Consider the following 53,620-nt stretch of genomic DNA (forward strand, 5'->3'; position numbering starts at 1 on the left):
AGGTGGATCTTTCTGCAATTCTTACAGCAAATCAACATTTCTCATCACCCAATTTCTATTACTTTTTTCACACAGGAAATCCTCTACAATCTCTACCCTCATCTAAATGTACCACGGGAATTGAATTGGCTCTCCAATTCAATTTCCGATGATACCTATCCGTGGATGTGCTGTGCTGATCTCCATTCTCAATGTTGACCCAATCAGTGATCCTCTTACCCTTGGATACCCACTGGCCCATGTCTTTCCAGTCCTCTGCTGGCTCCTTTGCTAGGGACACATGTGGGTTCCATTTCTCCCTAAACAGTCTCTGACTTTGGGGTCCTAGTTCCACTTCCACTGCTGCGTGGGTATTGTCATAGTGAAACCATTTTAGTGCTACAGTTCTTTCTGTGGTTTTAAATAGTGCTTCCTCATAGATTGAATCTGGACCTGGGTGTTGGTTATACCAGAGAATACAGTTTAGGTAATCGGGGGACATTTTAGTGGGGCCTGGTACCACATCATCAGCAAGTTCCATTAAGGTTTGGGGAATATCCGTTATTCCCCCCCTTAACAAGTCTTGACTATACCAATAACATGGTTCCCCTTCCCCACAGACCACCGTATTGTCTCTGACTATGTGTGCTTTCATTCCCCTCACAGTGGGAGTGATGACCACATTCAATTTAGTCATTACATCACGTCCTAGTAAGTTTACCGGACACAACTTAGATATCAGGACGGGTATGGTTGCCTCTCCTCCCGATTGGTCATGTTTTAGGGTTATTGGGGCTGAAACCTTTCAACAAATTGATGACCAGAGGCAGATCACACTATGATTTTCTCACCATCAATCCTCACTCCCTTTGGTTTATCTGCTGCACATATTGCTGTCCTGCAGGCACCTGTATCGCATAGTAATTAAATTTTCTTACCCATTACTGTCAATGTCAAATAAGGTTTTTGTTCCTGTTGAAGTGCTAGGTCAATAGTAGCCAATTCAAACACCTCACATCTTGGATCAATGGGCTCCTCAGTCTCCTCCTCACTAGAATCTACTCCCCCTCCCTCTAGGGCCAGTCACGCCTCATCTTCCTCTTCTTCATTGTCAAAGCCGGGGGGTGGGTGTCTGTAAGGCTTCTCTCTCTTTCCTCCCGGTCATCCTTCTTGCCCTTTCCTTTATGTCTGTAGTCTCGATGGTTGTGGCCTGTTTTCTTACAGTATTTGCACGGGGCCTCACACACTCTGCCAAAATGCCCTTCCTGGTTACAGTTAAACCACTTATTCCCTCTGTTGTAGCCATCACTCTTACCTGGGTTTTTACCCTTACCCACTATCTCCCCCAGAGTGGCCATTAGGTACTCTGCCCCTTTCTGTTCTTTCTTGGCTCGGTCCTGTCTGTTATTCTGCTCATGATGGATTGCATGTCTTTTAACCTCAGCTAGTGATGCCGTCCCCCACCCTATCAACGTTTTTTATCTCTGGTCTCATTCCACTGAGGAACGCTATCTTTAACTGCTGATGGTAGGGTGTATCATTCCCCTGTGCCTGGTCTGGCTCGGGTATGCCGCTGTTTGCGTTAAACACATCTTTAAGCCTCTCTAAGTATTGGCTGACAGTCTCACTATCCTCTTGTTTACACCCATGTACTTTAGAGAAGTCTGCATGCCGATGGTAATGTTCCCTGAGGCTTATACACAATTCAGTTATTTTCCCAACATACTCTCCGTCATCAGCCCATGGCAAAATTGCCCTCTGGGCATTCCCTGGAACCCACTGGCCTCTAACGGCAGCCCAATCCTTTCCCACCATTTGTCTAACTGCTCTCTCAATTTCCCCAGTGTTCAACTTAAAACTTGCTGCCAAGCCTTCCAAATCCCTTCTAAACCCTTCTATTCCTGTTTTGGGGTGGGTCATTCCTTCTACCGCTCGGGCCATGTCCCTCTGTGTCCATGGCCTGTATACATCTAAGGTGGCTGGGGTTCTCTCAGCCCCTGCCAATGGATTGGGTAAGGCTATCATTGGATACTGACCCTCTACTGAGCTCAGCTCTGAATCCTCCTGTTCTTCCCTCCTAACTGGACTTTTGTTGTAGGGTTCAAGTCTCCTCAGGGACCTGGGTCTTCCACCCTTCGGTCCCTTGACCCCCCCCCCTATTGTACCCTAGTACACTAGTTACTTTTTCAGCCTTCTCTTTCCATCTCTCTCTCTCTAATTTCTGCAATTCCAATTGGGTTTGCTGCTGTTGTTCCAAAAGTTTCTTAAGAACCTCAACTGTACTTTCTTCCTTTTCTTTATCCTCACCTCCTCCCTGTCCTCCCTCAGCTTCCCCTTGGTTCTGGTAAGGGGGTGGAGGCGTCACAGTGGCAGCCTGCTGTGGCACCCTTCCCCTCACCACCACTACTTCATCGTCTGGATTTTCCCTCCAGGCCTGATCTGCCACGGAGGGGTATATTCTGGTTCCAGACTGTTCTACAGGGGGAGCTGTGGGTTTTGTCTTAGTCAGTCCTTTCTTACTTTCTGCTTCCTTCTCTTTAACTTCCTTTTTATGTCTCTCACCCTCCTCTCTCTTTCGAGCCTCAGTGAGCCACACCCTGGCCGTATCCAGCCCTTCCACTCGCTCTCTCTCTGCTCTGCCTAGGTCTCACTAATGGGTATGTTTTAATAGTCTTCTTACAAACATTTAAGTATGGTTTATACACTCCTCTCCTTCCCTTGGAATTTTATTCTTAGATGTGACTTTTGAGCAAATATTAGGTCTCACACGTATACAACCTTACATGATTATTGGTTAACACTATTGGTAACCCGGAGTTTGTAAGGCTCCAGTTTCATGAAACGGATAGAGTTACGGCAAATCTACAGTTGTTTATGACTTTTGACTTTATTAATATTTCTCACACATGCTATTTTTCTTCCTTTGTTGATATTTATTGACGGTCCCAGACCGTCTCACGTATTCGAATTAGATAACTTATACTTAGAATCTCGAATAATTATTTTATCACTTTTAATGAATTATTAGGTGTCAAATTATTTTACGACTTTTAATGAATTATACGTTTTATCGTATATTCCTTCCTTGAAACAATTAATTATCGTTAAAATCTATTTCACAAGTCAATAATTATTCCTTCCTTGAAGTTTCACCCCAGTTTTATATTTATCTAGAATACTGGCGCATTGGGTTTTCTCTAGATAAACGTCTAAAAACGCCGAAGTTCACTTCTTTCCTTCCTGGTTACATTGTAAAGACTGTATCTTGTACAATCTCAATATGACCTGGTTTATATTGGTAGGCCTATTACCTTGAGTCAATTGCGGACCCACTTCCTTCCTGTGCTATACCAGTCGCATCTTATATTTATCTAGAATACTGGCGCTGTCACGGTTTCGGCCGAGGCTGCCTCTCTTCCTTGCTCGGGCAGGCTTCGGCGTTCGTCGTCTCCGGAATACTAGCTGCCACCGTTGCATGTTTCTATGTTCGTTTGCTTTTGTCTGTTTGTTGTGACACCTGTTATCGTTTAGTGTCATTAGTGTCCTATAAGTTCTCATTGTGTTTGTCTAGTGTTGTGTGTGATTGTTTTCACTGTCGTGCGTATTGCTTGTGTATACAGTTTGCTCGGTTGAGCGGCTCTCCATTTGATTTTGGAGTATTTTGTCGCACGTGTTTAGTGCGCCCGTTTTGTTTCGCCTGCGTGCGGAGTTTCTCGCCTCAGGGCATTGATTTTCGTGCTGTGTTGTTTTGCTAAACCACTAAAGTCTTTTGGACTTATTTTGTGCGTCCTGCGCCTGATTCCACCACCACACCCACCTACAGCTATACTGACAGAATCACACACCCTCAAGAATGGAATCAGCAGGAGCCGCAGCAGCACAGGCAACGCTGGAGGACCGGGTCCGCGAACAGAGTGACCAGATCCTGCGGATGGGGTCCGCACTGCAGGAGGTGATCACCACCATCCGAGGCTGGGAGACCCGAGGGACTTCTCCACCGCCATCCTCCCTGCCAGCACCATCGGCAAGTCAGCCCATTCCCGCTCCGGAACCCAGAGGAGTTCGACTCTCGCTCCCGAGGGCCTACGATGGGACCGCGGCCGGGTGTCAGGGATTCCTTCTCCAGGTGGAGCTTTACCTGGCCACCGTGCACCCGGCGCCCTCGGGACACGAGAGCGTGTCCGCCCTGATCTCCTGCCTTTCCGGGAAGGCGTTGGAATGGGCCAACGCAGAGTGGAGGAGAATCGACGCGAACACCATCACCTACGACGAGTTCTCCCGCCGCTTCAGGGCGGTGTTTGACCATCCCCCGGAGGGGAAAGCGGCGGGGGAGCGTCTGGTCTGCCTCCGGCAGGGGAAGAGGAGTGCCCAGGAGTTCGCCTTGGAATTCCGTACTCTAGCGGCGGATGCAGGGTGGAATGAGCGGGCTCTCATCGATCACTACCGATGTAGTCTACGCGAGGACGTCCGTAGGGAGCTGGCCTGTAGGGACACCAGCCTCTCGTTCGACCAGTTGGTCGACATGTCCATCAGGCTGGATAACCTGCTAGCTACCCGCGGACGTCCCGAGGGGGGTCCGTCCATTTCACCCTCCAGCGCCTCCGAGCCGTGCCCCATGGAGCTCGGGGGCGCTGGCGCTAGAGAGAGGAGGGGTCGGCTTACGAGGGGGTCCATCTCCTGCACCAACTGTGGTCGGGGAGGACACACCGCGGCTAGGTGCTGGGGATGGCCTCCTAGGGGAGAGGACGACAGGTCCCGCACTGGGGAGTCCTTCCAGGTGAGTAGGCGCCCCACTCACCCAGAGCTCTCTGTTGCACATTTCTGTATACCTGTGCATTTTCCACAGGTAGCACCTCATTCCCAGCATAAGGCGCTGGTAGATTCAGGCGCGGCTGGGAATTTTGTTGATAAGAAGTTTTGTTTAGCCTTAGGGATTCCCCTTCTTCCTGTTGACGTCCCCTTCCCCGTTCATGCCCTAGATAGCCGTCCGTTGGGTGCGGGCTTGATCAGGGAGGTCACTGCGCCACTTAGGATGTGTGCGCAGGGGGGTCATCAGGAGATGATCCAGCTATTTCTGATCGACTCGCCTGCGTATCCGGTGGTGCTGGGCATGCCCTGGTTGAGTACCCATAACCCATCTATTTCGTGGCAGGAGAGGGCTCTGATGGAGGGGTCTGCCCAGTGTGTGGGTCGATGTTTAGGCGTTTCCGTAGGGGCTACCTCGGTGGAGAGTCCAAACCAGGTGCCCGCATTGCACATTCCCCCTGAGTATGGGGATTTGGCTATTGTGTTCAGTAAGTCGAGGGCGACGCAGTTGCCTCCCCATAGGCAGGGAGATTGTGCGATAGACCTCCAGGCAGGAGCTGCGCTCCCACGGAGCCATGTGTATCCTCTGTCTCAGGAGGAGAAGAGAGCTATGGAGACGTACATAGACGAATCTCTGAGACAAGGATACATACGGCCCTCCACTTCCCCTGCGTCCTCGAGTTTCTTTTTTGTGAAGAAAAAGGATGGAGGATTACGCCCGTGCATTGATTACCGTGGTCTCAATCAGATCACGGTGAAGTACAGTTATCCACTCCCGCTGATTGCGACCATGACGGAGTCATTGCACGGGGCGCGTTTCTTCACTAAATTAGATCTCAGGAGCGCGTACAACTTGGTGCGCATTAGGGAGGGCGATGAATGGAAGACAGCCTTTAGTACCACCTCGGGCTATTACGAGTATCTCGTCATGCCATACGGGTTGATGAACGCTCCTTCAGTTTTCCAATCGTTCGTGGATGAGATCTTCAGGGACATGCAGGGGCAGGGGGTGGTCGTGTACATCGATGACATTCTCGTGTACTCGCCTACCCGAGTCGAGCACTTTTATTGGTGCGTGACTGTTATTGAAAGTTGTATTGTCAATCTTGTTTTGTATTTAACGCCACTTTAAATGTGTACATGACACTGCAACAAAATTTCCCCATGGGGACAATAAAGTAAGTAAGTAAGAGCATGTGGCCCTGGTGCGCCGAGTGTTGCGGAGGCTGTTGGAGCACGACCTGTATGTCAAGGCAGAGAAGTGTCTGTTCTTCCAGGAGTCGGTCTCCTTTTTGGGTTATCAGTTGTCTGCGTCAGGGGTGAAGATGGAGGTAGACCGGGTGTCGGCCGTGCGTAATTGGCAAACGCCAACCACTGTGAAGGAGGTGCAGCAGTTTTTGGGGTTTGCAAATTATTACCGGAGGTTTATCCGGGGTTTTGGACAGGTGGCAGCTCCCATAACGTCTCTTTTGAAGGGGGGTCCGGTGCGTCTGCAGTGGTCAGCCGAGGCGGACAGGGCGTTTGGGAGGCTGAAGGACCTGTTTACCTCGGCTCCGGTGCTGGCACATCCGGATCCCTCTTTGCCATTTCAGGTAGAGGTGGACGCGTCAGAGGCCGGTATAGGAGCCGTGCTGTCGCAACGGTCCGGCGCGCCACCTAAACTCCGCCCCTGTGCCTTCTATTCCAAGAAGCTCAGTCCGGCGGAGCGAAACTATGACGTGGGGGACAGGGAGCTGTTAGCCGTAGTACAGGCCCTAAAGGTGTGGAGGCACTGGCTTGAGGGGGCTCAACACCCTTTCCTCATTTTGACGGACCACCGTAACCTGGAGTACATCCGGGCAGCGAGGAGGCTGAACCCTCGCCAGGCGAGGTGGAATATGTTTTTGACCCGGTTCACATTTAAGATCACGTACATCCCTGGGTCACAGAACGGTAAGGCAGACGCACTGTCTCGGCGGTATGACACGGAGGAGAGGTCCGTGGAGCCCACTCCCATACTGCCGGAGTCGTGTCTGGTGGCACCGGTAGTGTGGGAGGTCGATGCTGAACTCGAGCGGGCGTTACGCACCGACCCTAGTCCACCGCAATGCCCGGAGGGTCGGAAGTACGTTCCGCTCGAGGTTCGAGATCGATTGATCTATTGGGCTCACACGTCACCCTCCTCTGGACACCCTGGTTTCGGCCGGACAGTGCACTGTCTTAGTGCCAAGTACTGGTGGCCCACGTTGGCGAGGGATGTGAGGGTTTATGTTTCCTCCTGCTCGGTGTGCGCCCAGTGTAAGGCGCCTAGACATCTGCCTAGGGGTAAGTTACTACCCCTGCCCGTTCCACAACGACCATGGTCTCACCTCTCGGTGGATTTCCTCACTGACCTTCCTCCTTCACAGGGGAATACCACTATACTGGTCGTTGTGGACCGGTTTTCTAAGGCCTGTCGTTTGCTCCCTATGCCGGGCCTTCCTACTGCCCTGCAAACCGCCGAAGCACTATTCACCCATGTGTTCCGGCACTACGGGGTACCCGAGGATATTGTGTCTGATCGAGGTCCCCAATTTACCTCCAGAGTCTGGAGAGCTTTTATGGAGCGGTTGGGGGTCTCGGTGAGCCTCACCTCGGGTTACCACCCGGAGAGTAATGGGCAGGTGGAACGCGTGAACCAGGATGTGGGGAGGTTTCTTAGAAAATACTGCCAGGATCGGCCGGAGGAGTGGGCAAGGTACGTTCCCTGGAACGAAATGGCCCAGAATTCCCTACGCCATTCCTCTACTAACCTAACCCCTTTTCAATGTGTGTTAGGTTACCAGCCGGTTCTGGCACCTTGGCAGCAGAGCCAGATCGAGGCTCCTGCGGTGGATGAGTGGGCGCGGCGCTCGGAGGAGACATGGAACGCTGCACACGTCCACCTGCAGCGGGCCCTCCGTCGTCATAAGGCGAGCGCCGATCTCCACCGCAGTGAGGGACCGGTGTACGCACCTGGTGATCGAGTCTGGCTCTCTACCAGAAACCTGTTCTCCGCCTGCCCTGTCGGAAACTGGGTCGGCGGTTTGTAGGGCCATTTAAAGTCCTGAGAAGGTTGAACGAGGTGTGTTACAAATTACAACTACCTGTTGAATATAAAAGTATTAACCCCTCGTTCCATGTGTCTCTTCTCAGGCCGGTGGTAGCTGGCCCACTCCAAGAAAGTGAGATCAGGGAGACTCCTCCGTCCCCATTGGACATCGAGGGGGCACCGGCATACTCTGTGCGGTCCATCTTGGATTCGAGACGTCGGATGGGGGGTCTCCAATATCTAGTGGAGTGGGAGGGGTACGGTCCAGAGGAACGGTGCTGGGTGCCGAGGAGAGACATTTTGGACCCGTCTCTCCTGACGGAATTCCATCGTGGGCACCCGACGCACCCTGCTCCGCGTCCTCCTGGTCGTCCCCGAGGCCGGAGTCGGCGCACGTCTGGAGCCGCGCGTCAAGGGGGGGGTACTGTCACGGTTTCGGCCGAGGCTGCCTCTCTTCCTTGCTCGGGCAGGCTTCGGCGTTCGTCGTCTCCGGAATACTAGCTGCCACCGTTGCATGTTTCTATGTTCGTTTGCTTTTGTCTGTTTGTTGTGACACCTGTTATCGTTTAGTGTCATTAGTGTCCTATAAGTTCTCGTTGTGTTTGTCTAGTGTTGTGTGTAATTGTTTTCACTGTCGTGCGTATTGCTTGTGTATACAGTTTGCTCGGTTGAGCGGCTCTCCATTTGATTTTGGAGTATTTTGTCGCACGTGTTTAGTGCGCCCATTTTATTTCGCCTGCGTGCGGAGTTTCTCGCCTCAGGGCATTGATTTTCGTGCTGTGTTGTTTTGCTAAACCACTAAAGTCTTTTGGACTTATTTTGTGCGTCCTGCGCCTGATTCCACCACCACACCCACCTACAGCTATACTGACAGGCGCATTGGGTTTTCTCTAGATAAACGTCTAAAAACGCGATGGCAAGTCTTACTGGATTTTGGTAATCATTCTCTGCCCTTTACAAGAATTACAACAGTATTTCTATGTTATTGCAAGTTCAGATCACTTCCCCCTATCCTTGCAGTTTGGGATTTTCAATTGTAGGTTGGATGTCGTCACCGTTCCTGTCGTTCACCACCGGCCTGAAGTAAAAACCCTCAATTTCAGAGGTCAGGTCTTTGACTCACGGATCATGGATCCGCCCGTGCACGGTTTCGGGGTTCCCTGGAACGACAGCAACGGGTGTTGACATCCGGCTCGAAGGACCAAGCTGTCACGAGAATTTTGTTATCTCAATGGTTGAAGTCAAACACTTCTTAAATCTTTGAATAATTCCCAGAGGTGTAAAACTCTAGTTTACATAAATTAAACAAAGACCCCTTACTGCAATGGTCAGTCTTTATTCATTGAGAGCGCTCTGGCCTCTCAAGTTCAGAGTCCATCTTTTATACACACACAACAGAGGAAAAATCCCACCCCGCTTTAGGCGGGCTGTATTTTTCCACTGTACACATATAAATCATTATCATATTCTGCAACATGTTTCATAATCTCCTCCAAACCTAACGGTTTCTCCCCTCCCTAAATTGGGAGGCCTATTTCCTTATCTTGGTTTCACAGTTGTCACAAGTTGTCTGTCCACAGTTCTCCTTCTCCTTTGTTGTCTGGCCAAACTCCTACTAATATTGCTAAATAGCAACACAATGTCATAATCTTTACTTGTCCTACGCATTATTAGATTATAGTCTTATTATTCTTAATACATTTCACACCGTTACATAGTGACAAGGTGTACTATTTCACTACATTTAAATTATCCTATCATATAGTAACATTATTCACTTTTCTGTAGTCAGTGCAAAACCTTTGAGGCCCGTCAGGCTTTGGAATCAGCACACAGGGGGAACTCCAAGGACTGCCACTGGGGATTGCCATCTCATTTTCCAGTAAATAAGTTACCTCTTTCTTCATCACTCCCCTCTTGGTTGAATTCACATGATAAGGGTGCTGTTTGATTGGAGCAGCATCACCTACATTTATATCATGTTTCAACACATTTGACTGGGAACATCCTTAAAGAGACTCGGAAAATCAGTGATTAGTAATTCAATATCAGCCCTCTGCTGATCATTCAAGTGCAACAAATGGGATTGGAGAGACGCTACCATCTCTGAATTACATAAACGAGCACACTGCTCAGGAGTATTTCGCATTACCAAACCATCATCATTTATGCTGACTCCTGGGTGAGTAACCATGCTCACAGAAGCAACAGAGGATACAACAGGATTTTCACTTGTAATGGGGGATTCGAAACCAACTCTAACATGATAGGCTTTAATCATGTTAATGTGACATACCCGAAATGGGTGTCTACGGTCTGGCGTTTTGATAACATAATCAGTATCACTGAGTTTTCGCTCCACCACATATGGGCCAGAGAAACTGGAAGAGAGACACGAGCCGGGTACCGGCAACAACACCAAGACTTGGTCACCTGGTTGAAAAGAACGAGACACAGTTTTTACATCAAAGTGACGTTTCATTTTATTTTGTGTGGAAGACAGATTTTCTCTGGCTACAGCACATGCGTCATGCAACCGCTCCCGGACTTGACTAACATAGTCTAGTACATTAGTAGAGGACCCAACTGAATCATCAGCCATAATTTGTTCTTTCAGTACCTTTAGAGGCCCTCTCAAGGTGTGACCAAAGATTAGCTCAGCTGGGCTAAACCCAAGAGACTCTTGTACGGTCTCCCGAATAGCAAATGGCACGTACGGCACCCCCTCATCCCAATCTTTTTCTGTGTCCATACAGTATTTACGCAACATGGCTTTTAGCATCTGATGCAAACGCTCCAGCGCACCCTGACTCTCCGGGTGGTAAGCGCTAGACATCTGATGGGACACTGACAAGGACTTCAACACACTTCCAAACAATCTCAATGTAAAATTAGTGCCTTGATCCGTCTGTACGATTTTTGGAAATCCAAAGGTAGAGAAATACTTAATCAGCGCCTTCACAATTGCCTTACTTGTGATTTTAAGCATAGGAATCGCCTCTGAGTCCCTTGTAGCAGTGCACATTATTGTTAACAAGAATTGATTACCCGACTTAGTCCTGGGTAATGGACCAACACAATCGATTATTACTTTCTCAAACGGCTCTCCCATGACCGGAATCGGGCAGAGAGGAGCCGGGGAAATTACCTGGTTAGGCTTCCCCACCACTTGGCACGTACTATATGTATGGCAATAACGAGCCACATCCCGTTTCATTCCCGGCCAGAAGAAATGACGGAGGATTCGATCGTAGGTTTTAGTCAACCCTAGATGACCAGACCAGGGAATATAATGAGCTAGGGACAACACCTTCAGCTGAAACGTGGCAGGAACTACAATCTGGAAAACGGATCTCCAATCCTTTTCTAGGTCAGCACGGGGAGTCCATTTTCTCATCAAAAGACCCTTCTCAAGGAAATACGTCACACCTTTCCTTTTTGCCTCACTCAAAGGTAACATGGAGGAAAAACATTTGGCCAAGCCCACATCCTCTTTCTGGGCAGCTATTAGCTTCTCCCGAGTAACTGGCAACCTTAAATAGTCCACCGAGGAAGCCATTGTCTTGTCTTTATTACCATCATCATAATCAGAACTCACTGGGAACACAGGAGTAGAACACTGGATATCTTCCCCATTCAACATAGGTGCAAGCACAGAGTCAGCTAAGTCTACCATGGTACCTAAGCGACGCGTAATGGCACACGCTGGAAATGCTTCGGGAAACGTAGTGGCCAAAACATCAGCACTTGACTGAGCATCAGGCTTGTCTAGCACTTCTAACACAGGCAAAACTTTGCCTCCTGCTAGATCATTACCCATGATTAGAGCAACCCCATTTATGGGAAGCTCGGACTGTACACCGATTCTGAAAGATCCACTCACTAGATCAGAAGTCAAATTGACAGTATGTAACGGAACAGGCACACAACCCATTTCGATCCTCCTTAATTTTACATTTACATAATTTAGCAGACGCTCTTATCCAGAGTGACTTACAAATTGGTGCATTCAACTTATGATAGCCAGTGGGACAACCATCTTTTTTTCTTCTTTTTTTTATGGGGGTTGGGGGAAGAAGGATAACTTTATACTATTCCAGGTATTCCTTAAAGAGGTAGGGTTTCAAGTGTCTCCGGAAGGTGGTCAGTGACTCCGCTGTCCTGGCGTTGTGGGGGAGCTTGTTCCACCATTGGGGTGCCAGAGCAGCGATTAGCTTTGACTGGGCTGAGCGTAGGGGAGCTAGTAGGCCAGAGGTGGATGAACGTAATGCCCTCGTTTGGGTGTAGGGTCTGATCAGAACCTGAAGGTTAGGAGGTGCTGTTCCCCTCACAGCTCTGTAGGCAAGCACCATGGTCTTGTAGTAGATGCAAGTCTCAACTGGAAGCCAGTGGAGTGTGCGGAGTAGAGGGGTGACATGAGAGAACTTGGGAAGGTTGAACACCAGACGGGCTGCAGCATTGTGGATAAGTTGTAGGGGTTTAATGGCACAGGCAGGGAGCCCAGCCAACAGCGAGTTGCAGTAATCCAGACGGGAGATGACAAGTGCCTGGATTAGGACCTGTGCCGCTTTCTGTGTAAGGTAGGGTCGTACTCTGCAAATGTTGTAGAGCATGAACCTGCAGGATCGGGTCACCGCTTTGATGTTAGTAGAGAACGACAGGGTGTTGTCCAGGGTCATGCCAAGGTTCTTTGCACTCTGGGAGGAGGACACAATGGAGTTGTCAACCATGATGGCGAGATCATGGAGCGGGCAGTCCTTCCCCGGGAGGAAGAGCAGCTCCGTCAGAGGTTCAGCTTGAGGTGGTGATCCGACATCCACACTGATATGTCTGCCATACATGCAGAGATGCGATTCGCCACCTGGTTATCAGAAGGGGGAAAGGAGAAAATTAATTGTGTGTCGTCTGCGTAGCAATGATAGGAGAGACCATGTGAGGATATGACAGAGCCAAGTGACTTGGTGTATAGAGAGAATAGGAGAGGGCCTAGAACTGAGCCCTGGGGGACACCAGTGGTGAGAGCACATGGTGCGGAGACAGATTCTCGCCATGCCAACTGGTAGGAGCGACCTGTCAGGTAGGACGCAATCCAAGAGTGAGCAGCGCCGGAGATGCCCAACTCGGAGAGGGTGGAGAGGAGGAACTGATGGTTCACAGTATCAAAGGCTAGAAGGATGAGAGGAGAGAGAGTTAGCTTTAGCAGTGCGGAGAGCCTCCGTGACACAGAGAAGAGCAGTCTCAGTTGAATGACCAGTCTTGAAACCTGACTGGTTTGGATCAAGAAGGTCATTCTGAGAGAGATAGCAGGAGAGTTGGCTAGAGACGACACGCTCAAGAGTTTTGGAGAGAAAAAAAAGAAGGGATACTGGTCTGTAGTTGTTGACATCGGAGGGATCGAGTGTAGGTTTTTTGAGGGGTGCAACTCTCGCTCTCTTGAAGACGGAAGGGACATGGCCAGCAGTCAAGGATGAGTTGATGAGCGAGGTGAGGTAAGGGAGAAGGTCTCCGGAAATGGTCAGGAGAAGAGAGGAGGGGATAGGGTCAAGCGGGCAGGTTGTTGGGCGGCCGGCCATCACAAGTCGCAAGATTTCATCTGGAGAGAGAGGGGAGAAAGAAGTCAAAGCATAGGGTAGGGCAGTGTGAGCAGCGGTGTCATTTGACTTAATAAATGAGGATCGGATGTCGTCAACCTTCTTTTCAAAATGGTTAACGAAGTCATCCACAGAGAGGGAGGAGGGAGGAGGTTTCAGCAATAATACACTAGAGCCACAATAAGACTCCTCTGACCAGGGCAGAACACTTGAGAGAATTACAGACAAAAAAATCCAGAAAATCACATTGTATGATTTTTAAGTAATTAATTTGCATTTTATTGCATGACATAAGTATTTGATACATCAGAAAAGCAGAACTTAATATTTGGTACAGAAACCTTTGTTTGCAATTACAGAGATCATACGTTTCCTGTAGGTCTTGACCAGGTTTGCACATACTGCAGCAGGGACTTTGGCCCACTCCTCCATACAGACCTTCTCCAGATCCTTCAGGTTTCGGGGCTGTCGCTGGGCAATACGGACTTTCAGCTCCCTCCAAAGATTTTCTATTGGGTTCAGGTCTGGAGACTGGCTAGGCCACTCCAGGACCTTGGCTAGGCCACTCCAGGTCCTGTCTCTTCTTACGGAGCCACTCCTTAGTTGCCCTGGCTGTGTGTTTCGAGTCATTGTCATGCTGGAAGACCCAGCCACGACCCATCTTCAATACTCTTACTGAGGGAAGGAGGTTGTTGGCCAAGATCTTGCGATACATGGTCCCATCCATCCTCCCCTCAATACGGTGCAGTCGTCCTGTCCCCTTTGCAGAAAAGCTTCCCCAAAGAATGATGTTTCCACCTCCATGCTTCACGGTTGGGATGGTGTTCTTGGGGTTGTACTCATCCTTCTTCTTCCTCCAATAACGGCGAGTGGAGTTTAGACCAAAAAGCTCTATTTTTGTCTCATCAGACCACATGACCTTCTCCCATTCCACCTGTGGATCATCCAGATGGTCATTGGCAAACTTCCGACAGGCCTGGACATGCGCTGGCTTGAGCAGGGGGACCTTGTGTGCGCTGCAGGATTTTAATCCATGACGGCGTAGTGTGTTACTAATGGTTTTCTTTGAGACTGTGGTCCCAGCTCTCTTCAGGTCATTGACCATGTCCTGCCGTGTAGTTCTGGGCTGATCCCTCACCTTCCTCATGATCATTGATGCCCCACGAGTTGAGATCTTGCATGGAGCCCCAGACCGAGGGTGATTGACCGTCATCTTGAACTTCTTCCATTTTCTAATAATTGCGCCAACAGTTGTTGCCATCTCACCTGTAGCCCATCCCAGCCTTGTGCAGGTCTACAATTTTATCCCTGATGTCCTTACACAGCTCTCTGGTCTTGGCCATTGTGGAGAGGTTGGAGTCTGTTTGATTGAGAGTGTGGACAGGTGTCTTTTATACAGGTAACGAGTTCAAACAGGTGCAGTTAATACAGGTAATGAGTGGAGAACAGGAGGGCTTCTTAAATAAAAACTAACAGGTCTGTGAGAGACGGAATTCTTACTGGTTGGTAGGTGATCAAATACTTATGTCATGCAATAAAATGCAAATTAATTATTTAAAAATCATACAATGTGATTTTCTGGATTTTTGTTTTAGATTCCGTCTCTCACAGTTGAAGTGTACCTATGATACAAATTACAGACCTCTACATGCTTTGTAAGTAGGAAAACCTGCAAAATTGGCAGTGTATCAAATACTTGTTCTCCCCACTGTAGGTACAGCAAATCCCCTTATTGTATGGGACACTTTTAAATGTGCCTTTAGAGGCCATGCAATTCAGTACTCATCTCAAAAACAAAAGCAATTTAGGTCAAAAGAGTCCATACTAACAAAGGAAATAGAAGGTCTAACAGAACAGATAGATCGCAATAAAAACTGTAACATGGAGGCTCAGAATAAATTAGAAATTGAGAAACTTATTAAAGAAAGATCAAGTGTAATATATTATAAAATAAAAGCAAACTGGATGGAATAGCATATATTTGCGTTTCAGTCTAAACTGAATCTAATTGTAGGGATTTTTTTTCTATTGATAATGTAAAATTAACAGCCATACAGAAAGACTCATGTGAAAATTAAATCACAGAGGAGGAACGTCTGGACACAATTAAAGACTTTAAGTCCGGGAAAACTCCAGGGTAGGATGGCATACCAGTTGAGGTATACAAAACCTTTTTTGATATACTCAGAGGACCGTTATTAGCATGTTTTAACCACTCCTATGTAAATGGTAGATTATCAGACACTCAAGAAGAAGGTCTGATTTCATAATTACTGAAACAGGATACAAGTGGGAAATATAAAGATCCAGTCCATATAAAAAATTGGAGGCCCCTTACACTTCAATGTTGTGATGCAAAAATTCTAGCAAAATGTATAGCACATAGAATTTAAAAGGTATTGTCGGACATTATTCATCCTAATCAGACAGGTTTTTAACATGGACGATACATTGGAGATAATATAAGGCAAGTACTGGAAACAATAGAACACTATGAAAAATCTGGGAAACCAGGCCTGCTATTCATAACTGACTTCGAAAAGGCATTTGATAAAGTACGACTGGAGTTCATATATAAATGCCTGGAGTATTTCAATTTTGGAGAATCTCTTATAAAATGGGTTAAAATCATGTATAGTAACCCTAGGTGTAAAATAGTCAATAATGGCTATTTCTCCGAAAGTTTTAAACTGTCAAGAGTAAAACAAGGTTGTTCAATATCGGCATATCTATTTATTATGGCCACCGAAATGTTAGCTGTTAAAATCAGATCCAACAATAATATCAAGGGATTAGAAATCCAGGGCTTAAAAACGAAGGTGTCATTGTACACTGATGATTCATGTTTTCTTTTAAATCCACAACTTGAATCCCTCCACAGCCTCATAGAGGATCTAGATACATTTTCTAACTTCTGGATTACGACAAAATTATGATAAATGTACTATTTTACATATTGGATCACTAAAAAATAACAAATTTACATTACCGTGTAGTTTACCAATATAATGGTCTGATGGTGATGTGGATATACTCGGAATACATATCCCAAATGAAATATATGATCTAACTCCAATACATTTTAATAGAAAGTTAGCAAAAATAGATAAGATCTTGCTACCATGGAAAGGTAAATACCTGTCTATTTGTGGAAAAATCACCCTGATTAACTCTTTAGTATTATCCCAGTTTACCTATTTGCTTATGGTCTTGCCTACGCCTAGCAAACAGTTTTTTAAATTATATGAGAAAAATATATACAATTTTCTTTGGAATGGCAAGCCAGACAAAATTAAACGGGCCTATTTACTGTATATAATTAATATGAATTCGGAGGACAGAAATTATTAAATATTAAAGCATTAGACCTATCACTAAAAACTTCAGTCATACAAAAGTTATACTTAAATCCGAACTGGTTCTCTAGCAAATTAGTAAGATTGTCTCACCCCATGATCAAGAATGTTCCTTTTCCCTTTATTCAGATCACTTTCAGTTATTTGAAAAGGAAATCATCTCCCAAATATCACTATTTCTAAAACAAGCCATAGAAAGTTGGTTGCAATTTCAATTGAATCCTCCAAAAATGACAGAACAAATATTGCAACAAATATTGTGGTTAAACTCAAATATACTAATTGATAAAAAATGTTTAAAAAAGGTATAATCTTCGTAAATGATATCATAGGTAGGACTGGTGGAGTTATGTTGCACATGCAGCTAACAAAAACATATGGAAATGTCTGCTCTACCCAAAATTACAATCAAATAACTGCAGCATTAAATAAAGTAACAGGGTTGCTATAAATCCCCTCGTGACAGTGGGAATGGAAGCTTGTTGTGTGGCAATTCAATGTAAGCCTGTCTATCTATGGGTTGACGTGTTATCCATTACTGCAAAAACACATGAATGTGAAGTGTTGTAAAAACACATGTTTTCATGCGAACACATGTGATGTTATGTGAAGTTAATGTGATAACGTGACAACATGTTAAGCAACATGTGATAACTTGAAACTACACATTTTAAGTGATCATGTGAAGTGTTCCAAAAACAAGTTTTCATCTGATTTCACGTGAAAATTTATGTGAAATCATGTGATTTTCCACATGTGAAATCATGTGGTTTTTCTGTAAAGGATGCTCGACCTGCTCAGTTTTCCACCACAAAACACCAGAAAATTGCCAAAAAAAGTAGAACCAGCTCACATGAATCTACGCTATGATTGGACTATTAGATGTTCATTGTTGTTTTTGAAAAATATATTTAAAAAGGAATAGTTTCACCATATTAAAACGAGTATTCAGTTCACATAACAGGGTTGACCTTAAAAAGAGGGACAGACATAAATTAATCACTAATCACATTAAATAAATAATCATCTTCAGAAATTATTTGGTCAAAGCAACAAAATAACTAGGGCTTTACAATGATGGTGAAACCTGGAGAAATGTTGGGATTAAGTGGGTTGAAATCTTCATAGGAAGTGACAAGTCAAAATGCTGAATTTTTGCACTTTAGCAAGCCTTTATTAATATATAAAATCTGATTTATTGTATTATCCATGTGGTCTATATTAAAGGGCACATAATTTAAAATAACAGGCTTTTAAAAATTTGCAATTTTGGTGTAAAATCTCTACTTAAAATAGGGAAGCAAAAGGCACTATTTTCGTGGAACGACTCTACTGGTCTCTTGCATGGAATTTTGTGAAATTAAGGACGTTCCTCCGTCGTCTAAAGAACTTCTGCCATATTCTTGGAAAGAGTTGACTACTTGCTCTATTTAGATTTTACAGATCGTCCATAGAGAGTTGCCCTGAGAGCTGGTCCTTGTTTGACTTTATCCAATCAAAGTGAGTGAGGCTTGGCTCATTGATGCTCTGGCTGATCTCACACCTGTGGCTCTTCTCGTCCCCTGTGTGCTCCTGATAAGTGAATGACTAGTGGCTGCACAATTCCTCCTTCCCCTCTCCTCTCCTCTCCTCACGTCAGTGGTTTTGGCCGACCCCCCGCCAACCCATGTGACAGGATACACATCGGCTGGATTTAGGGGACTGCATCCATGTCTCTGTGTCACTGTTCTTCCATGAGAGACACCTGAATACACCACAGCCAGATCCCTCTCTCCTCTCTGGACTGGACAGCTACTTTACACCACCTTTGAGCTCTGGGATAGCAAACTATGCACTAGCTATGATGGCATGCAGTCCATCCCTCGCTGTGCTCCTGTGCCTTATGCATGCTCTCTGCTGCGCTGCTGAGATAGGTATGTAGAGTTTTATTCCACTTTCTTTGGTTTCATGCAATGGTTAAGCATTCTGTATAATGAAAGTGATACAAATGATATTTGTTGATATGCTTTACCAATAAATGGAAGGCAAGGTTGAGGCTGCTAGAAAGTAACAATATTTATGTAGACTGGTAATGAATATATCCAGAATTTCTAGGTCCTTCAGTTAGTTTTGCTTCATTGGCAGATACTGCAAGATATATTGATGGAATCTTTTCCAGGAGTCACGAGTGAACCATTTGACAAGCTAGATAACTTTCAGAATATTTTTAGGCATTTTAGATGCTTTCAGATATAACAATTCAATTGGCCTATTTCTTTTAAAGTGGCCTAAAAACACATGTATTTAAATTGTAGTTACATACACTGTGAGTTCTTAAAAATTCTTGAAAATAATTTGAGTGCTGTAAACAGGTATAACAGCTGTAAGTTCATAAAATGAGTAAGTACAAAAAATATTTATATACACAACTTAATGTACAGTGGGACCTAAAATGTTTTTTTTATTTTTATTTTTTATTTATCTGCTAAATGGCATATTATTTATTACAGTTCCTGTACAATTAGACACAGTGTCTCAGTCACAGTTCAATAGCTTTGCAGTGCTGTTTATAAGAGCAGCTGTAGAGCCCTGAAAGAAGGATGAGACCTTGGATAGATCACATCATTGTCCTTAGTTTCAAGTTTCAATGTCACATGCACAAGTACAGTGAAATGCCTTGCTTGAAAGCTCTAACCCCAACAATGCAGTAATAAATAACAATGTAATACTAAAAATAACAAGGTAGAACAAAAACACACACATAAAAGTAAGAAATAAGAAGAACCTTTTCCCCCGTGCTGCAGACAGCAGCTCCTTCCTGATCTACAACCAGGATCACAACATGTGTGTGGTGGCGGTGAGTGCCAGTCAAGTCACGGTGGCTCCCTGTGACCACACGTCCCAGAACCAGCAGTTCCGCTGGGCCTCGCAGTCTCGTCTCCTCAGCATCTCCCTGAAGCTCTGCCTGGGGGCTCAGGACCTGAAGGACTGGGTCAAGGTGCTGCTCTTCCCCTGTGATGAGAAGAGTGAGCTCCAGCACTGGCAGTGTAAGAACGAGACCCTGTTCGGCCTCAAAGACAAGGCGCTGCACTTAAACTATGGCAACCGCAACGAGAAGAATATGATGATCTACCAGGGATCTGGGCCTTGGAGCCGGTGGAAGATGTATGGGACTCAGAAGGACCTCTGCTCCAAGGGCTACCAAGGTAAGGAAGCTACAAGACACACTCACTGTTACTGGAGGTTGGAGATTGGAGGTAGAAATCAGAAGTGTAAGATGCTTTCTTAAAGCCAGGGAATGAATGTCTGACCTTGGAAGAATCATACTGTTAACAAGGTATTTTTTTCCTACTAGCACTGACTGATAGCTGATAGCTACTTTATTAAGGAAGAATGTACTTACTATGATTGAGATACAGCATGTGGTTGTCCCACCTAGCTATCCTACGATGAATGCACTAACTGTAAGTCACTCTGGATAAGAGTATCTGCTAAATGACAAAAATGTAAAATGTAAATGTAACAAAACTGTTTTGTCCCCTTCTCCAGAGGTGTTCACACTAGGGGGGAATGCCTTTGGAAGCCCCTGCCAGTTCCCTTTTCAGTTTGGGGTGAAGTGGTACGCTGAGTGCACTCTGCAGGGGCGCTCAGACGGACAGCTCTGGTGCGCCACAGAGACAGATTACAATAAAGACAAGAAGTGGGGCTTCTGTCCCTCAAAATGTGAGTCAAGCCCTCACATTTCATGCTATGTTTTTTTTCATTTACTGCCATTTTCCAGTGATCAGGAAAAGGGTCAATAGGTGACACCTGTAGAAAATCATGAGCCGTATGTATCAAGCATCTCAGAGTAGGAGTGATGATTTAGGATCAGTTTTGCCTTTTAGATCAAAATGAGACAAAAATATTTGTATTTTATTTTATTTGCCTGTAAAAACAAGGGAAATGACCAGGGTTTAAGATGTGTTTATCAGTCTGAAATACCTGCATCAACAGAAATCAAAGCACTTTCGGGACGGCATCCAATTCAAACAATACTGTAAAACACCTTTCCAAGCCTGTGATAGGGACAGATTCCTACCCTCATTAAAACAGAGGTTACACATGGAATTCTTTGATTTTCCTGTTTTTCCGTGACCTCGCTGGAGGTGACGATTGGCCAGGTCAGCGCTGACGAGGTCTGGTCTCTGACCTCCTAACAGAAAAACACAAACGCTTCCTCTAGTTCCTCTAGCTGTGGACGCAGCTCTGTGTCTTTTTACCCTTCCATCCTGACTGGAGCTCATTCCTCTGTTTCCCCTGACACAGCTCCAAAACTGGGACAGGAAAAGGAAGGAAGCCCCCTTTCACTATAGTTCCTGGTGAACTGCCACAATAGTCACAGATATGGGAGGCAGTTCTATCATGATAGAAAGTGATAGAGATGGAACAGAACACTATTTGATTAAGTTCTTGGACTGTTATTGATGCTTTCTTTTTCCTGCCTTAAGTGTGCCCTAATGTTTCCGTGTCCCCCTCAGCGTCCTCAGGATGGGACAGTGACCCAGTGACAGGTGTTCTGTACCAGAGGAACACCCAGTCTGTGTTGACCTGGCACCAGGCGAGGAAGAGCTGCCAGCAGCAAGAAGCCGACCTGCTCAGTATAGTAGAGCTCCATGAGCAGACCTACATCTCAGGTATGTACAGTCAGACCTGGTCAGACCCACATCTGAGGTACAGTCTAACCTGTTGTCCAGGGGAGGACTGGGATCAGAAACCAGCCTAGGCACTTCTGACACACCGGCCTGAAGATGGACAAGGGCATTTGCCCAAAGTGCGCTATGGCCAGTCTAACCTACAACCTCACCTTGATTTAGCGATAAATCAATCTGAAACAAACAATTGCTTATTAAGAATATTACACTACTCTCGTGGACGTATTGTAATGCTTTTTATTGATGCAGGGTTGACCAATATCCTGGGCACATCTCTGTGGATTGGACTGAATAGCCTAGACTTTGAGGCTGGATGGCAGTGGAGCAATGGCAACCCATTCAGATATTTAAACTGGGCCCCAGGTGAGTGCAACTGCATGCAACACATCATCCTATACTTTACAGCCTAGGGAACAACTGAGGTTGTCCAAGTATGCTATGTGTTCCAATGGTGGAGGAAGACAATTAATAAATACATGGACATCATCAAAAGGACATCCATCAACTGAACCTGGGCTCAGCTGTGCAACCCTGAATGCTGGCAAGGCCTCGAAATGGGAGACCAATGAATGTTCCAAGAAGCTAGGATATATCTGTCGCAAAGGCAACTCAACAGCTCTGACCTCTGCCCGCATAGGTAAGAATTGAATCATACAGTACATTACAGTCATGAACGACACAAGATTATAACTTCTTTACCTAGTTCAAATGCCATGCAACACAAGGTTAACAACAACAGATCAGGTTGTGCAGGGTAGGGTAAACTGAACCATTATATATAAGGGCCAATATTCACTAAGTGTCTCAGAGTAGGAGTGCTGAACTAGTGTCAGTTTTGCCTTTAAGATTATAATGAATAAGATTACATGGGGGGGGGGGCTGATTCTAGATCAGCACTCCTACTCCGAGATGCTTTATGAATACGGGCCCAGAGGTTGTGTGGGTCAAACCGATAAAACATTACAGTCTACCACTTTCTGAACTTTCTACCTTCTCTCGGACTATTGAACTTTGACCCCCCTCTGTAGGAAAAGATCAGCCCACCTTCTGCCCCAGTCACTGGATCCCCTATGCAGGCCACTGCTACTACCTGCAACGTACCAAGAAGATGTGGAGGGATGCCCTGGCCGCCTGCCACAAAGATGGAGGGGACCTGGCCAGCATCCACAACATAGAAGAACAGAGCTTCATCATCTCTCAGTCAGGATACAGTGAGTGCACAATCCATGTCGTAGCTACAATTACCTCTATATCTGATAGATCTGTTATGCACTACGAGGACCTTTCTTATGGGTCGTAATTTCTATCAGTTTTGAAAACCACTCTGAGATGTGTCCCAATAAATATCTGGGTATTTGGATTGACAAAGAATTGTTTAAAAAGCATACGGATGAGCTAGTTAAAAGCTAATATTTAAAGTGGGCTTATTTTTTAGAAATATATCTAGCTTCTCCCTAAATAGCAGGAAGCAGATTGTACCGTCAATATTCCTGCCAGTTCTTGACTATGGTGACAACATTTACCAGAATGCAGCAGCCACTACTCTTAAACCTTTGGATGCCGTCTACCATAGTGCCCTTCACTTTATCACAGGTGACAGTTTTAATACTCACCATTGCATCCTGTATCAAAACGTTGGCTGATCCTCATTGAAGTCCTATAGATCACTTCATTACTACCTTTTTATTTACAACGTTCTACTACACAAGCTTACAACTTACCTAACTTTGTTGCTAAAGTAAAAAAGAATGAGCGACCAAACCCGCTCACAGGGTTGGTTAACTCTTGAGGCCCCTCTGATCTCGACCTATTTTGGTAAATCCTCCTTTACCTTTAGTGCCCCCCATTGTTGGAATAACCTGCAAAATTCCTTGCATCTTGATTCCCTGGGGCCGCTAAAGCAGTTTAGGACTCTGGTGTTCAATTAATTCATTGAGAATTGCAGTTGTTTCGATTGATGTAATTTATTTGTTGAAATTGTAGTATTGTCATTGTACCTTGTAGTTTCTTTATTCTTCTTGTTTTATTTGGAATGTCAAATGTTTTTATTGTGAAAATCTTTGTACTCAGGGCACGATTGTGAATGAGACCCTGATCTCAATTGGGCTTCCCTGAATAAAGAATATTAATAATAATGTCACCTAAGTCAATTTGATCAGCCAAAGGCAACAATAAGTATATCAGGTGTTTTTCGCTGTCTTCCTGGCTCTGAGTCTTAATGTCCCTCTGCTTGACTTTAGCGGCCACAGATGAGCTGTGGATCGGCCTGAACGACCAGAGGAATGCGCTGCTGTTTGAGTGGACCGACCGATCCCATGTGACATTCAGCCACTGGCAGGCAGGGGAGCCCTCCCACGGTGCCAACCTCCAGGAGGACTGTGTCCTGATCAGAGGAAAGGTAATATTCACATTGGTCCCTCAAGGACAGACTAGGTTCATGATAATGCTAACACTAATGCTAGCTAAATGCTAACACCAAAGATTTTTTATAACTAACCATAACACTAGCTATATGCTAATGCTAGGTAAATGCTAACGCTAGGTAAATGCGAATGCTAGCTAAATGCTAGGGCTAACAGTGGCATTGATGACAACATTTAACAGTGGTGTCAATGAGGAACTAAATGTGGTATTGTGACAATGTGGACTCTCCATACACTCTCACAGGATGGGAAGTGGGCCGATAATTTGTGTGAGAAGACCTACGGGTACATCTGTAAGAAAAAGGCCTCCACCAAACCGGTGGCAGGTGCCCCAGAGGAAGATAGTCCAGGATGTAAGCTGGTGAGTGAGGTCATTTCCTGTTTGTTGAAAGGGAGGGTACAGTAAATAATGAATACAGAATGATATCACATAAAATGGAAGCTTGAAAATGATTCTAGAGAAGGACTACAATGGTGTCATCTTGACTGACAAAGATTCACCAGTTTGAGGATAATTGTTTCTGTATTTTTGTCATCAAGGGCTGGATCCGGTATGGTTCTTACTGCTACAACATTGGATCAGAAACCAAAACATTTGATGAGGCCAAGCAGACATGCCAGAAGAGTGACTCAAACCTGGTGGATGTGGCTGACAGGTACAGTATCACATCATGACTATCTTATAAGATAAGATATATTTGACTCACTTACTTGAGTCATATCCTGGACAAGATAATAACAATAAGTTGTCAGATAACAGATCGAATGTTTGTTGGTTTGTAGGTATGAAAATGCCTTCCTGGTCAGTTTGGTGGGTTTGAGACCAGAGAAGTACTTCTGGACTGGACTTTCCAACATGGCGGATGGAGACACGTTCAAGTGGATTACCAGTTCGGAGGTCAAGTTCACCCACTTCAATGTGGGCATGCCAGGTACAGTGTCCTTTTCCCAAAATGGTGACTGCATCGCAGTGCTAGCTGTGCCACTAGAGATCCTGGTTCGAATCCAGGCTCTGTCGTAGCCGGCCGCGACCGGGAGACCCATGGGGCGGCGCACAATTGGCCCAGCGTCATCCAGAATAGGTGGAGGGAATGGCCGGCAGGGATGTAGCTCAGTTGGTAGAGCATGGCGTTTGCAACGCCAGGGTTGTGGGTTCGATTCCCACGGGGGGCCAGTATGAAAAATAAAAAAATTATGTATGCACTCACTAACTGTAAGTCGCTCTGGAGCGTCTGCTAAATGACTAAAATGTAAATGTGATTGATTGTAGCAATTGATGATCGGTTGTAGCATGAACTGGCATTAGACGACTGCGGTATTAGAGTACCTTCTCCCACACCTTAACTGCCTGGCAAATGTCTGAACTAAATTAAACTACTCAATCTTCTCTCGTCTTTCTGTGTGTTTGAAAAAAGACAGAAAACAAGGCTGCGTCGCTATGACAACTGGAATGTTTGCGGGACTGTGGGATGTGGTCAGCTGCAGCAACAAGGAGAAGTACATCTGTAAGAAAATGGCGGAGGGCGTGACATCAACAATGGCCCCTCCCACCACACCGACACTGAGCTGTCCTTCTGGATGGTCACCTGCTGCTAAAAGGAATGTCTGTTACAAGGTACAATTGTTCTGTATGTGACACAAACACTTTGATCAGTGAATTGAAGTGAATAGTTTATTTATTTATTAATAATTTAATCAATGAGCAAGAATTCATTGATAATCCTTCATTATAATAATTCATTAATAATTCATCAATAATACTTTTCTCTCCCCTCAATAAGCTTTACAGAAAAGTGATAGAAAACAAGAAGACATGGTCAGAGGCGCAGGAATTCTGCAAGGCCATTGGTGGTGATCTGATGAGCATTCACAGTGCCACAGACCTGATCAGCTCTCCGTAAGTTATCCTCATAGCTGTCTCTGTTGCCATGAGTATCAGTGAAAACCAGTGTGGTCCTATTAACCACTGTCTGTGGTTGAAATCCACATGGTCATAATAACCACTGTCTGTGGTTCAAATCCACACGGTCATAATAACCACTGTCTGTGGTTTCCATTCGCTCTGTTTGTTCAGGTATCATTCCCCTGATACTGCCTGGATCGGCCTCAGCTCTCTGGATCCCAACGCAGGTTTTGTCTGGACTGACGGATCAGCAGTGAGTAGCCTACCACCTCATCTTTACTGTGATATCCCTTCTCTTTAGCAGTACTTTATTACACTCTACTCTTGTTTCAATCATTCATTTGGCATCATTGTCTTTAATGGGATTGAAAGTTCATACAGTACTATGGTGTCCATATAAAGACAGCCTCATGCTGAGACTGAGGCTGTCCTAATATGGACACAATACAGTGCTACTGTGTAACATTATTCCAATGTTGTTCTCCAGTTCAGCTATGATAATTGGGGATTTGGAGAACCAAACAACTACAATGATAATGAAAAATGCGCAGAGGTCCAGTTTTACTACGGACGCCACTGGAACGATCGACACTGTGACAGCTACAATGACTGGATTTGCGAGATCCGCAAAGGTACAGTAGACCATATCTGCTGGCACACTGACTTCACTAGGCACAGACGTCAATTCAACGTCTATTCAACGTTTCAGTGAAATGACGTGGAAACTACGTTGATTCAACCAGTGTGTGTGCCCAGTGGGCATGCAGTTCATGTCAGTAATGAAACTATTGATGAACATTGAATTGTTACCCTTAAACTTGCAGCTGTGCTCACCCAAACCTTTTTTGGTATCCACAGGGGTTACCCCAAAGCCCCCTCCCACTCAAGTTGTGCCAGGTAATGCACAGGATGTTGGGAATATGTTTCTCATTCCTCCACTTCCTGTCTCCACTTACTTCTTATTCCATCTCACTATCCCTGCTCTCCTTCAAGTTCTTGGCCTTTCCTTTCAGTTAAATTAATCACTGCACATACTGTATAGCATACCTTCATCTATCATTTAGTTTGCAAAGCATAGGTCAACACAAACACTAACAGAAAATACTCTTTAAAAATGTACTCTTAAAAATACCTAAGACAAAATTTACTCCTTATTAACTTGCCTTTGCAGTGTACAACACTACAAAGGACGGCTGGATTGAGTACAACGACACTCAGTATTTCTTCAACACTGAGAACCTCCCCATGGACGAGGCAAGAGCGTTCTGTAAAAATAACTTTGGTGACCTGGTGGTCATCACTGCAGAGAGCGAGAGGAAGTTTATATGGAAACAGGTAGAGACTTCTAATGCAGTCCAGTGACGTCCGAAAAGCTTTGGTTCTAGGAATCTGATAAAGAGATGATTTATGAACAGGATGACAAAAAGTGTCACTGAAATGTTCAAGGTTCAATCTAGAAATGTTTGTTTCCTCAAAGAGACGTCACTTTTTTTCCAGATATCCAGAGGTTCCGAGTCACAATACTACATTGGCATGACCGTTGGTTTGGATAAGTCTTTTAGGTACGTAAAATGACTGTTGACTGTTCCCTGGACATTTAAAACAACCTGAAGTCCTACCACCTCTTTTTAGAGATACTCGTGCATGAGCATGTTTTGTTTATCACAGTCCAGTGAACATGCCTGAGATCTGTGCTTCTCTGCAGAGTGGAGAAACGTGTGCTTTCCAGGTGTGTAGTTGATTGAATGGATGCTCACAGTTCAGACTGGGTTTGTGTACTGTATGTTTCAGCTGGTTGGATGGGTCTCCTGTTGTGTATACCGCGTGGGATCAAAACGAACCCAACTTCGCCAACAACGATGAGAACTGTGTGACGATATACAAGAGTATGGGTACGTCTGATTCCAGAGGGATCTGGGGGTGCAGTGGCATCAGCCTCCAAAGTAAAGGGATTTAGCTGTTATGCTGTCGTTACAGTGTCGTTACACTGCAACGTCCATGGGACTTTTGCTAACATTCAGGGGATGCTCCCAGGATGTCATTTTGTAAGCTGGGTCTATATCGGGTTGTGTCTTTTTGTATCTGTAGGGTACTGGAATGACATCAACTGTGGCATAGAGCTGTCCTCCATTTGTAAAAGAACCACCAGTTTCACTAACACAACCATGGCCCCCACCACTGTACCCAAGGGAGGTTGTGCCCCAGAATGGATCGCTTTCCAGGGCAAGGTAACTGCTACACTACTACAGTACAACCACCACATACTATAAAATCATACAAGGACATCCTATTGTAGGCTACATACACCTGTACGTTACACCAGAAGAGAAAACCACACACATACTACTTTCCTTATCATGTGTCAAGGACAAACTCAGGGCCCTAGTGATGACCCAATGTGATGCTGACCTGGGTGTAGAGAGTTGAGTCATTTTCTGCGTTCCAAATGGCATCCTATTCCCTTTATAGTGCCCTACTTTTGACCAGAGCCCATGCACTATAGAATCAATTTTGTTTGCTGTAGTAGTGTGTGCTGTTCCAACACACAGTGCTGATGCATCATGTTTCCACAGTGCTACAAATTCATTGGAGACAACGATAAGAAGCCGTGGCAGGAGGCCAGGACCTACTGCATCAACCAGGGAGGAAACCTGGCCTCTGTCCTCAGCGAGAAAGAGCAAGGTGGGTGAGAAGGCCATCCCTTTACAGCTCACTGCCAAAGCTACCTGAGACATTGGCATTGCCCAAGGTAGAATGAAATAGAATGAAAATTGCAATTCTCTACAAGTAATTTTGCATAAAATCATGCTGTTAATATTCTGTCAAATTTGGTGTGTAAAATTATAAAGCATGCAACAAGAAATCTTATAGACATTGGTTAACGAGTGCCAAATTAAAATGCTAGCCAATGGAACAGGGGTTGATAATCCTTTGCATGTAAACAGTATATCAGGAATCACCTGATGACTCTTCATTTTTCTGACTGGTCCTTTCCCAGCATTCCTTACCACCCAGATGCTTGAGAATCCCCAGGACATTTGGATAGGTCTGAACGACGTCAACTGGGAGATGCGCTTCCTATGGACGGAGGGGAAAGGTGTTTCCTATACCAATTGGGCAAAAGGGCATCCAACGTCAGTGCCAGACGGACGCTATTCATTTTTGGACGAGGTACAAGACTTACAGTAAATATAACTGCTGAACACAGATTAAGTGAATTCCTGGAAACAGATAAAACATTATTCTCAATAGACAATCTCCCTTGAAAGTTGGTAGACTAAAACCTACTTTCAAGGAAGATTCTTTACTGAGAATAATTTTTTATCCAGGACTACGCCTTATATCTGGGTTTGGGAAAACAGCCCTTTAAATGTTTGCTTTGAGACGTTGATTGACTTATTGTCAATAAGTGCAAATGCAATACAGCCTTAACCAGTCAAATTATAATTCAAAAGAGGGATCAAACCTTTTCATTTCCTTCCCAATCTCTCTTCCAGGTGTTTGACTGTGTGGTTCTGGTGGGCAGCTCTCACAAACAGACAGGAATGTGGAAGGTCGAGGACTGCTTAGTATCCCGTGGTTTCATCTGCAAAAGGAATATTGGTGAGAAGAAGCCATAGTTCAGTGAGGCTGCTCTAGGGTTGCAAAAATTCCAGTAACTTTCCCAAAATCCCCAGGTTTTCCAGAAATAAGTGAATCCTCCAACCAGCATATCTGGAGAACCTGCCAATTTTGGAAAAGTTATCGGCAACCCTAGTGAGGCTGTTCACTTCCAATTAATGGGTATGTGGTCCAATAGAGTATCCCTCTTTAGGTTCCCCTCCAACAACAAGTCTCCTTTGGTTTCAGATTCTCAGATTGTGGTCCCCGCCACCACAGTGTCAACAAAGACGTTCTACAAGCTGGGAAATGACTCCTTCAAACTAGTGGTCCAGAAGATGAACTGGGACGAGGCCCGGAGGCAATGTAAAGCAGACGATGCAGAGATGGCTAGCATCCTGAACCCCATCACCCAGGCCTTCATCACAATGCAGATCCACAAATACAATGAGCCCGTGTGGATCGGCCTCAACAACAACTTGGTAAAAGGCTACAGTATTGACATTGCTTTATGCCAATCATTTGGGATACAGAGACTAAAAATTCTAAACAATATGTTGATCACACAAATTCTAAATATGGAGCTTTGTGATCTTCAATTTCCTCATTACAAGGCCCAGCAGTTAATAAATGACCTAATGTGTATGACTCTGGCTTTGGTTTAAGAGCTAGTACAGCTCCAAAGAGGACTTAGCATTGAGATGATCTCCCACTGTTATCCATGGGATCTCCTACTCTGACGTGTTCATTTAAGAAACAAAAGCGGTTTTGTGTTTGTAAACCTGTGAGCTTTCGGCTGGACCTTGCCCCCATTGTGTGTTTCCGTCATTGTCTTTGTCTCTGTCTCTCAGACTGAAGGGCGTTTTAAGTGGGTGGATAACTGGCCTCTATCTTACACCAAATGGGGCGAAGACGAGCCAAAGAACAATATGGCCTGTGTTTACATGGACACAGACTCCAAGTGGAAGACAGGCGACTGTAGTAACACCTATTCCTCACTGTGCAAGAGATCACCAGGTCAGACAAGGCCTTTAATCCATTTACCCACAATGTCTATGTTTAATAGTTGATAAATCCCTTTTTAAAATGGCTTTTAGAAAAAAAATTGTATGCAGTAATGTATCAATTTTACCGACATTGAACATGTATGTCTCATGTATATTAACTTCAGTACATGTGAACTTCTCTGGCCTCTTTTACAGACATAGCCCCCAGCCAGCCCCCTCAGCTCCCTGGCAACTGCCCCGAGCCCAAGAAACGCAAGACGTGGGTTCCCTTCAGGGGTTACTGCTACGCCTTCCTCAACTCTGTGGTGGACAACTGGGCCCACGCCACTGTGGAATGTCTCCGAATGGGTACACACTTCACCTCCTTCTCACCAACTGTCATTCAGACCACAATGGTCCCAAACGGCACGCTATTCCATGGTCAAAAAGTAGTGCACTATATAGGAAATGGGGTGCTATTTGGGACATACCCAATGTCTTAATTGAATGTAGAGCACATGAACTCATTAATTGAATGAAAGACATTCAAAGTGATTGATGGTGATGATGATGAATATGGGTTGTAAGAGCCTGTTTCTCTGACAACAGGAGCATCCCTGGTGAGTATCGAGGATCCCTTGGAGGCCAGCTTCATCCAGGAGAACCTTGAGCTACTGCAGGATGGATCCAAGTCCTTCTGGATTGGCATGCACAAGAGCCACGAAGGTCAGTACCTATGGTTACAAAATTCCAGTAAATGTCCCCAAATTCCCTACCAGGATTTCTGGAAAACCAAGGAATTTCTGAAAAATTACCGTAATTTTGCAACCCTATCAGTATATTTTACAGACAACCCATAACATTAAGGAGGCCACTGGCTCAAAAAGCCTGTTCCCTCTAACATTTTAAACTTGCTACATCACTTTGAATGAATACATGGCAAGTATAGTACCTACCTGTCTCTTGCAATTCTAAGATTATGTCCCAATTTCACAACCATGTTTATTGATTTATAGTTGTTCAATGACAATGAATCACCCATATCAAAGGATATTGGTTTGACCCAATGTTCTTGTTTCAGGTGACTGGATGTGGATTGACAACAGTGTGGTGGACTACACCAACTGGAAACAGGGGATGCCAAAGAGTGGAGAACACTGTGTGGAGATCCAGTCTGATAGCGGTCTGTGGAGCACCAACAGCTGCAACCGGTACAAGTCGTACATCTGCAAAACAGCCAAAGGTGAGCTGCACTCAGCAGATAGATTCAAGTATTTAAGATGGGATGATAGCAGAGTCATTATTCAAGTCATCCTGTGTTTGTTGTGTCAGCTTAGAATTGTCTTGCATTTATGTTTTCTGAACATCTTTATCTCCTTCTTTTGCAGTCATCACACCAACAGAGAAGCAACCAGTTGCTGGTGAGTGTCTCATAGCAGATATAATTGGTTAAAGAACAATACATTTTATAGTTTTGACAATCAAATCAATGCTTTTCTGGCTCCAGGGTACAGATCTAGGATCAGCTTCCCCTCACCAATCCGTAACCATTAGTGGGGAAAATGCAAAATAGACCCAAGATCAGCGTCTAGGGGCAACTTCACTCTACTCCGCTTTTCTTAACATTATACCATTTATATCTAAAACCAATCCCACCAATAATTTTGCCAATAACACTTTGACTTCCTGTCTTCTAGCTCCCCTAGTGGAGGAAGCTCCCCATGGTTACGCCGGCATCGCTGTGGCCGTTGTCTTGGTGATAATTACAGTGGTAGGACTCGGTGCCTTCCTACTCCGCAAACGGATACCTACCCCCGTCCTGGGAGAGTGTACATTCGACAACACCTTGTACTTCAACAACCCCATCCGCCAAACAGCCACTGTGGACACCAAGGGCCTGGTGGCCAACATCGAGCAGAACGAAACAGCTTAGATAGGACACAAAGAACCACCAACAGGTGAAAACACTTTTGAGACAAGTTTTAATATGAAAAATACCAAAAAAGCATGCTGCTAGTGTTTAGGCCAACCAACTCTGACCAACTCTGACCCAAACTGAGAGACTGCAACTAAATCTGAAACCATTCACCTGTTATCTTTGTTTGTTTTCTTGCTTGGTAAATAATGTGTGAAAATGATATGCACTTTGTGCATGTCAGCATCAGTTGTCAAGGATAAAGTCCAGATGTACAGCTAAGATTGCATATGCAACCCCTGCACAAATTGTAGAATCAACAACAGTCATTTTGTTTGGTTTAATTGAGTCTTGTACAGATTGATTTGGTGTGTGAAACTGAAGTTCAAAATACAGCCACTGTACTTTACTTTGTTTTTGCCAAGTTATATTGTAAATATATGCTCAAAACGAGAGAGAAATAAAGTTTTGAAACAAATGTCTTTGGCCTTATACTCTTACTCACACTACTCACACATTGCATGCTAAATCAATATATACTGAATCCATTGGCATTTAGGGGGTTAATACAACATTTATGGTCTATAGAACTACAGTGCCTTGCAAAAGTATTCATCCCCCTTGGCGTTTTTCCTATTCTGTTGCATTACAACCTGTAATTTAAATGGATTTTTATTTGGATTTCACGTAATGGACATACACAAAATAGTCCAAATTGGTGAAGTGAAATGAAAAAAATAACTATTTTCAAAAAATTCTAAAAAATAAATAACGGAAAAGTGATGCGTGCATAAGTATTCACCCCCTTTGCTATGAAGCCCCTAAATAAGATCTGGCGCAACCAATTACCTTCAGAAGTCACATAATTAGTTAAGTAAAGTCCACCTGTTCTGAAAGGCCCCAGAGTCTGCAACACCAATAAGCAAGGGGCACCACCAAGCAAGCGGCACCATGAAGACCAAAGAGCTCTCCAAACAGGTCAGGGACAAAGTACAGATCAGGCTTGGGTTATAAAATAATATCCGAAACTTTGAACATCCCACGGAGCACCATTAAATCCATTATAAAAAATTTAAAGAATATGGCACCACAACAAACCTGCTAAGAGAGGGCCGCCCACCAAAACTCACGGACCAGGCAAGGAGGGCATTAATCAGAGAGGCAACAAAGAGACCAAAGATAACCCTGAAGGAGCTGCAAAGCTCCACAGCGGAGATTGGAGTATCTGTCCATAGGACCACTTTAAGCCGAACACTCCACAGAGCTGGGCTTTACAGAAGAGTGGCCAGAAAAAAGCCATTGCTTAAAAAAATTAGCAAACACGTTTGGTGTTCGCCAAAAGCCATGTGGGAGACTCCCCAAACATATGGAAGAAGGTACTCTGGTCAGATGAGACTAAACTTGAGCTTTTTGCCATCAAGGAAAATGTCAGGCGCAAACCCAACACCTCTCATCACCCCGAGAACACCATCCCCACAGTGAAGCATGGTGGTGGCAGCATCATGCTGTGGGGATGTTTTTCATCGGCAGGGACTGGGAAACTGGTCAGGGAAATTCTTGAGGGAAACCTGTTTCAGTCTTCCAGAGATTTGAGACTGGGACGGAGGTTCACCTTCCAGCAGGACAATGACCCTAAGCATACTGCTAAAGCAACACTCGAGTGGCCGGCCGGGACCGGTAGACCCATGGGGCAGCGCACAATTGGCCCAGCATCGTCCAGGGTAGGGGAGGGAATGGCCGGCAGGGATGTAGCTCAGTTGGTAGAGCATGGCGTTTGCAACGCCAGTGTTGTGTGTTCGTTTCCCACGGGGGGCCAGTATGATTTTTTAAAATATATATATTTCTTTTCTTCTCATATATATATATATAATGTATGCACTCACTAACTGTAAGTCGCTCTGGATAAGAGCGTCTGCTAAATGACTAAAATGTAAATGTTTAAGGGGAAACATTTAAATGTCTTGGAATGACAGACGCTAAAAAAAAAAGAAACGTATGCATTCACTAACTGTAAGTCACTCTGGAGAAGAGCATCTGCTAAATGACTAAAATGTAAATGTAAAAATGAATGGCCTAGTCAAAGCCCAGACCGCAATCCAATTGAGAATCTGTGGTATGACTTAAAGATTGCTGTACACCAGTGGAACCCATCCAACTTGAAGGAGCTGGAACAGTTTTGCCTTGAAGAATGGGCAAAAGTCCCAGTGGCTAGATGTGTCAAGCTTATAGAGACATACCCCAAGAGACTTGCAGCTGTAATTGCTGCAAAAGGTGGCTATACAAAGTATTGACTTTGGGTGGGGTGAATAGTTATGCACGCTCAAGTTTTCTGTTTTTTTGTCTTCTTTCTTGTTTGTTTTGCAAAAAAAATTATTTTGCATCTTCAAAGTGGTAGGCATGTTGTGTAAATCAAATGATACAAACCCCCAAAAAATCAATTTTAATTCCAGGCTGTAAGGCAACAAAATAAGAAAAATGCCAAGGGGGTGAATACTTTCGCAAGCCACTGTATATACAGTATTTGATGTCCACTTAAACACAGTTTCATCACTATGAGGCAGATTAAAGAGGTTATTGGGTCGTTCCACCAATTCAGTGACTTTTAAGAAGTGTGACTTGGTCCCAAAAAGAAACGTTTGATTTCACCTAATTTTAACATTCTGTCATAAAGAGCACATGATCAACAACATAAAAAACATATTTTCCCATCTCAAGAGGTAAATAAAATAAAAACTTACTACGGGTTGACGATTTTTTCATTTTAAATCAGCCATAAATCCCCTCCTGACAGGGGAATCCAAGCTAACAATTAAAGGGAGAGAGAACGTTTTTGTAATGTTACCCGTAATGTTCCCCAGATGTTTGAGTGTCCAGTTTTCCGTTAGTTAGGGGAACATTCTATGTACAGTGTCTTCAGAAAGTATTCACACCCCTTGACTTTTTCCACATTTTGTTGTGTTACAGCCTCAATTTAAAATGGATGAAATGTAGATTTTGTGTCACTGGCCTACACACAATACCCAAAATACTAAATTAATACTGCAAAAAATGTGCCAAAGAAACGGAATGGAATTAAGTACAGGCAAATTCCTAGAGGAAAACCTGGTTCAGTCTGCTTTCCACCAGACAATGGGAGATGAAATCACCTTTCAGCAGGACAATAACCTAAAAGGCCAAATCTACACTGGAAGAAATGGCACTAGAGGGGATGGCTGCCGTTTTAAGGGCTCCTAACCAATTTTGCTATTGTGTGTGTTTTTTGTAATTTTTTTGTAACTTACATAATGTTGATGCTACCGTCTCTTATGGCCGAAAAGGAAATACAGGGGGCGGAGATCAGGATGCCTTGTGAGAATTCGTAGGCGAGTGGGTAACCCGCCTCTACCATCCATTCTATTAGCCAACGTGCAATCACTGGAGAATAAACTGGATGAGCTCCATTTGACACTATCCTACCAACGCAACATTAAAAACTGTAATATCTTATGTTTCACTGAGTCGTGGCTGAACGACGACACAGATAATATACAGTTGGCTGGGTTTTCCGTGCATCGGCAGGACAGAACAGCTACGTGTGGTAAAACGAGGGGTGGGGGTGTGTGTCTATTTGTCAATAACAGCTGGTGCACGATGTCTAATATTAAGGTAGTCTCGAGGTATTGCTCACCTGAGGTAGAGTACCTCATGATAAGCTCTAGACCACACCAAGAGTACTTACTGTATGTAAATGAGACATTTCTGTATTTCATTTTCAATACATTTGCAAAAATTTCTAAAAACATTTACCAAGAGAGTGTTCGTCTATATTGTAGCCATCTATTTACCACCACAAACCGACGCTGGCACTAAGACCGCACTCAATGAGCTGTATAGTGCCATAAGCAAACAAGAAAATGCTCATTCAGAAGCGACGCTCCTAGTGGCCGGGGACTTTAATGCAGGCAAACTTAAATCCGTTTTACCTAATTTTTACCAGCATGTGCAACCAGAGGAAAAAAAAACTCTAGACCACCTTTACTCCACACACAGAGACACGTACAACGCTCTCCCTCGCCCTCCATTTGGAAAATCTGACCATAGTCCTATCCTCCTGATTCCTGCTTACAAGCAAAAACTAAAGCAGGAAGTACCAGTGACTCGCTCAATACAGAAGTGGTCAGATGACACGGATGCTACGCTACAGGACTGTTTTGCTAGCACAGACTGTAATATGTTTCGGGATTCATCCAATGGCATTGAGGAGTATATCACCTCAGTCATCGGCTTAATCAATAAGTGCATCGACAATGTCATCCCCACAGTGTCACGCCCTGGCTCTGGGGACTCTAATATGTTGAGCCAGGGTGTGTAAAGTCTATGTGTGTTGTTCTAGGTTTCACATTCGGGTATTGTGGTTCTATGTTGGCCAGTGTGGTTCTCAATCAGAGGCAACGTGATTCAGCTGTTGCTTGTTGTCTCTGATTGAGAACCATACTTTAGCAGCCTGTTTCCCCACAGAGTTTGTGGGATCTTGTTTCGAGTCTGTTGTGTTAGACCGTGAACTGTCACGTTTTCGTTTTGTGGTTTTTGATCGTGTCTCTAATAAAGAGTATGTTTGCCTGCAACGCTGCGCCTTGGTCCTCATCTCTGTTCGACGAGCGTGACAGAAGATCCCACCAAGACTGGACCAAGCAGCAAGTCCAGGAGCCAGCGCCTGAGAGATCTCTAGCGGATCTCCTTCGCCTCCTCGACTGGGTCAAGCCATGTGAGGAAGAGAGGGGCTTGACGTGGAGGCAGAAGGGCGAAAGGCTGGCGAGGAGCATGGAGACCTGGTCCACGGGTAGGAGTGAAGCCCATACATTTTTTAGGGGGGGGCAAACGCCGTGGACGACGGGGCAGCAGGAGGCCGCCAGGTTACGGGAGTCACTGGTCACCAGGGGGAAGGAGGATGTAGAGGCACGGCGAGAGGTACTGGCGTGTGTTGCCAGTCCGGTCCGGCCTGTTCCTGATCCCCACGTAGGGCCAGTGGGGTGTGTTCCCAGTACGGTCCGGCCTGTTCCTGCCACTCGCACCAAGTCTACGGTGCGCGTCGCCAGCTCGGCCCGGCCTGTTCCTGCTCCCCGCACCAAGTCTGTGGTGCGCGTCGCCAGCCCAGTCCGGCCCATTCCTGCTCCCCGCACCAAGTCAGTGGTGCGTTTCGTCAGCCCTGTCCGGCCCGTTCCTGCTCCCCGCACCAAGTCAGTGGTGCGCGTCGTCAGCCCGGTCCGGCCCATTCCTGCTCCCCGCACCAAGTCAGTGGTGCGTTTCGTCAGCCCAGCTCGGCCCGTTCCTGCTCCCCGCACCAAGTCAGTGGTGCGCTTCGTCAGCCCGGCACGGCCCGTTCCTGCTCCCCGCACCAAGTCAGTGGTGCGCTTCGTCAGCCCGGTCCGGCCCGCTCCTGCTCCCCGCACCAAGTCAGTGGTGCGTTTCGTCAGCCCGGCTCGGCCCGCTCCTGCTCCCCACACCAGGCCAGTGGTGTGCGTCGTCAGTCCGGCACGGCCCGTGCCTGTTCCACCGGTGGCTGGTCCGGCACCGGTCAGATGCTTCACGCCGGAGCTAGAGCAATCCGCTCCACCAGTGTGCAGTCCAGCTCCGGCCAGCGGGGCCAGACCGGACCAGGGGTACTTTGGGGGGTTGGAGAGGGAGCGGGGATCAGGCCCGGAGCCGGATCCGCCGCCTAAGCGGAGTGCCCACCCGGTCCCTCCCCTGTGGTGTTTGGTGGGCACGGTCGGAGTCCGCGCCTTTAGGTGGGGGTACTGTCACGCCCTGGCTCTGGGGACTCTAATATGTTGAGCCAGGGTGTGTAAAGTCTATGTGTGTTGTTCTAGGTTTCACATTCGGGTATTGTGGTTCTATGTTGGCCAGTGTGGTTCTCAATCAGAGGCAACGTGATTCAGCTGTTGCTTGTTGTCTCTGATTGAGAACCATACTTTAGCAGCCTGTTTCCCCACAGAGTTTGTGGGATTTTGTTTCGAGTCTGTTGTGTTAGACCGTGAACTGTCACGTTTTCGTTTTGTGGTTTTTGATCGTGTCTCTAATAAAGAGTATGTTTGCCTGCAACGCTGCGCCTTGGTCCTCATCTCTGTTCGACGAGCGTGACACACAGTGACCGTAAATACATATTCCAACCAGAAGCCATGGATTACAGGTAACATCTGCGCCGAGCTAAATGCTAGAGCTGCCGCTTTCAAGGAGCGGGACACTAATCCGGACGCTTATAAGAAATCCCGCTATGCCCTCAGATGAACCATCAAACAGGCAAAGCATCAATACAGGGCTAAGATTGAATCCTACTACACCGGCACTGACGCCCGTCGGATGTGGCAGGGCTTGCAAACTATTACCGACTACAAAGGGAAACCCAGCCGCGATCTGCCAAGTGATGCGAGCCTACCAGACGGGCTAAATGCCTTTTATGCTTGCTTCGAGGCAAGCAACACTGAAGCATGCATGAGAGCACCAGCTGTTCCTGATGACTCCGTGATCACGCTCTCCGTAGCTGATGTGAGTAAGACCTTTAAACAGGTTAACATTCACAAGGCTGCGGGGCCAGACAGATTACCAGAGCATGCGTGGACCAACTGGCAAGTGTCTTCACTGACATTTTCAACCTCTCCCTTACCGAGTCTGTAATACCTACATGTTTCAAGCAGACCACCATAGTCCCTGTGCCCAAGAAAGCAAATGTAACCTGCCTAATTGACTAATGCCCTGTAGCACTCACGTCGGTAGCCATGAAGTGCTTTGAAAGACTGGTCATGGCTCACATCAATACCATCCTCCCAGAAACCCTAGACCCACTCCAATTCGCATACCACCCCAACAGATCCACAGATGACGTAATCTCAATCGCAGTCCACACTGCCCTTTCCCACCTGGACAAAAGGAACACCTATGTGAGAATGCTGTACATTGACTACAGCTCAGCGTTCAACACCATAGTGCCCACAAAGCTCATCACTAAGCTAAGGACCCTGGAACTAAACACCTCCCTCTGCAACTGGATCTTGAACTTCCTGATGGGCCAGCCCCAGGTGGTAAGGATAGGCAACAACACATCTGCCATACTGATCCTCAACACGGGGGCCCCTCAGGGGTGCGTGCTTAGTCCCCTCCTGTACTCCCTGTTCACCCACGACTGCGTGGCTAAGCACGACTCCAACACCATCATTAAGTTTGCTGATGACACAATGGTGGTAGGCCTGATCACCGACAACGATGAGACAGCCTATAGGGAGGAGGTCAGAGACAAACAACCTCTCCCTCAACGTGAGCAAGACAAAGGAGATGATCGTGGACTACAGGAAAAGGATGGCCGAACATGCCCCCATTCACATCGACAGGGCTGTAGTTGAGTGGGTTGAGAGTTTCAAGTTCCTTGGTGTCCACATCACCAACAAACTATCATGGTCCAAACACACCAAGAAAGTTGTGAAGAGGGCACGACAATGCCTTTTCCCCCTCAGGAGACTGAAAATATTTGGCATGGGTCCCCAGTTCTACAGCTGTACCATAGAGAGCATCCTGACATGTTGCATCACCGCCTGGTATGGCAACTGCTCAGCATCCGACCGTAAGGTGCTACAGAGGGTAGTGCGTACAGCCCAGTACATCACTGGGGCCAAGCTTCCTGCCATCCAGGACCTATATGCTAGACGGTTTCAGAGAAAATGGGGCAGCAGGTAGCTTTGTGGGTAAAAGCGTTGTGCCAGTAACCGAAAGGTCGCTGGTTCTAATCCCCGAGCCGACTAGGTGAAAAATCTGTCGATGTGCCCTTAAGCAAGGCACTTAACCCTAATTGCTCCTGTAAGTCGCTCTGGATAAGAGAGTCTGCTAAATGACGTAAATGTAAAATTGTCAAAGACTCCAATCACCCATGTCATAGACTGTTCTCTCTGCTACTGCACGGCAAGCGGTACTGGAGCGCCATGTCTAGGTCCAAAATACTCCTTAACAGCTTCTAGCCATAAGACTGCTGAACAATTAATCAAATGGCCACCTGGACTATTTGCATTGACCCACCCCACCCTTTGTTTTTACACTGTGCTACTCGCTGTTTATGCATAGTCACTTTACCCCTACCTACATGTACACATTTCCTCAACTAACCTGTACCCCCGCACATTGACTCGGTACCAGTACCCCCTGTATATAGCCTTATTATTATTATTTTATTGTGTTACAATTATTATTTGTATTTTTTTCATTTATTTTATTTGGTAAATATTTTCTTAACTCTATTTTCTTAAAACTGCATTGTTGGTTAAGGGCTTGTAAGCATTTCACGGTAAGGTCTACACCTGTTGTATTTGGCGCATGTGACAAATACAATTTGATTTGATTTGAGTTGCTTACCAAGAAGATTATAAATGTTTCTGAGTGGCCGAGTGAAATTCTATGGCAAGACCTGAAAATGGTTGTCTAGAAATGATCGACAACCAATTTGACAGAGCTTCATGAATTTTGATGTTGCACAATCCAGGTGTGGAAAGCTCTTAGAGACTTACCCAGAAAGAATCACAGCTGTAATCACTGCCAAGGTGCTTTACAAAATATTGACTCAGGGGTGTGAATACTTACTGTATGTAAATGAGATATTTCTGTATTTCATTTTCAATACATTTGCAAAAATGTCTAAAAACTTGTTTTCACTTTGTCATTATAAGGTATTGTGTGTGGATGGGTGAGAAAAAAGTATATTTAATCAATTTTGAATTCAGGCTGTAACACAACAAAATGTGGAATAAGTCAAGGGATATGAATACTTTCTGAAGGCACTGTATGTCAAAGTGTGTCAAATATGTAAGTTAATAAACACTTTATGTTAAACGCATTATTTGTGTAAGTGTCCCTAACCTTGCCAACAAACAAAGAGCTGTGAATGAATCATTGGTTCACCAGTCAGAACATTAATATTGAATATTCTGAGAACATGGTAACCACATTCTGGCTAAGTTATGTTTGACATGAAGGGAATGGTCTCTGTCAACAACAGTCATTGCACGTCAATTTTAATTAAATTGTTAAAACATTTCTAACCAGCCTATATATGCGTAACAGGGTTGACGTGATATGCTCGACCCGCTCAGTTTTCCACCACAAAACAGCAGCAAATGGCCAAATAGAGTAGAACCAGCTCAACCGGCTTTTCCACTTTGATTTTACTATTAGATCTTCCATGTTTCTTTTTTTTAAACGTTTTTTTTTAAGGAAATGTTTCACGTAACAGGGTTGACCTTAAAATGAGGGACAGACATAAATGAATCACTAGTCACATGAAATAAATAATAACCTTCAGAAATGACTGTCAAAGCAACAAAATGACAACTTGGAGAAATGTTGGGGTTAAGTGGGTTAAAATCTGCACGGAGGGACATCCTAAAATGCATCATTCTGGCACTTTAGCAAGTTTTTATTAATATAAAAAATCTGATTGATTGAATTCTCCATGTGGTCTATATTAAAGGGCACTTCATTTAATATAACAGGCTTTTAAAATTCAATATTGGTGCACAATTTCTACTTAAAATATCAAAGGGACGCAAAAAGCACTCATTTCGTGGAACGACCCTACTACAGATATTTACAGGGACAGGAAGAGATGGAGAGAGAGCGGAGAGAGAGTGGAGAGAGCTCTAATTAATGTTACCATGAGCACCACAAAGAGCCTCAGAAAGGAGAGTGGTGTGGAATGTCCAGTGTGCCCTTTAGGCTGTCCAACCCTGTCCAACAACACAAATGAAACACAGTGCCTCAAAACCCACTCAATCCTAAATGTCAGCAGGTCCTTAACTACACACACCCGTTACAGTAATTAACAACCTCTGAGAGAAATGAACAGACTTTGATTCAAATTCACACATTAACTCAGTCAGTCACTAAGTCAGTCAGTGAGTCAAGTCAGTCAGTCACTAACCCAGCTAACAATTCTAGGGAGAGAGAACGTTTTTGTAATGTTACCCGTAATGGTCCCCTAATGTTTGTGTCTAGTTTTCCGTTAGTTAGGGGAACATTCTATCTATGTTAGCAAAAACCTTCTGATAACCTTTTTTGTGTGTTTTGGTGTTAAAGTTTGGAGACCATTGCCTTAATGTCAAACAGAACGTATGTAGAAAGTGGTTACAATGTTCTCAGAATATACAACAATGTTCTAAAAGTGTTTTATGGGAAGAACATTCATGTGTCCAGTTTTCGTCCCAACAAACATGCACAGGACATGGTTGCCATGTTCTCGCAATATAAGATATGAATGTTCTAGACACATTTCATGATAAGGTTGCAAGAACATTCCTGTGTCCAGTATCCTGAGAGTTAGGAGAATATTCCATCAACATCCCACCAAATATACACAGGATGTGGTTGCCATGTTCTCACAATATAAGATATGAATGTTCTAGACACGTTTCTTGGGAACGCTGCAAGAACATTTCTGTGTATCAGTTTCTGATGGTCCCAAAGAAACGCTCTCCACCCAACAAAATCACTACACATCACGTCTTGTTACTCTTGCCAAGTCCATCAAGGCATTGATTGGTGAACCACAGATCCATTCACAGCTCTTTTTATCTGTTGGCAAGGTTAGGGATAGTCACACAGTGCTTTTAACATCCAGTGTTATCAAAAAATAACATATTACATTGTACATATTTATTTATACTGTAATTATTATTCAACATGTCCTCTCCTGGGATTTGAACCCCCCTTTCTGCTATAACAGCCTCCACTCTTCTGGGAAGGCTTTCCACTAGATGTTGGAACATTGCTGCGGGGACATGCTTCCATTCAGCCACTAGAGCATTACTGAGGTCGGGCACTGATGTTGGGCGATTAGGCCTGGCTCGCAGTCAGTGTTCCAATTCATCCCAAAGGTGTTCGATGGGGTTGAGGTCAGGGCTCTGTGCAGGCCAGTCAAGTTCTTCCACACCGATTTTGACAAACCATTTCTGTATGGACCTCGCTTTGTGTACAGGGGCATTGTCATGCTGAAACAGGAAAGGGCCTTCCCCAAACTGTTGCCACGAAGTTGGAAGCACAGAATCGTCTAGAATGTCATTGCATTCTGTAGCGTTAAGATTTCCCTTCACTGGAACTAAGGGGCCTAGCCCGAACCATGAAAAACAGCCCCGGAGCATTATTCCTCCTCCACCAAACTTTACAGTTGGCACTATGCATTGGGGCAGGTAGTGATCTCCTGGCATCCTCCAAATCTAGATTAGTCCGTGGGACTGCCAGATGGTGAAGCGTGATTGATTAATCACTCCAGAGAACGCGTTTCCACTGCTCCAGAGTCCAATGGCGTCGAGCTTTACACCACTCCAGCCGTCGCTTGGCATTGCGCATGGTGATCTTAGGCTTGTGTGCGGCTGCTCGGACATGGAAACTCATTTCATGAAGCTCCTGACGCACAGTTCTTGTGCCGACGTTGATTCCATAGGTAGTTTGGGAACTTGGTAGTGAGTGTTGCAACCGAGGACAGACCATTTTTACACGCTATGCCCTTCAGCACTCGGCGGTCCAGTTCTGTGAGCTTGTGTGGCCTACCACTTTGCAGCTGAGCCGTTGTTGCTCCTAGACATTTCCACTTCACAATAATTGCACTTAGATTTGACTGGGGCAGCTCTAGAAGGGCAGAAATTTGACGAACTGACTTGTTGGAAGGGTGGCATCCTATGACGGTGCCCTGTTGAAAGTCACTGAGCTCTTCAGTACGGGCCATTCTACTGCCAATGTTTAACTATGGAGATTGCATGGCTGTGTGCTCTATTTTATACACCTGTCAGCAACGGGTGTGGCTGAAATATCAAAATCCACTAACTTGAAAGGGGGGCCACATACTTTTGGCCATGTAGTGTAGATATGTATAGGGGTAAGGTGACTAAGCAACAGGATATAAGATAAACAGAGTAGCAGCAGCTTGTATGTGAGTGGGTGTGCGTGTGTGTAGACTCAGTATAAACGTACGTGCATATTATGTGTGAGTGTGTGTGTGAGTGTGTAGGACCCTGTGAGTGTGCATAGACAGTGAAATACAACAAATAAAAGGTCAATAAAGATACAAGATTAATTTAGATAGTCAGAGTAGCTATTTTGTTAGCTATCTATCAGTCTTATTGCTTGGGGATAGAAGCTGTTCAAGAGCCTGTTGGTGCCAGACTTGATGCACCGGTACCGCTTGCCGTGCGGAAGCAGAGAGAATAGTCTACGGCTCGGCTGGTTGGAGTCTTTTTTTCTGGGCCTTCCTACCACACCGCCTGATATAAATGTCCTGGATGGCCATGCGATCGAGGGTGGTGCTATTGCCATACCAGGCAGTAATGCAGCCAGTCAAGATGCTCTCAATTGTACAGCTGCAGAACGTTTTGAGAATTTGAGGGCCCATGCCAAACTTTTTCAACCTCCTGAAGGGAAGAGGCGCTGTCGCGCCTTCTTCACGACAATGCGCGTTTGGACCATTTTAAGTCTTTAGTGATCTTGTACATATTTCTGTCCTCGGCTGTAGCCTCAGGGTTATCTACGATAGCTCTGTGTGCGGTAGCCCTGTCCTTTAGTTTAGCGCCAACCTCAGTGTTAATCCAGGGCTTTTGATTAAGGAAGGAGTGAACCCTCACCGTGGGGACAACATGGCCGATACATTTTCTAATGAAACCGGTGACGGAAACATATTCCAATCAGCGCTAGCAAAGCAGTCCTACAGCATAATCTCTGATTCTGGTGACCATTTCTCCATGGAGCGTGTCACGAGTACTTCCTGTTTGAGTTTCTGCTTGTAAACAGGAAGCAGGAGTACGGAGTCATGATCAGATTTGCCGAATGGCAGACGAGGGAGGGTCTTGTATGCTTGCTTGTGGGTAGAATAACAGTGTCTAGGACTTTATCGCCCCTAGTGGCATTGGAGATGTGTTGAGGGAATTTGGGCATCATGTCTTAGTGACGTGGAATTAAAATCGCCGGCAACCAGAAAAGCAGCCTCTGGATGTAGGTTTTCTTGTTTGTTTATAGCCTTGTACAGTTCATTAAGTGCCAGCTTGTTATTTTCTTGTCCTGAGGTGGAATGTATACAACAGTAACGATAACAGCTGAAAACTCCCTCGGGAGGTAGAAGGGTCGGCATTTGACCATCAGGTATTCCAAGATGGGTGAACAGTGGGTCGACACTTCCACCGCGCTGGAGTTAGCACACCAGTTGGTGTTGATGTAGAGACAAACCCCTCCACCCCTCCCCCCCTCGATTTCCCCGACTCCACTATCCTTCCCCCCTGGTGAGTTGGATAGCCATGGGGGGTATCTTGTCTGAGAGCCATGTTTCAGAAAAGCAGAGAATATTGCAGTTTCGAGAGTCCCGTTGGTAGCAAATCCACGATCGGAGGTCATCCATCTCATTATCGAGTGACTGTACATTGGCCAGTAGAATGGAGGGAAGAGGTGGCCGGTTTTCCCTTCACCTTAATCTCACCAGGATCCTCCCTCTTGCCTCTGAAAATTGTGTCGGAATTACATAAGAGAGCCCCGGGCAGATGAATCGAAGTTTAAGCTGGAATTGGGGTAAGTAACTGTCGATCTGATGTTCAAATGTTATTGTCGGTTGTAAGAAATAATAGTGGATACATTTCGTGAAAAGAAAGTACAAATAAACAACAAAATAGTAAAGTTGGGTCGGAGCTTGCAAAACAGTGGCCATCCAGTACGGCGCCATCTTGATCATGCAATGTACCCATGAAACATGTCTATAACATTAATATCTTAAGTTCTGAGAACATGGTAATCACGTTCTGGGTAAGTTCTAATTGACATTAAGGGAATGGTCTCTTGGAAACATGACTTGCTCATAAGAGGAACATTCCTATAAAAGCGTTAGTTAATGACCTAATGAGACTCGTGTTAAGTGAACGTTCTCTGAAGTTGTGGGAACATTTGTTGTAACCTCAGTCACTCCCTCAGTCACTAAGTCAGCCAGGCAGTCACTCAATCAGTCAGTTACTCAGTCTGTCAGTCATTAAGTCAGTCAGTCACTCAATCAGTCAGTCAGTCAGTCAGTCAGTCACTAAGTCAGTCAGTCAGTCCGTCAGTTACTAAGTCACTCGCTCACCTCACTCACTTAGCTACATTCAGTTACATGCAACACAAGTAATCTGCAAATAAAATATTTATAGCTATTACTGTATTACATAACAGCAGACTGCTGTCTATTCAGAGTGTGCATACTGATTGCTCTGTGGCAAAGAGGGGGGGGGGTTCCAGCTTGCAGGAATGGGCAGTTCTCAGAACAGTGCTCTCTCAGGCGTCAATCATTCAACTAGATCACCTACACCTCCCCATTCTCCCCTGCCCACCACCCCTCCAAACCTCTCCCTCGCCCACTCCCAGCCTGTGGTGTGTTGCTCCCAGTGCCCTCGTTGTTGAAAGAAGGCAGGTTTCTCCATGGCAACCGGAGCACTATAAGGCAGAGGAACTGGCAGCTAATCCTCAGGAGCTTACACAATTCTTACTTCTTCTCGTAAGAGGGTTTTACCGATGCAAAGGGATTCTCCGAAAACAACACAAACCCTTCCTCTCCATCCACCAGAGTAGGAAAACAACAACAGCTCTAGATACTACAGCTGCTGAAAGGTAGAGAGGGAAAAACGGTAGGTAGCTAGGTCTCTTCATGTTTCATAAATGTTTTGTTCCATTTATTTCCAACAGTAGTTTTGGATGGGTATACAGTTTTATATAGTCTTATAGAACTATGTGTTGTTCAGATTTGTCTGAACAAATTTTTTTAATTTAACCTTTATTTAACCAGGTAAGCCAGTTGAGAACAAGTTCTCATTTACAACTGCGACCTGGCCAAGATAAAGCAAAGCAGTGCGATAAAAACAACAACACAGAGTTACATATGGGGAAAACAAAACATAAAGTCAAAAATACAACAGAAAATATGTATACAGTGTGTGCGAATGTAGTAAGTTATGGAGGTAAGGCAATAAATAGGCCATAGTGCAAAATAGTTACAATTTCGTATTAACACTGGAATGATAGATGTGCAAAAGATGATGTGCAAATAGAGATACTGGGGTGCAAATTAGCAAAATAAATAACAATATGGGGATGAGGTAGTTGGGTGGGCTAATTTCAGAATGTCTGTGTACAGGTGCAGTTATCGGTAAGCTGCTCTGACAACTGACGCTTAAAGTTAGTGAGGGAGATAAGAGTCTCCAGCTTCAGAGATTTTTGCAGTTCGTTCCAGTCATTGGCAGCAGAGAACTGGAAGGAATGGCGGCCAAAGGAGGTGTTGGCTTTCGGGATGACCAGTGAGATATACCTGCTGGAGCGCAGACTACGGGTGGGTGTTGCTATGGTGACCAGTGAGCTAAGATAAGACGGGGATTTGCCTAACAGTGACTTATAGATGACCTGGTGTGTGGGAGGATGTTGCGAATGCGTTCAGAGGTAGTGTTGGCGTGCGTGCACTTGTGCGTTTGACCTGTGGTGACTCAGGGACCATACAGCATAAATACAGCATAAATACTTATATGTTAATGTCTGGGGAGCTGCTTTAGGCATCTGGGACTGTTACTCAGCATGCTGCTTCCTGTATTAGTATATCGTCATGTTGTGGGATCCATCTGTGTTCTATAGCTATTTATTATTGTTTAGATGTGGGATGGTAATCTCACTCATTGGTGAGCAGGTGGACATCCAGTGCGATTTTCAATTAAAAAGGAACTTGAACTTCTATTTCTATACAGTAAGAGTGCATGTGTTCATGCAAAGTGTTCCACCAGAATGTGTTATAGCCTCTGTGTTCTGGTAATATGGCTTAACTCTCTAATCTGCAACATTTTCCTTCGGAGGAATGTTGTTGTTCAGATGTGAGGCCAGGAGTTTAGAAAATATGTCTGTCTGATCTGCAGCTAATAGTTCACACAGAGGGATACTTTCCCCCAAACATTACACACAAGTTACTGCTGAGTGTATCCACTCGGGCGAGTTTCTCCAGCCATTTTGCACTTGTCTCATTACCAACATACTGTAGCAGGCTCTGTCCACATGGAGCAATTACTGTATTTAAACTGAAAGCTCTTCCCTTTATGCTCCCTCCCCTGTCCCCCTCTCTTTCTCCCCTTCTCGCACCCTCTCCCTGCCCTCAGTTCTTTCTCACTTGCTTGCACTAATCCCTTTGTTGTGGAGGACTGAGGGGCCAAGGCTCTTGGCTGACTGGCCATCCCTGTGTAATGGGGGCTAATTCGGGTGAAGGGCGCCCAGCCAGCCCTCCTGCTGGCCATCCTCTACTAGATTAGGCGGGCGGGTCCACTTTTAACGCCTCCCTCAGCCCAAACACATTCTCTCTCTCCTTGCTTCTGGCCTCGCTAAGAACACTCCTTTCTCTCTCTAACTCTCTTTCTCAGTCTGTCTTTCTCAATCCTATTTTCCCTGCCTGATAAAACTTTTCTCTTCCTCTCTGTCTTTGTCAAACTCTTTGCTGCACTCTCTCCTTCTCTCTCTTTCCTCTCCTCCTTGTCGTCTCTCCATCCAACCCTAAGTTAGTGGCAGGGGTCCCAGCAGGGAGATGGGGGTCCCAGGTGGGACCATGAGGTTCTGGGGCCATGCTGTCCCCACGTTGCTCCTTCTACCCCTGTGTCTGCTGGGGAGGATCGTGGAGGGCCAGGCCCCGGAACAGGGCAAGGAGGGGGGCTACCTGCAGGAGGCCATCAGGGCTCTACAACTTGGGTCTCAGACCCAGCTCCAGAGGGACCAGACAGGGGTCCTACTCTCCACTGTCCTCCAGGCTGTGCACTGTGCAGAACGGATTGGGGGATCGCAGGAGCTCTGTGACAGGGTAAGACCTAGAATGTTCTATGACATCCAACTGTTACTCTCTATCTGTTATGGGGTTCTATGCATAACATTCTACTATATGACACTTTTATTCCAGTTAAGGTTTTAATACAAAAAATAACATTAACATTAACAGCAATTACTACCACAGTAGATACGATCTGCATTGACTCCTGTCTGTTCATTCTGGCAACCCTGCTTGTCATGGTTGGAATGTGAGTGTGTGGAGGCTTAAGGCCTTGACCCCTATGCAGCACTCATGCTGAGTGGTTTTAGAGGTCCCTCAATTTGTCAGAACACCACATAAAAATGTGGTCTGTGAGGCACAGGGTTTCTGTGTGTCTGTATGGGTGGGATTACAGTGTGTGTGTGTGTGTGTGTGTGTGTGTGTGTGTGTGTGTGTGTGTGTGTGTGTGTGTTAGAAGCCCTGAATGGAGGTCTCATTTGAACAGGGATTTAGAAATTAGGAAAGCAACTCATTCATTAGAAAAGGACTCTTATTACCCTGAAACATTGTGTATTGAAAATATTTGCAAGGGTTAATGCTTTGCCCACTCTCTTGCCCTTGTGTGCTTGTGTGTTAATGTGTTTGTCTGGCCAGGGCTATATTCACACTAACACAAAGCCCCTCATTTCACAAGGAGCCATTGAAAGGGTAAAACAGGCCTATTATCAGACAATGAAGGGAGAGAAAGAGAAGAAAGTATGTGAATTACATGGATTCAGTTTTCTTTCACAGGGGTTAAAGCATATTACTGTACCTCTTACTGTACCACAGAACAAAATGTTCACTGTGACAAAGAACATGCCTTGGATCTTTACCACAAACTGTTTGCTTGTTGGCTTTTAGTCCTTTTTGTCAAATGTACAGATTTCTTATTAATCACTCTGTTCATATTCACTGATGGCTGGTCAATTTGATCTGGATCAAAATTAGTTACAGTAAATCCACTTGTACCGATTCCATGGCACAGGGTGTATGAGTTGATATATAAAATGACGCAAGATTCAAGACTTTGTGCCTTTCATCTAAAATGATTGTACAGAATTCTTGCCACCAACAAAATGTTGAATATTTGGGGCATAAATGGGGCATAAATGTTGATTTTGTTGTGAGGATACAGAATCAATAGACCATTTGTTCTGGTATTGCTCTCAGGTAGCCTGTTCCTGGTCTCAGGTTCAGGAATGGCTGAAAAAGCATAACATTAATCTAAAATTAACCCTAGAAATAGCATTGTTGGGAGATCTGGAGAGACCTGGTCAGTCAATTACTAATATACTAATAGTCTTAGTAAAAGTATTTATCTATCTTTAATTCGCAATCTGTGGATTCTATTCGATTAGATAGATTCAAATTGTATGTTAAACATCACAGCATAGTTGAAAGATATACACCACCAGTCAAAAGTTTTAGAACACCTACTCATTCAAGGGTGTTTCTTTATTTTTTTACTATTTTCTACATTGTAGAATAATAGTGAAGACATCAAAACTATGAAATAACACATATGGAATCATGTAGTAACCAAAAAAGTGTTAAACAAATCAAAATATATTTTATATTTGAGATTATTCAAATAGCCACCCTTTGCCTTGATGACAGCTTTGCACACTCTTGGTATTCTCTCAACCAGCTTCACCTGGAATGCTTTTCCAACAGTCTTGAAGGAGTTCACACATATGCTGAGCACTTGTTGGCTGCTTTTCCTTCACTCTGCAGTCTGGCTCATCCCAAACCATCTCAATTTGGTTGAGGTCGGGGGATTGTGGCGTTCAGGTCATCTGATGAAGCACTCCATCACTCTCCTTCTTGGTAAAATAGCTCTTACACAGCCTGGAGGTGTGTTGGCTCATTGTCCTGTTGAAAAACAAATGGTAGTCCCACTAAGCGTATCGCTGCAGAATGCTGTGGTAGTCATGCTGGTTAAGTGTGCCTTGAATTCTAAATAAATCACAGACAGTGTCACCAGCAAAGCATCCCCACACCATAACACCTCCTCATCCATGCTTTACGGTGGGAAATACACATGTGTACACACTGCTAGTAGATTGTATGTTTTAATATTCAATAATAAAAAATAAACATCAAAATAAAAAATCCACAGAGGGGTTGGGTTAAATGCGTTAGACACATTTCAGTTGAATGCATTCAGTTGTCCCCCTTTCCCTTTCCTCTCACTTGGGAAAGTCAGCTGTACTGTAGTCATTTCTGCCTAGGGTTGCAAAGCTACCAGTAGTTTACCAAAGTTACCGGAATCTTCAGTAATTTTGGTAATTAACAGAAAATATATGGCAATAAATTGTAACTTTGGTAATTTAGACTTGAATAATAAATACAAAAATCTATTCATATATATATATATATATATATATATATATATATATATATATATATATATAGTGGGGAGAACAAGTATTTGACACACTGCCGATTTTGCAGGTTTTCCTACTTACAAAGCATGTAGAGGTCTGTAATTTGTATCATAGGTTCACTTCAACCGTGAGAAACGGAATCTAAAACAAAAATCCAGAAAATCACATTGTATGATTTTTAAGTAATTAATTTGCATTTTATTGCATGACCTAAGTATTTGATCACCTACCAACCAGTAAGAATTCCGGCTCTCACAGACCTGTTAGTTTTTCTTTAAGAAGCCCTCCTGTTCTCCACTCATTACCTGTATTAACTGCACCTGTTTGAACTCGTTACCTGTATAAAAGACACCTGTCCACACACTCAATCAAACAGACTCCAACCTCTCCACAATGGCCAAGACCAGAGAGCTGTGTAAGGACATTAGGGATCAAATTGTAGACCTGCACAAGGCTGGGATGGGCTACAGGACAATAGGCAAGCAGCTTGGTGAGAAGGCAACAACTGTTGGCGCAATTATTAGAAAATTGAAGAAGTTCAAGATGACGGTCAATCACCCTCGGTCTGGGGCTCCATGCAAGATCTCACCTCGTGGGGCATCAATGATCATGAGGAAGGTGAGGGATCAGCCCAGAACTACACGGCAGGACCTGGTCAATGACCTGAAGAGAGCTGGGACCACAGTCTCAAAGAAAACCATTAGTAACACACTACGCCGTCATGGATTAAAATACTGCAGCGCATGCAAGGTCCCCCTGTTCAAGCCAGCGCATGTCCAGCCCCGTCTGAAGTTTGCCAATGACCATCTGGATGATCCAGAGGAGGAATGGGAGAAGGTCATGTGGTCTGATGAGACAAAAATAGAGCTTTTTGGTCTAAACTCCACTCGCCGTTATTGGAGGAAGAAGAAGGATGAGTACAACCCCAAGAACACCATCCCAACCATGAAGCATGGAGGTGGAAACATCATTCTTTGGGGAAGCTTTTCTACAAAGGGGACAGGATGACAGCACCGTATTGAGGGGAGGATGGATGGGGCCATGTATCGCGAGATCTTGGCCAACAACCTCCTTCCCTCAGTAAGAGCATTGAAGATGGGTCGTGGCTGGGTCTTCCAGCATGACAACGACCCGAAACACACAGCCTGGGCAACTAAGGAGTGGCTCCGTAAGAAGCATCTCAAGGTCCTGGAGTGGCCTAGCCAGTCTCCAGACCTGAACCCAATAGAACATCTTTGGAGGGAGCAGAAAGTCCGTATTGCCCAGCGACAGCCCTGAAACCTGAAGGATCTGGAGAAGGTCTGTATGGAGGAGTGGGCCAAAATCCCTGCTGCAGTGTGTGCAAACCTGGTCAAGACCTTCAGGAAACATATAATCTCTGTAATTACAAACAAAGGTTTCTGTACCAAATATTAAGTTCTGCTTTTCTGATGTATCAAATACTTATGTCATGCAATAAAATGCAAATTAATTACTTAAAAATCATACAATGTGATTTTCTGGATTTTTGTTTTAGATTCCGTCTCTCATAGTTGAAGTGTACCTATGATAAAAAGTACAGACCTCTACATGCTTTGTATGTAGGAAAACCTGCAAAATCGGCAGTGTATCAAATACTTGTGCTCCCCACTGTATATACTGAACAAACATACTGTATAAATGCAACATGCAACAATTTCAAAGAGTTACAGTTCATAAGGAATTCAGTCAATTGAAATAAATAAATTAGGCCCTAATCAATGGATTTCACATGACTGGGCAGGGGTGCAGCCATGGGTGGGCCTGGGAGGGCATAGGCCCACCCACTTGGTAGCCAGGCCCACCCACTGGGGAGCCAGGCCCAGCCGATCAGAATTTGTTTTTCCCCACAAAAGGGCTTTATTACAGACAGAAATACTCCTCAGCACCTGTCAGGAGGATGGATTATTTTGGCAAAGGAGAAATGCTTACTAACAGGGATGTAAACAAATGTGTGTACAAACTTTGAGAAAATGTTTCAGCTCATGAAACACTTTACATGTTGCGTTTATATTTTTGTTCAGTGTAGTATTCACTTTTTATGTCTGTGTCCATATTGTCCATGAGTTTCTAGTAGATAGACGATATGGTCCAAGAGAAAATAGCCTA

The 53,620-nt window shown here is 44.9% G+C and overlaps 2 protein-coding genes across 2 annotated transcripts in view; both read left to right on the top strand.

Annotated features, from left to right (window-relative positions):
• The first annotated feature begins 18,530 nt into the window (after positions 1 to 18,530).
• On the top strand, positions 18,531 to 32,763 carry LOC311149771 (macrophage mannose receptor 1-like). Its single transcript, XM_084186999.1, has 30 exons — positions 18,531 to 18,694; positions 19,565 to 19,966; positions 20,310 to 20,483; positions 21,281 to 21,436; positions 21,704 to 21,817; positions 21,948 to 22,091; positions 22,483 to 22,665; positions 23,695 to 23,852; positions 24,122 to 24,238; positions 24,418 to 24,533; positions 24,661 to 24,809; positions 25,293 to 25,492; positions 25,659 to 25,774; positions 25,952 to 26,033; positions 26,268 to 26,412; positions 26,639 to 26,677; positions 26,952 to 27,115; positions 27,278 to 27,342; positions 27,572 to 27,672; positions 27,869 to 28,008; positions 28,354 to 28,462; positions 28,779 to 28,951; positions 29,278 to 29,383; positions 29,630 to 29,862; positions 30,232 to 30,397; positions 30,583 to 30,735; positions 30,976 to 31,092; positions 31,448 to 31,609; positions 31,755 to 31,787; positions 32,064 to 32,763. Exons 1-30 carry the CDS (start codon positions 18,622 to 18,624, stop codon positions 32,297 to 32,299), a joined length of 4,326 nt encoding a protein of 1,441 aa, XP_084043125.1. The 5' UTR covers positions 18,531 to 18,621; the 3' UTR covers positions 32,300 to 32,763.
• Positions 32,764 to 48,848: 16,085 nt separating this feature from the next.
• The window catches only part of LOC311138563 (zinc transporter ZIP12-like), a gene marked incomplete at both ends in the record, with an annotated part of 12,637 nt that continues 7,865 nt past the window's right edge, over positions 48,849 to 53,620 (top strand). The window contains one exon of the mRNA XM_084173305.1: positions 48,849 to 49,118. Coding sequence (XP_084029431.1) covers positions 48,849 to 49,118 — 270 coding nt within the window. The remainder of the gene's footprint in view (positions 49,119 to 53,620) is intronic.

Source organism: Coregonus lavaretus (assembly GCF_964263955.1).
Source record: "Coregonus lavaretus genome assembly, chromosome: 2".
Lineage (NCBI taxonomy): Eukaryota > Metazoa > Chordata > Actinopteri > Salmoniformes > Salmonidae > Coregonus > Coregonus lavaretus.

What these genes read in the sequence shown, in the direction of transcription:
- LOC311149771 (XM_084186999.1), top strand. Translation starts at nt 18,622, where the DNA reads ATGATGGCATGCAGTCCATCCCTCGCTGTGCTCCTGTGCCTTATGCAT. An exon ending in GTGTCCTGATCAGAGGAAAG is followed by an intron (nt 23,853 to 24,121) that starts GTAATATTCACA and finishes ACACTCTCACAG; the next exon opens with GATGGGAAGTGGGCCGATAA. An exon ending in AAAGGAATGTCTGTTACAAG is followed by an intron (nt 25,493 to 25,658) that starts GTACAATTGTTC and finishes CCCCTCAATAAG; the next exon opens with CTTTACAGAAAAGTGATAGA.